Source organism: Hemibagrus wyckioides, linkage group LG22 (assembly GCF_019097595.1).
Source record: "Hemibagrus wyckioides isolate EC202008001 linkage group LG22, SWU_Hwy_1.0, whole genome shotgun sequence".
Taxonomy (NCBI): domain Eukaryota; kingdom Metazoa; phylum Chordata; class Actinopteri; order Siluriformes; family Bagridae; genus Hemibagrus; species Hemibagrus wyckioides.
In genome coordinates this window covers 9,565,416-9,637,504 of record NC_080731.1, presented here as the reverse complement: position 1 = coordinate 9,637,504, position 72,089 = coordinate 9,565,416, and the positions used below count along the sequence as shown (strand labels likewise).

The 72,089-nt window shown below is 39.0% G+C and overlaps 1 protein-coding gene across 1 annotated transcript; it reads left to right on the top strand.

Annotated features, from left to right (window-relative positions):
• Positions 1–22,944: 22,944 nt before the first annotated feature.
• Positions 22,945–42,740, top strand: tars1 (threonyl-tRNA synthetase 1). Its single transcript, XM_058375028.1, has 19 exons — positions 22,945–23,129; positions 23,459–23,530; positions 25,253–25,443; positions 27,150–27,273; positions 29,212–29,333; positions 30,356–30,473; positions 30,566–30,630; positions 32,271–32,349; positions 32,529–32,675; positions 35,171–35,269; positions 36,506–36,672; positions 37,013–37,175; positions 37,586–37,723; positions 37,948–38,025; positions 38,114–38,214; positions 38,681–38,785; positions 39,148–39,220; positions 39,311–39,425; positions 42,047–42,740. Exons 1-19 carry the CDS (start codon positions 23,070–23,072, stop codon positions 42,193–42,195), a joined length of 2,166 nt encoding a protein of 721 aa, XP_058231011.1. The 5' UTR covers positions 22,945–23,069; the 3' UTR covers positions 42,196–42,740.
• Positions 42,741–72,089: the final 29,349 nt, after the last annotated feature.

Genomic DNA, 72,089 nt, shown 5'->3' with positions numbered 1-72,089 from the left:
TAATACTATATGGATTTTAAAAAAGTACCTCTTGAAATTTCTAGTCTGAATTTAGAATTCTTATTATAATTATTTTAATATTTTAATTTATTATTTTGTCTGATATTATGATCATATTTACCTTTAGCCTACATCCCACTGCTATGCCCAAGTTTCCAGCAGATCACACAGACTCAATCTAATTATTATTGATACAAGTATATGTGCATTTACATTCCCTGTTATAATCAGAAATGTATGATGTATGTCTTTATGTCAGCTGAGTATCACTTTCATCAGCGTGTTGTCACTGTCTCGCACTGAAATGCAATGGGCCATGGTTTTAATCGTAGGAGATGATAATAGCCTGAAAGCATCATTTCCCAGCATTGTTTATAAAGGAATGCACTTCATAGTTCCTTATTTGCTTGTTCTTCCCATCACGTCCACCAGCGATACTTCACTGCCAGGCCAACAGAAGTCACCTTCTTATGTATTTTTGAAATTCTTCCTCTGTGGTTAAACTCATTTCCTGTTTTTGTGCATACATGTTCTGTGTTCCCTCTAATTATTCCTGCTATGTAGGTTCTTTTTGATCGTTCTTCTTTTTTTTTTTTATTAATTACACGATATTGCCAAAAGTTTTGGAACACCCCTCCAAATCATTGAATTCAGATGTTGTTTTTCAGGGGTTGGGCTTGGCCCCTTAGTTCCAGTGAAAGGAACTCTTAATGCTTCAGCATACCAAGACATTTTGGACAATTTCATGCTCCGAACTTTGTGGGAACGGTTTGGGGATGACCCCTTCCTGTTCCAACATGACTGTACACCGGTGAACAAAGCAAGGTCCATAAAGACATGGATGAGTGAGTTTGGTGTGGAGGAACTTGACTGGCCTGCACAGAGTCCTGACCTCAACCTGATAGAACACCTTTGGGATGAATTAGAGCACTTCTAGAGGAATGGTCAAAAATTCCTAAAAACAAACATTGTGAAAATCCTTCGCAGAAGAGTTGAAGCTGTTACAGCTGCAAAGGGTGGGCCAACTCCATATTAAATTCATGTGCATATAAATGCAGACATCCCAAAACTTTTGGCAAAATAGTGTATATTCAATATAGTAAAGCTTGCATTTGCCACAGAATTATTAATAAACGATCAGTGTTAATATAAAAGTTATCAAATGTCATCAAAGTTAGCATTTCCTTTGTAAAAAGTACTTTAAAAATACTTTGCTAACCCTAAAGAGCAAAAGCAATGTATGAACAATGCATTAAAGGTTTTGCTTTTCAGTGTGTATCGTTTTCCTTATGTCACTAATAAAAGGCAATTCAGATTGCGTTATATTTCTCTTTTTTCCTCCTACAGGTAAGAATGCTTTTCCATCTAAGCCGAATTGCAGAGTGTAACGCAATGCAGTGGCTTGGATTGCTATTAAATGTGGATTACATTCGGCATTAAGATCAGCATTTGATTTTTAAAAAGCAATCCCCTGCTGACTGTTTTTCATTAAAGAGATCAAGTGATGTAAGAGCAATGCAATGATGGTCCTGCTTTTTCGGTGTTGTACACTTTCTTCATTTCACTAATGAAAAGCAATACAATTTGTGTATTGAGCTTCAGGTTGTTTTTTTTTCTCCAGCGTGATTGCATTTCACTCTGGCATGGAATCATTAACACCGTTCTCCTTGTCAAAAAAAGCTCAACAGCAATCCAGTTCCTAAGGAAAGTAAATTAAGCTGCCTAGCATCTCACCATCTCCTACAGGTGCAGGGTGGAAAGCATACTGATGAGCTGTATCATGCTCATGCTCAGTAGTGGCAATCCTACTCTTGCTTACTGCAATGTTCTTGAACTCAAGGACCCTTAAAGAACATGACACGTCTCAAGCTGCTAAAATTCCAAACGACCACTGCACCTGCTCTTCATGTAAGATACTATGCAATCACAATAAAGCTGAAGCATGCTTGCTAGGGGTTATCTTGGTCCATTTCCATGGAAACCCTAGTACAGTTATATTGCTGTGAAAGCATGATTCAACCCTGATTCAAGCCAAGTGACCAACGAATTAGGAATGTTTAGGAGCATATTTTCAGTCCTGCACCTTCCCACATGCCTACAGTAAGCTTTCTATTTCTAAAGAACATACACTCACTGAGCACTTTCTATTAAAAACACTTGTACACCTACATATTCATTCAATTATCTAATCGGCCAATCGTGATGCAGCAAAGCAATGCAAAAACAGGCCTGCAGCTTTGGGTAATCTTCACGTCAGCCATCAGAATGGGAAAAAATGTAATCTCAATGATATTGAAGGTGACATGATTGTTGGTGTCAAATAGGGTGGTTTGAGTATTTCTTTAACTGTTGATCTACTGGGTTCCCTTTCGAGGGAACTCAACGGTGCATCATGACTGATCTAGCATCCAAAAGCGTCAGTCAAGACGCAGGGTCTTGTACCCTTCTCAGGGAACCGGGTAACATACATAACCTGGTGTAGATTTTCATACACAAACAGTCTCTTGAGCCCAGACTGATGAAAGCTGTCAAAAACTTATAGTAATTCTACTGTACAACTGAAAAAAGAATGGACAACACACTGTGCTTTGAGGTGGATGGGCTACAAGAGCAGAAGACCATGTTTTGTTCCAATTATATTAGCCAAAACAAAAGAGGCTGCAGTGGCTGCACAGTCTCACCAAAACTGAACAGATTAAGACAGGAAAACTGTAGCCTGGTTTAATGAATCTTAAATTTCTTAAAAGGCGCACAGATGGTAAGGTCACCAGAAAAGCAGGAACACTTGAAACCAACCTGTTTTGTGTTGACGGTCCATTCTGGTGGAGGTGGTGTAATGTTATCTTTCTTCTTACACTTTAACACCAATCAATCAGTGCTTTAATGCTTTTGCAAGGCAGTAGCATGTAGCGGCCACTTTGTTTCCAAAATGTGATTTATCATGGTACATGGACACCAGAGAAAGTGGTGTTCATGTATATGACCGACAGTTACTTTTCAGTCCTGGTCCTGGAGAAACACTGTTATTTCACTATGTACTACATCAGCTATATATATGGGATATGGTAGCTTAGTGGTTAAGGTCTTGGACTACTGATCAAAAGGATGTGAGTTTGAATCCCAGATTCAGAGCTTCCTCTGCTGGGCCCTTGAGCAAAGCCCTTAACCCTCAATTACTCACTTGGATAAAATGTAAGTAGTGCTAGATAAGGGTGTCTGCCAAATGCCAGAGATGTAAATGTAATGTAAATGTATGGTTGAAATGACAATAAAAGTTACTTGACTCCCTATCTGAGTATTGTTACTGACCTTCATGGCCACAATTTACCATCTTCTAATGGCCGCTTCCATCATAATAATGCACTATGTCCCAAACCAGAAGTCAGCTCCATGGTTCCATGAAGATGTCAATGAGTTCAATATTCTTCAGTGACTTTCCCAGTCTGCGGATCTGAATCCAATAGAACACCTCTGGGATGTGCTAAAATGAATTCACAGCATGAAAGTAAAAACTGGATTTTTCTTCACAGTGATTTTTCTGTTAATTAAAGTGTAACATATTGTACTTTTCCATTTATAGTGTTTTTTTTGTTGTTGTTGTTGTTTTTTTTTACATATACAACTGATGTTGTGGAACATCTGCCACAAAAAATAGTTTCTGTTATCATTTACATTATAACAGCTATAACCATAAATCATTCCCTCACCAGCTTCAGTTTTTTTCTCTCTTGGAGTTAATGAGACAAATAAATGCAGCTTGTCAAACTTTTTAGAAAACCAGAAAGTGAAATGTTCTTGATCCTGAATGCTTTCCTAGAGTATTTAATGGAATAACTTTACTTCTATCTGTTTCAAAGCCTCTTAGATTAGCGACTTCTTCCAAAAATTATGAATATTGTTTAACTATAAACAGGTTTACCATAACAAAACACAAATATACAAAAAATAATATGTTTAATCCATTTATTAACCTTAGACTGAAGTATCCACCATACAAGCTGTTATATATACATATATATAAATATATATGATCTGAATTAATTCCTGCACTAGTGCCAGATCTGTTCACTGACACTCACTAACTTTCAGTGAGTGCTTTATCCTGGTCAGGGTCACGCTGGATCTGGTGCCAATCCCGGGAACGCTGGGTGTGAAGCTGTGAAAGCTGCTGTTAAAGAAAATTAATCAACACCTTTGGACCAAGGTCATTTCTGATCATGTCTCTTAAACTATTAATTAAATGATTCTCGCTGCTCATAAATCAGTTTCTCAGTAACATTTTGTTTAATCAGGTTTTACTGTACACATTCTATAATGCTGATGATTGTACTGGCACTCCACCATGGAATCAGAGTGTTCTGTGTAGCTTTGATACTGCCTGTAATAAGGGCCTGTTCATTTTCCATGAATCATTTTCAAATTAGCTGAAAGCTGTCCCGTAAGAGAGGGAAGATGCAGAAGGGCATTCTCATATCCATCTCGTGGAACTAAATAAATGAGTGCTTCTCCGTTATCTGGCAGTTCTGTCTGTCATCGCCCTCCCAGTGATTGGGATGAAGCTAAATGGTTAGCCCCTGAGAGTTTGACACCATGACGTCTTCACAATGCTACATGCGACTTGGCTCTGCTTCAGCTTCTGCAATTACAAGATTAGAGCCATCTCTTCTGGCTTGTATTACTTTAGCTACATTGCCTATTGTGGGATGATTTTATCTAAGATATGGGCCGTGATTTATGACGGTGTGCGGATATTTCATGATGCTGTACTCAATGTCATAATCATCCTGAGTGTCCTGAATTCAGGCCCCACTTTTTTCAGACCATTTACATATAGCTTTTAAAGCTGGCTGACACATTCATGAGTCATTATTGCTCATTTTATTTTTGGTTATTGCATTGAATTGAGGCCATTTTTTTTATCTCTGGACTAACATTGGACAGATATTCAGCGTATTAAGGCCATAAGTGAGATTGGTTGCATCTCCCAGACTAATAATTTTGAGTCAATAGTGCCTTCTAAACAATTTGCTGAGCTGTGCAATTTGTTAAGAGTGGGGCTTTAAAGGAGAATAATGTATAATTTAAACATCTTACTTAAACCTACTTACACTAGACATATATGAATTTGAACTGATTTTCAGCCACTGACCCTTCTGTACATAATTCATGGCAAACAGGAGATTAAAACCAGAAAAATACATGGCTAAAAACTAGGACTAGGACTAAAATAAGACATAAAACATGTCAGAAAAGATAGCTAATAAGTAATTTGACCTAGAATTAAAGCTGTAATGGATGTAGTCCTTAATGCAAGGTCGAAAGAAGGCAGACTAGGTCAAGACCAAAATAACCAGACTGAAAACTGTTAGAGTAGGGACACATACAAAGGTGTGTGGATTAACAATTAAATCTTTTTTCTACTGGATGAAAAGGAATATACCATTAACACACACTGAAATACCAGCAAAACAACATGCAGGTGGCACAACTAGACACAAATACAAAAAAATATTACTATATTCACTAATATAGAAAAAGAAGAAGCCTTTATTATCGCCACATATACATTACAGCACAGTGGAATTCTTTTCTACGCATATCCCAGCTAAGGAAGTTGAGGTCAGAGCATAGGGGCAGCTATGATACATCACTCCTGGAGCAGAGAGGGGATAAAGGCCTTGCTCAAGGGCTCAACCACGGCAGCTTGGCAGTGCTAGGGCTTAAATCCCTATCTTCCAATCAACAACCATTTGAGCCACCACTATCCCATATTGTGTGGAATATTGTGTGGAAAATTGTATCTGATTGTATTTGATAAATGTGCATCATTCTCATTTCTGTATAAGATGCCGATTAAGTTGTCAGCTTATTATACTATACAGGATTGCATAATTTTTGGATTGCAGATATGAATGCAAAATCAAGGAAACTCTGTGATATTCAGACAAGACTGCATTTTTATTATTATTTTTATATACCACACATTTTTCTCAGATTTCGACCAAGCCATGTGTGACACCATCAACAGGCATTCAACCAAAGCAGTCTTAGAAAATATTTTTCAATTCAATTCAGTTTATTTGTATTTGTATTTGTATAGCGCTTTTAAAGATGGACATTTTCTCACGGCAGCTTTACAGAAGTACTGAAACATAGAAAAAATTATAAAGTTTAGAGTTACGTTAATATTTGTCCCCAACATTTATCCATAATGAGCAAGCCTGGGGTGAAAGTGGCAAGGTGATTTGAGGAAGAAAGTAATGACATATGTGTCTTCTCTGATAATTTGCAAATTTGCAAAAAAAAAGCTTCTGTGAAATATATATTTTTTAAATACCTGCGGCAAAATCTAGTGTCACAAAAAATCCCCAGCGAAATCCTGAAGAGACTGGTTTATTTCTGTACCTGAAAGTCTTCTTCCTCACTCAAGACGTAGCTTAACCCAACAGAAAGCGATTTATACTCAGGTTGATTGGTTAAACGCGTCCAATTGTCAGACTCTGATACATGCCCAATAATCTGCTTTACTGCAGCACTCATTTCTCAAGGCTTTACTAATTGGAGTGCAAAGGGCATCCTTGTCTGCCATGCAGCGTTCTCATTCAATACACGATCACAGTCCAGGCTGGCTTGAGGATATTGGATATTGAATAAGATGCTGTGAAAAGGTTAATGCATGCCAGCTGTAGTGTGGCATGGTTAAAACGCATGGTTTTAAAGCGTACAAGATTCAGAAGTTCTGAAATGTATCACTCTTTGTGCAAAATGTTGTACAGTGTCAAATTAATTCATTTGTTTCAAATGTGAAAGCTTATCAAGCCGGAACTTGATTCACAGAACATGACCTTCAGAGTTCTACTTCGCCATTCAACGGATGGGGGGAAAAAAAATCTGTAATTTCTGTAACATGCTTGGTGTGTGACCTTTATCAAGGGCCCTTGAGGTCAATTATCCTTTGAGTTATGATCCGGAAAAGCTTTTAATGATGCAGCATGAGCCATTTCTCTTGCGTACCTGTTTTAATGTTGCTAACTGTTTTAAAGCCAATTCCTGAAAACATTTTATTTCTATTTTACGACCACATTCTTGGTGCCTCAGCAAACTTAGAATCTTACATTGTGACAAGACATAAAATTTTGAAATCACCTAATATGTTCGGAAGGGGGAAATGTGATGATTTGGGGCGTTTTCAGTCTTTTAGAAACAGACAAATTAAATTGGACTGAAACTCAAAGCAAGGATGTGCTGACAGAGCACTCCTTCACATCTCCACTGATGAAGGTGAAAATATGCATTAGTTTGGATAATAGGAAAGACAAATCCAGTACATTTTAAAGCGGTTTGATGCTTTAATTTCATGCACGTTTATAAAGGTTGTTCAGAACAGCAAATGTTTGTGTTGAACGGTTTTGTTATTCATTCATGCCAAATGCAAATGGAAGAAGATCAGAGTCATTATTCATATATCCCACAGAAACATGATGATCGAAAACAAAAATAAAATATAGTGAATATGAGTACGAAAATGAACGGGAAGCTCTTTCCACAGTTAAGTGCAGGTACAAGTGAAAGCATTGTATGTTACAGTGGTCATTGTCCAAATCCTGGTTCTTTGGTGGGCCTGGGAGTTCAGATTTAAGCTCCAGCTTCACTAAATGCTTAATCCTTTACTGTACTATTTGATCTATGGTTACATGTCTAGACTTAATCTAGGAGTTCCATATACTCTATATTACTCTGATTAACAGTATTTAAGGTTTAGATATTAGGTTCACAGCAACACATTTCTTCATATGTATAAAATGCAAATCAGCCACTAAACACTATAGTATCTTTTCCAGATCCTTCCACCCAGGCCAATATTCTGTTTATAAGATAACACAGAGATTTTAGTTGATTAAAAATCAACTATTTTCCATTTAACTCTTTTAAGATTGAAAGCCAATAAAAAAAAAAAAGAAACAATATATGCAAATTTTAGCTAAATACATTTTGGAAGGTCCGATGAAAATAAACCAGTTTCCCGTTGAAAATCCACACTTCAGGCACCAAATGCTTAGTCAGACGCAGCAATGTCTGACAGTGGAGACAGATGAGCATCCCTGGCCCAATCTATCATGTATCTCCAATTTTAAATGCTTCAAAGGAAACAGCATGAGAATGACCTGCAAATTTTGTGAGGTGAGCCAGAATCTGTGGAGATATCAGCATTTTACAGCTCAACATCTAACATACAGGTATGCCATTAGCTAGCTGAGTGAGCTAGACAAGCTAGACAGATCTTTTGATATTTTACTGTATGGAAGCTCTGTATTATACTTAACATATCACTTTGACGTTCAGTAGTAGTTTTACCAGTTGTGTTAAATCCATCTGAGTGCAGCTAAAGCCTATAAGTGATGCTCAGGATAATATGGAAGAAACATCTCATAGCTAGTTATTTACCTATATAGATATAAAACATTTTACGGAGTAACATGAGATAGCTAGCTATCTCAAACCTGACAAGTTATTGAATCCGCAGCAGCATTTGGCTAAATTAGCCATACAGCTACCTGTACCTTTCTTATTTCTATATCTGTTGAAAATTGAGTTCACTTCAACATAGTTAGCTAGTTAACATCATTGAAAATGATAAAAAAATTTGATTCCTCAGATATAGACCTTGGATTAGTTGTGTCAATTGTAAAGATTTCTTTTTAAAACAAAAGCTATTTTTAAAATAAATTACACAGGCAATTTTCCACAAAATGGCTTATTTACTGGCTATTTATTAATGGCACCACTTTAACTTGTACTTAGCTGGCGAAGTATTACACAAATTTGTGTTTTGTATTATTTCCATCAATACTGGCGCTTTATACACTACCATATTGTCCATTTAGCAGTTGTCATGTATAATGTGACTGTTTAAAATGCATCTAATTCACACCAACACTAGAAGCTGTCAACATGTTTGCTATTGAAGGCCATGTCAGAAAGATAAAAGCAATGAATTTCCATCTACCAACCCACTAGTGCGTAAATACTCATACTGATAAAGCCTGACCACTGTGACTACTGGAGATTGTCTAGGGAGAAAGCCAGAGATAAGAAGAGTGAATGAAAAAGGAACTCACATTCATGGTAGGTGTGTGTTTTAGACACCATGTCACGCTGTTCTAGACATTTGGGGATGTCGGTTCTGTGGTCTGTGTGCGGTGTTTCAGGTCTTTTGAGGCTGAAAGTTGAACCACATTTCAACAGAGTGCAGAGTTCCATAAGTAAAGGTGGATTAGACACTAGAAAATGAGAGACCCAGGAACTCAGAAATGGAGACTGACTTGTAGTTTGTCTGCTCATGATTGCTTTCTGACTTTGACTTTGTCTAGCCCTTAAAAAAAAACACTTCACACTTTTCAACAAATGGGAATGGAGTACTCCTACCTTTTTCAATTGAAGCTGACTCAGACGCTCTTTGATTCTTTTTCGTTTTCAGATGTTATGTATTATTTCAAAATGTAAGCTGAAGTGCTTTCTACTTTCTTTTCAGTTTCATTTCACCGTTCTTTATCTTCTTATTGAAGATTTTGAACACGCAGAATGACAAACGCATGAAAATCTTCTCTGATTGTGAGATCGAAATTGGTGGAATAATATTTTTTTTACTTTACACTTTGGAATGAACAAGGAACTCTCAAATCTATAATAAACTAGTAGAGTAGAGTAGCTTAACAATTAGCTTAAAATTATTATTATTATTATTATTATTATTATTATTATTATTATTATTATTATTATTATTATTATTATTATTATTATATAATCTGTTTAATGCTTACATTAGGCTATATAAGCAATGCTATTTACCTTTATTTACCATCTGTTGCTATAAAAGCAATGCTATTTGACTATTTTTATCATCTTACTAAGATACTGATAACAATTTATCAAGTACACACCTTTCCTCAGTTGGGTTTGACTATATACTATGACTATATACTTTCTCTGTTAGGAAATATACATAATAAATATATTCCTAAATGATGTAGTACTTGGAATAATCTGACCTATAGGCAAATACTTCTATGAAACTACCAAAAAACTGAAAACTAGATATATATTTTTCTGTCATATGCCTTGATGTCACATCCCTTCCATGTGATTTCCTGGCCATGTTAAAGAGCATAAATGTTGTTTGCTTGGTCCTTTATACCTTCCTGGTTGCTCCATTATAGATAGAAACAAGTGTGGTAGCAGAGCTACATATATGGAGGAGAGAAATCTAGGCAAATGTCATTTCAGGTGTCCTTTGGACTGTTATTCACATTTCAAGGCATAATCACTGAACTTGGTGCACCTGTAATGCATGTTTCAGAGTCAGCATGGTTTCCTGAAGAGGCCATTACAATCACAACCAGTGCCCTGTTTAAACACAGCATGAAGCGCTGAGTTTCTTTTGAGTAATACAGTTTCTTAAAACAGAGCTCTTCGAACAGAGTGTCCTTTGTCAGAGTTCGAAAATTTTTTCATTGCTTTAGCATCAAACTGTTTTGATTGAAGCTTCCAGGGAATTATTTTTTACACACTTTTACAAAGTAACACAGCTGTGTGGCTAAAAAGTCTGCAAAATTATTATTAATGCTATTTACAGGCTGAATCACAAAACACTCCATGAATATGGATGAGGTCAAACATGTCTATCTCACATCTGTTTCCTCATGGCTGGGCTATGACGTATTTTTTGTTTTTAAAGAAATAATTTCACTAATTCAGGCTAGATCTCTCAAGAGCACTTTAATTATAGCAGATATAGTTTCAAAGCTACATTCAGAGTTTTTTTATTCAACAAAGAGCTGTGTTTTATTTTAGCAGGTGGTCTCTTCTTTAGGCCGAGGGCCGTGAGGGGAACATTACATTCATAAAATCATAAAAAGGAAGACTGCTGGTTATGAAAGTGAATTGAATTATCAACAGAAGATTTTCTCTGGAAATATACAAGATGATTTTTTTTTCTGTGTCCAAAAAATATACTGCAAAAGGAGCATAACTGTATATGTATATTCTCGGTTCGTTTACTTCTTTGATTTATAAAGGTATTTACAGGTTAAGAAATGAATTAGAGTGAAATAATGTTCCAGTTGTAAAGCTGTAATTTAGAGTGGCAGTCATAACATCTAAATTATTGCCACAATTAAACGTAATTAGTTGATTATTCAAACTCAAACCGTTAGAACGAAGCCTTTCCTGAGAGCATTTTACAAAATGTAGCTCCTGAATCTCAACAAGCGTATTTGAACCTACTCTTGGAACTAAACTACGCTTTTCTGCCCATGAACATCATTATAAAGCAATTGGAATAATAATTCCTAGGCAAATCCCATTAGGAATGGCCATGCTTATCTGACCATTAATGTGTTTAGCTAAAAAAAAATGGACTTCATTCATAAAAGAGCACCTGATACCCAGTATAAAATATAATGCTGGATCATTGATGCTTTGGGGCTGTTTTCCAGCTGGTGGTTGTTATTATTAAGAAGGATTTAGCAAATTTGAACCAAAAACCATGTTTCTGTCAAAAGGTTAAGACCTAGTGAGCAAAAATGCATCTGTGCATACACACTTGATGAAACACAAAAATACATTCGTTTTCTGCAAAGAAAGAAAGAAGCTTAACATTTTCAGCACAAAGGAGTTATTATTCCAGATCCTCTGTCAGTCTCTCTACCCCCTAGTAGACGTTACAGAAAGAACCCAGAGCTGTTTATACTCTCAAATATTAATTGTACATATAATATATATATATATATATATATATATATATATATATATATATATATATATATATATATATACTACTGCTCAAAAGTTAGGGATAGCTCAAAAATTGTATTGTTTTCCATAGAAACACACACAAAATTAGTCTGAATAGAAAATGTAAAAAACATGTCAGAGTTAGAAATAATGATTTTGATGGAAATAATCAATGTTTTCTTCAAACTTTGCCTTCATCTAAAGAAAAACACCTTTTGCAGCAATTACAGCCTGGGCATTCTAGCTGTCAAGTTTTCAAGATAATCTGATGAGATTTCACCCCATACTTCCTGGAGCTGATCCATCTTCCAAGATGGATTGGCTTGATGGAGTCTTCCTCTGTAGCTGAAATCAAGCTGAAATATGCAAGTGATCCCAAACTTTTGAGTGGTTGTGTGTATATATATATATATATATATATATATATATATATATATATACACAAGCACAATATTTTATATATATATATATATATATATATACACCTTTTAAAGAGCCTACACTGTACATTTTAAGTACTGATGATAGACAGAAATTAACAAGTAAACAAGCCATTTATCTCATTGGAAATTTTCAGATGATCTCACTGATTAATTCTCACCAATTTCAAGATGATAAAGGTTTTATATTCCCAAATTTGGCAATAGTATTTCTACTTTAAATCAAATCAAAGTGTAATTGTTCCCAGAGAGCCCAGCCGTCAGGAAGCTCACTTTTCTTTCCTCAGACCATATAGCACATATCTTCATCATCATCGCCATCAGTTTGCTTGCTTGTTTATTTTCACTTCATGTCTGCTTTCTCTCTTGTGTTTTGTCTAGGTTAGCTGAAAACACAGCTGTGATTTTGTGAATTCTCACAAAGGTCACACAGTAGAGCTTAACTTGACAAAGAAATGTCTCCTAACAGAACAGGATGGTCACTGAGGACCAGGTTTAATTATTAAGTGTCAAATTGAAATGAGCAGCTTGGTATTTTGTAGGCACAAGCATACAGTGACAAACTACTTATATTAAAATACTGCCAAAAAGCCACCTGAGGTATGCAGTAAGGGAAAAATATACATATTTATATACATACATATCCAGTAGAGAGGGGTGGAAAATACTATGTACTTTCTTAAATTTTTATTCAGGACATTCTTTTCATCTTTTGGAAAAAGATGTGACATGATTTATCTTGATTTAATGATAAAAAACCTGCCATTTTCACAAGTGTGTGTGTGTGTGTGTGTGTGTGTGTGTGGACTTTTTTAGATCCACTGTAAGTAAGTCTTTATGGAACGAGAACTTGCTGTAAAAATGGTGTAAAAAAAAAAAAACACAGGGAACAGAGGACATTACATTTGGTGTCGTATCATATCAGCCGCTCATCGATTATTTTCCTGTAACTGCTCTTCCAGTCATGTCGCACTTACATCGAATGGAATGTTTCATGAAGTGACACTGCAGCGTCAGGATATTCACATAAGTATATGGCAATGCAATATGTAATTTTTTAGCCAGTCTCCAGTCACACAGTCCAGTCGCATGGGAATATTTTCCAAGTAGACAGCAAAACACTTCTGTTGCCCTGAATAAGTGTAATAGAGTACTTCACCGTCCAAGCACAACATGTGCTCGTTATACAGCATGTGCTATTCAAGCCTCTAAAATCCAACACTGATTACATGCAGGACAATCAGATTTTGTGTATTCTGTTTTCAAGCATATCTCTTGGCAAACCAAGACGTGTGTGTGTGTGTGTGTGTGTGTGTGCATGGATGAATGCAGTTTTAATGTAGAAGCTCATATCCACAGTGCCTTTACTGACACCTGCTGTTTTATCTCAGCTTGTGTGTCAGTGCTTGGCTGCGTTTGCAAATATAATCTCTTTTTTGCATGTCTAGTTTTTTTCTGATCATTTCTCTGTCTGTTGTATCTCTGTGCTGTGTTACTTTTTACCATTGAAAATAAGAAGCAAGAGCAAAAACGATTATTTTAAAGATTTTTAAGGAAATTGGTGCAGCTACTGTATGGAATCAGAATAAGGTACAAATGTTGGAAAATTGAGATTGGGATTGAGTTGGGATTGAGTGTGTGAATGTGGCCCTGCAATAGACTAGCATGCCATCTGAGGTATATTCCTTTCTCACACATGGTGTTTCTAGGATAAGATCTGGATCCATTATGATCCATTACCAGTAAAGAGCTTACTGAAGATGGATGAATGAATGAATGAATGAATGAATGAATGAATGAATGAATGACACAAACCATATTACAGCTATCTCCAGCTCCGGTATAACCCCTGACTTTAACATCTTGCACATTTTATACACAACAAATAAATTAGTCTTAAAGAGATTCCAGGTTTGTGCTTTGATTATATCCCACAAAGAAGAGAGCCAAAGTCACCTTCCATCACTTCTATACACACAAACAACACACAACACACAAATACACACACACACACACAGCCCTGCTACTTAAATACATACATTTGCATCCTAATATCATTGTGCAGTGTGTGTTGTGCTCCTTGGGTGCGCTTAGTTAAAAGGCTGAGCATGTAGAGTGGATTTGAGCAGAGGGCCATAGGAGTACCTTTTCTGCTGACGAGCACATACCCTGGAGCATTGGGAATTCTGGGCCACATTTAGTCAACGTGACAGAGATTTGGGAGATGTAGAGGGACGACATTGGCCAGTGTGTGTGTGTGTGTGTGTGTGTGTGTGTGTGTGTGTGTGTGTAGTTTAGAGAGAGTGGGTTGGCAGGTGTTGCAGATATTTTTATCACTGCAGAGATGTCTGTGCTGTCCTGAAGATGAATACAGAAAGAAAACAAATAGGAGGTTAAATAAAGGAGAGGAATATTTCTTATTCATTTCTTATAATAGGAGGAACCTCAGAGTAGGTTAAACTCCTGGGGACCTTCAGATATGGACATATCAACAAATAGCAGCAAGCCAGCCTGAAATAGCAGTAATAGATTAGCAGGAAGCAGCGAAGGTAATTGATGGAACAATCCCAAGAGAAGAAAAAGTGCAAATCTAAGACAATCTAAAAGAGGAACTAAAGAGAATGATGAAACTTCTATAGGAAAAATGAAAGAAAATGTAACCTTAACTCAGAATTCCTACTAGGGAAACTCAGGACAGTCTCGTTAACCCCGAGTTCAGCAAGTGACATGAAATCAACGTGGCTGCTCACAGCATCAGCAGTTTTAATGAAGTTTTGTTCTATATGTAAGTATTTATATTTAGTTCAGTCAACATACAGACATATTTACTTGTTAAATCTATAACTCTGACTATACAGTTTGCTGTTTTGAGCATTATTCTGAGGCGTCCATGGTTTTTTTTTTCCCTTTACATTGGAGCTGGAACATATGGCGACTGAAAATGAAGTACTTTACTTCTGAAGTAAATCGAATGTGGTATGCAAACCAAGGTTTTCCCACTGGTAATAAGAACGTGTGGAGATTCCTAAGCTGAAGGAGCAATTCTAGGACTGAGATTAGTTTCAGTTGAGCAAAAAAATTGTGACAAATCTTGAAACTCTGAGGTCTCGGGATGAAGGTGGCCAAGGTCAAATAAAAATAACTTGCATCCTTTATATAGAAACAATGCACCATTTTATAAAAAATAAATACCAGACAAGATAAGGATGTAATCTATGAAAACTGATGTACGTATTCACAGAAACCCAAAGGAGTCTCGTATAAGAGCCGTAGGTACAAAAGCAGCATTATTGTGTACACCAATCAGCCATAACATTATGAGCACTGAGAGGTGAAGTGAATAGCACTGATGATCTCCTCATCATGGCACCTGTTAGTGGGTGGGATATATTAGGCAGCAAGTGAACATTTTGTACTCAAAGTCCATGTGTTAAAAGCAGGAAAAATGGGCAAGTGTAAGGATTTGAGCGAGTTTGACAAGGGCCAAATTGTGATGGCTAGACGACTGGATCAGAGCATCTCCAAAACTACAGCTCTTGTGAGGTGTTCCGGGTCTGCAGTGTCTATCAAAAATGCCCCAAGGAAGGAACAGTGGTGAACCGGCACAGGGTCATGGGCGGCCAAGGTGAAGACTGGCCCGTGTGATCTGATCCCACAGACAAGCTACTGTTGCACAAATTGCTGAAGAATTTAATGCTGGTTCTGATAGAAAATTTGTTGTGTTTTGGCAGCAAAAGGGGGACCAACACGATATTAGGCAGGTGGTCATAATGTTATGACTGATCAGTATATACTGTGTACATCAGGAAAAGTTAAATGGTCATAAATCCATTAGTCAGTGTGATACACCTTTGTGTTTGTATTTGCATGTAATGAAGTAAAATACTAAGTTACATGGGTTTTGTTTATATGAAATAGGGGTGTAATTTCTTCACTTCACAAAGTATTCACAAAATAAGTGAAGTATTCTTCACATCTCCTCAGAGATCTCTCTGTATATATCGAAAAATCTCAACATTTTTGGCCCAGCAAAATCACCCACCCACCCACACACACACACACACACACACACAAATCAGTTTAAACACGTATTACAAAGAGTACACTGGATTACACAGTGCACATCTCTGATGAACAATGAAAACCCATCAGTCTTTCTCTGGGAAAAAAAAGGACTGAAATGTCTGAAGCAGGTCTGTTTCAAAGAGAAAATAATGTTACTAAAGAAGAAAGAAGCAGAAGAAGACTAAAGAAAAAAAAGAAAAAAAGACATGTAAGACTTGCACAGGGTTGAAAGATGTATGAGAATATGCTGTACCCAGAGTTTTATGATTATTCTGGGAATTTATTATTCACGTCCTGAGTTCTCGCATTAGAAAAGGAGGTGGGATGTGCATTGTTGATGGCTGTGTGCTCTTTTTCCTTTTATCACCTCTTTCCTTCATTCTTCTGTGAAGCTCTCATCAATCTGCACAAAGTTGGCTTCAGAGCTTTTACTAGTTGTGATCATTGCTTTTTTTCAGGGGATGCTGCTAACAGCCTGTTACTGTATTTGTCATGAATTTTTTTAGTTCTGTATTACTTTGTCTACCTGGTTTCTGAGAAATACATCTTAAAACCAGATGTCCACAGGGCAACTGGACTGAACTGTCCATCTACAGTCACAAAACCAGTATGCTGTATGGACTACATACACCTTTTCTGTTGCTTTATTCCTAAACTGTCCTTTATGTTTACATATGTGATGGTAGCTTAAGTGGTTAAGGCGCTGTTGGGGCTCTTGGGAAAGGTCCCCAACCGCCCCCCACCCCCTGCTCCAGGGGCACTGCATCATGGCTGACCCTGTGCTCTGACTCCAACCCTCCAGAGATGGGATATGTGAAAAAAGAATTTACTTTTACACTAAACTCATTACAGAGCTGTGTACTGCTCCGTGCTGCACTGTCAAAGATGTAAAGCTACTGTATTGTACTGTATTCTGTCTCACATTGTTTACACACATCTGCACACATGCACTTTATGTAGTACTGTGTATTGTACTTAGTTCTTAGCTCTGGGTTGTATGTATGGAGATGGTCAGGATGTTGGACTACAGATCAGAAGTTCCACTGCCAAGATGCCACCCCAGACCCCTGAGCAAGGCCGTTAGCCCCCAACTGCTCAGTTGTATAAACTAAGATGTATGTAAGATGCTGATGGTGTAAATATAAGCTTATGTTTAAAGGAAAATTGTGATGGAGGAACATTGTTTCATTTTACTGTGTACTACACCAGCTGTATATAGTTGAAATGACAATCTTTGCTTGAAATTACTCATCATGAAATTTGATTTATTTTTATCTGAACTGCAGCTCCTTGTCAGTTAGCTAGCTATTGACGGACATTTAAACAGTGTGAAGCTTTAGCCTGCAATTGCATTCAAATATCCTTTAGCCAATAATTGTAGGTATTTTACAGCCAGAGAAAAGCTAATATTAGTAGTAATGCTGTTTGTATCGTATTAATAAGAAATGGCTCAAATGATTCCTGAAACCTTGAATCGTATGGCATGTGTGGTGCGATTTTTTTTTCCTTACTCACAATTTTCCACGAATTCCAATCTGTAATCAGTTCATGTCCTGCTTGCCTAAAAAATGTTTCGATTTGATAAAGAGTAAAAATGTGCTAAACTGAGCTCACATTGAACAGTAATTATTTCTAATGCGCCGTATGACAGTATAACTTTTATAAAACTTGCCCAAAGTTGAATCGTTCTTATAGACGCACCTACAAAGACATGACAAATACGCTGGGGATAAGCATGCTGGACTGTTCTAATTCAATTGTGCCTCTGGAGGTAGGGCTAAGAAACGTGAATTTTGAAGTTTCCTCAGGGTCACATTTTGCATAAAAGCCATTAAAGTCACGGAAATTACAAATGACTTTTTAAAACCGACATGCCGAGTAGTCATGCAATTAGCATCACACTGCAATGCGTAATGTGCAGTGACTCCCCAAACATAATTTGCTAGTTTTAGTTTGTTCAATTTCCTTTTTATGTCTCAAAAAAAAAAAAAACATTTCCTCTACAGGCCTGGGTATGAAGTTGTTGCCCAGATGATTTTCTTGGAATAAATAACTGCTGTGCTGAAGGTCGATTTGCATAAGCCATCAGCTTGTCCTTTGAGTCTGACTGTTTTGAAAGGCCCTCGTCCCCCATCAGAAACTCTCCGGCATCACCTGTTAATGCTAATCTCCTCCTAAGTGGTTTAAATGGGTGGAATTAAGCAAACAAGGGCAGCATAAGCCAGACGCTTTCATGTTTCCCTGGGAGGACATCTTTTTCATGGTGAAACCAGTTCAAAGCCTAGCCAGGGGAATTCTGGAGCTCAAACAATATGTGAAATGGACTCAGTGAACCTCAAGAAATTCCATTTCACCTATGCATTTTTAATATACAGATTAGCTAGGTTCAGGTTTAGTTGTTAGAATGTTATAGAATGATTCTTCCCTCCATTTTATTGCCCAGTTTGGTCACCTGCCATTTCCCACCAAGAAGCGAGCTCTGCTAACAACTCAGGGGAGTGAGGCCTAAAATAAACTTCCTTCCATGATACATAAAGCCAGCAAACTGCTGCTCTTCCTGCATCACGGGGCTGTGTAACACACTCAGAGGAAAGCACTGTCTACCCACTTCTGCATGCATGAGCTCACAGACACAGCTGGTTATTGTCACTGTGATTGACAGGAGAGAGAAAAAATGTCATTCCTCCTACACAGACAGCATGTCCAATTGTGCTTCCTCAGCCCTTAGCCACAGATGACTGAAGCGTCGTTGAACTCCTGAACTCCAGACCAGACTTGATTCTTTTTATGATGTTTTTTTTTTATCATGAGTGTCTATAAAACAAATAGGAAATATGAAATCATTCCTCTATATTTGTAATAAATTTTTAGAGTGCCTTAATTCTGTCTTTCTTCAACTCATAGCCCATTTTCCCCAGACATCCCAAAATAGTCCCTATTATTAATAAAGCATTAGCTGTGCCATGTCATTTCAGAAAGGAGTAGCTGACAAGTCTTGTGTGAAATCAGTCATTTGCAACCTGTTGCGGTTTCTAACCAAAGCCTGACACAAGTCGAAGGTCTGCAATCATTCTTACTTTTTTCCAACACTGGCTTCAAAGCCATGAACTAGAAAAAACAGTTATGCCATTACTGTGCTGTCCAGCAAAAGCACACAACACAAACCTTGACAGCAATTGAATAATGGACCCAGTGATGACCAACATTTACTGATTAATCTGGTCCGCATACACTTTATGTTTGTGGACACCTAACAATCACACCCAAAGCAAATCATTTCTAGATCCAAAAAGGATCTAAGGGACCCTTTATAAAGCTGATGTCAAAGCCCTGACCTCAACCCCCAGTGAACATCTTTGGGATGAACTGCAACACTGACTCCATCCCAGGCTTCCTAACCTGACCACAGTGTCTGACCTCACTAATGCTTTTTGGTTGAACAATCACAAATGCCCACAGAGACGCTCCAAAATCAAGTCTTAAGCCTTCCCAGAAGAGTGGAACTTATTATGACAGCAGAGGTGGACTAAATCTGCAATGGCATGTTCAAAAAGCACATAAGGGTGTGATTTTAAGGTGTCCACAAACATTTGCCATATAGAGTGTCATGACAGGTAGAAATTCATCTGAATTCTCAAGTCTGATTTTGTTCTAAATGAAACAACCCTTCTTAAATATATCTCTATGGTTTTAAAGAAATGAGAAACTGTGCTTGTGTGATGGAAATTAAAGCATCAGACCATGTAAAATGTGCTTGTCTGTGGAGTCTATTTGTCTTTTGTTTGTCTGTGTGTTTTGTTGGAATGAACTTCCTGCTATAGCATATCTAGTTGCTTTTCGCTTATGTTTGTGTTGCATTAGAAATTGTGTTTTGGTACAAGTTTAGTATGTGTGCTCAAACTGCTCACACAAAATATTGCAGGAAGTTCATTTCTGGCTTTATGTGCCTCGGGTTCAGCGGGTACGGACTGCTGCAGTGAAGCACCTCTCATGTTCGGGGAAAAAATATTTTATGAAGCTGTCCAGTATAAAGTGCCCTATACTCTCACCTTCCCTATTCATTTTACTATGGTTGTTAATAATTTAAAGTAATTCTTGAATAATAAATTGAATTTAAAATGAAAAACACAGAAAGACACCCAAAGTTTAAGGTTTTAAATAATGAATCAGTCTAAACCCTTGTAATTAGATTTATTTAATGCATATGACATATGCAAGTGCTATGTATTCTGCTAACACTTGAGTGTCAGAGCATGCTCTTGGGCTACGAGCCAAGTCAAATGTGCAGAAAATTACAAGAACTCACGGCTAGAGCTCAGGTCAATCTGACACAGTCTCACCTTCTTAAGCAAGTGTCTGTGCATGAAATTGAATCTCGCACTCAATCCGCGCCGGAACACTCTCTCACCTCTCTTCCCTCACCTGGGTAATAAAGTGGCACATTTATATGCACTTCAATGCCACTCTAAATTTGTGAGTTCCTCAAGGCATTATGGGTTATATAGCAGTACTGGGACAAGGTAGTGGATTCTGAAGCAATCCATATGGGACTGAATTCACCTGTACAGCAGCTGTATTCCAGAGATATCTGACTTAGAATTCAACTTGTTAGACAATGGGCAAACTAAAACTAGGCAAAAGGAAACGTTTCCACTACTTTACTACTGATTGTGAATTTCCCTTTGGGATGAATAAAGTGTCTATCTATCTATCTATCTATCTATCTATCTATCTATCTATCTATCTATCTATCTATCTATCTATCTATCTATCTATCTAATTTGAGGAATTGGGTATTAGTGCTTTTTTATATCATGATGTAACAAGACAAAATGTTGAAGTTTTTAAATAGAGCCCAAGTTACATCTTTAATAAGACAGCCAGAAGACATGACCGGCGTCCTGGCATATACCAATAATCCAGAATTATTGGTACCCGTCATGAAAATGAGAAAAATTAACATAGTATAACAAGAACGAACATGCAATAAGTATTATCAAACATACAGGGGCATTAAATCTAATTATACTTATTTATCACAAAAAATGGACTTATATTTAAATAGACTTACTTATATACAAGTCAATATTTCCCATTTTTAAAGCAACATTTGTGATGCACACACTGGAATCGCTGAAAAAATCATGTGTGGTTGGCACACTTGTTGGATCGGATCATGAATTGTGATGAGTACCTGGATATTTCAGTCTGGAAACCTGACTCTGCAATGGTGTATACTTCTGCCATATTCACAACTTCTCACACGATGATGAGCAAAACATCAACATAGCATTAATTATAATAAGAGGAAATCAGTGATGTGCAATGATCAGATTGGTCTTTGACTTTTTAACTGAATAACTGTAGTATCAGATGAAGAGGGAGGTCCACATGCACAACCTAACAATATAAAAGAAGGGGGCGAGAAGCCCTCTTTGACCCGAGACTGTTTTTCCCTCATAGGCAAACATTATAAAATATGACAATAATTTTAAAACAAATGTTTGTGCAAAAGAAACTTTTTTCATAAAATTTTTTTTATTTATTTATTTTGCTCATTTCCCTGAAGGTGGCAATAATTTTGAAACCCACTAGATATACATTTAATTTAAAAAGCATAATTTTCTTAGTTATAATTTTTTGAATCTTAATAGAATATTTAATAGAATATTTTTAATTTAATGAAAAAAGTAAATTATCAAATAACAATGAATACATTATAACCACAAAACTACTATTTTTTTTGCTCATTTTCCTGAAGGTGGCAATAATTTTGAAACCCACTAGATATACATTTAATTTAAAAAGCATAGTTTTCTTAGTTATAATTTTTTGAATCTTAATAGAATATTTAATAGAATATTTTTAATTTAATGAAAAAAGTAAATTATCAAATAACAATGAATACATTATAACCGCAAAACTACTTTTTTTTTTTGCTCATTTTCCTGAAGGTGGCAATAATTTTGAAAGCCACTAGATATACATTTAAATTAGAATAAACTGTTTAAATCATGAAGCCGGTTATGGATGTTTGAGTCTTGATAGACTTTAAGGAGAGCGTTTTAATGTAATGAAAAAAAGGAAATTATCGAATAACAAACCATGAATACATCATAACTACAAAAAACCAACCCAACAAAACAATAAAAAAAAATAAAATAAAAATTAAAACAAAAACAAAAAAACAAAAAAGGACTTGCCGGGATGCTCAAAAAAAAAAAGAAAAAAAAAGATTTTATAATATTTAACTTGTTTGTTTGAATGTGACGGGTTAATTATGAAATAATTGAAATAATCACCAAAATAATTAATAAGCAAGTTAATCAACTGAATACTGTTATTACATATTTAATATCATATTAAATATGTAATAGGATATTATGATATGATATGATGATATGATATTACATACTTAATATCAAATTTTGCTAATACTCCTCTTAGCACACGATCTTTTACGTGAATATTGCATCATTTCACTGCGACGTTGACGATGCACTGCACGGGGACATCATTGGCTGAAATCTGTCGTTATGTCACTGAAGAACCCGCCCTTTCTATCCATCACGCATTACCATTCGCTGTGCTGTGTTGTCAGTCAAGTGAAAACCCGCCTATTACTGAAATGTTGCATCAGCATTGGTGCCTGTATTCCTGCTATATCCGGGAGACGTTTCTGAATGCCGGTACAGCTAAAGGTTGCAGCGCGCCATAAAAGTACCATACGGAGGGTGTATTTGGGTTCCTGAGTTATTTTATCATCCCAGAATGACGGAAGAGGCGATCAGTGAGCAGATGAAAGATCTAAAGGTCAAAGAAGGGAAGCAGGTAACGTTCTATGCTATAGCTATGTAGCATAATGTGGTTAGCGTGTCAGCTACACTCTGTCTTTCCATATCATGCTGTCAAGCTCCTCATGCTAGCTCAGCTAACCGGTCCACTAGGCTGATCATTCTAACATGATGAACATAGCGACTGATTGTGGCTGTGGAGTAATTTCATAGCTAGCTTTATAGTTAGTTAATGGCGCATTTAAGTATCCGATCGTGAACAAAGCCAACTGACTCATGCTTGTTTTTGCAATGGGAGGGGAAGCATGTTTAATCTGCATTACTGCACAGTGTTCTCTACACTTCCATTTTATTTGTCTTTCTCAGGCCAAGACAGCAGACGATGGAGGGAAGAAGAAGAGCAGCAAAGGAGCTGGAGATACAGGAGGCAGAACTGAGGTAGGGGTCATTTCCTTTTAATGTCAGCTTGGTCTCTAGACATCGGTGCAGGAGAATAATTCCTGCCTTAAACAGGAACCACTGCCACGTCATGACTTTACTTTGTTAGTGTAGTAGAATTCTGTCATGAATAATAAAAGATTCCATTTGGTTTACTCCGGGTACTCCGGTTTCCTCCCACAGTCCAAAAACATGTACATTAGGTTGATTGGTAATTCTAAATTGGCTGTAAAAGTGTGTGTGGCCCTGCAATGGACTGGTGACATGTCCAGGGTGTACCCCTGCCTTTCGCCCAATGTGTGCTGGGATAGGCTCCAGCAGACCCCTGTGACCCTAATTAGGAATAAAGTGGGTATAGAAAATATAGATGTATAGATGGATGGATGATTCGCTCACATATTTAATGCCAGGAGCATGTGCTATGTTGACTGATATGACTCAGATCCTGCGTGGGAGCTTGTCTTTGAGCGAAATTCAGGTAAACAAAAGACATGTAATTTCTTTGCGTGTAGAAATCGCAAAAAGACCCATCTAAGCAAAAAGAACCCGTGTAATAAATGATTAGATAACTAGATATACTTGGTTTAAAACATTTCAGGTTTTGCAGCCAGTGTTTACTTACTGTTTATTTTTCATTCACAAGATGTCTAGATCACATGGTATTTCTGCAGCATTGAGGCCCGGGTTCAGTTTGTGTTTTTTGTTGGTCAATTTACAAGCTCACATTAAAAAAAATAATAATAACAATAATAATTGCAACACAGAACCACATGGTTCATCAATTGCAGCTGTTTGGGGTAGAATCAGGGGCTAGAGTTCACCTGGGACTAGATCTAGTTGTTTTGGTCCACACATAAGCATCATCTGCTTACAAATATTACAGTAATGGCTGTGGTTTAGTGCTGGAACAATATTTAAATATTAGTTCATTATATCAGTAGTTTCATATACATACATCAGAGTTATATATTTACCTTTCTATTACCTATCTTAGTGAAACCTGTAATGAAATAGCATGTCCTCACACCGCTGCATGGTGCACTGTATGTTCACTTGCTGTATGTGCTGTTAGGGATGTAAATCACTCTGATACAAAACTATCATGTATGAAATATTTTTTACACCAAATCGAAGTACTTTTAAAAGTTACCGTGGATTTGGTCCTCTTCGAGTCATGTGCATCCAATATGAGTACAGTGATCATAGACAGTAATGGGAGTTAAAAAGAAGAATCCAGTGCTTGCAATTTCACCAATTCAAGTAGTTTTCTACAAATAAAAAAACCCCAAAAAACGTAAAAGCTGTAGCAGAATGAAGCACATTTGACTGCAACAATCAAAACAAAAGCTTGAGAAATCCTGGACAGACTGGTTGAACATGTCACGCACATTACACTTTCAGATTCAGTATCTTGGATTGTTTATATTTTTAGACTTTCATGTCATTAGTTTTAATGTTTATATAAAAATGTGATTAAAAAATAAATTGCTGTTATTTGTATGCTGTATACGCATAGCTGATTTCAGTTCATTTGGATTAATCCCAGAACACACTGTAAATACATCATTCCCACATCTCATTAAACTAGAGTATTGTACATACTTCAAATTCTGATCATATTTATAAATGTTAACGTGTTTAAGAGCGATATTCAAAAACATCTGACATTGAATCATTATCGAATTTAGAAATGTTTTTTTCTACTTCTCTTTGCTCGTGCAGCTCAATCCTCAGCCTCAGTATATAGAAGATCGTCTGGGCCTGTACAACAAGCTGAAGGCCGAACACGATGCTCTGATAGCCGAGAGAGCTGAGAAGGAGAGCAAGCCCATCAAGATCACCCTGCCTGATGGGAAAGTGGTGGACGGCGAGTCATGGAGGACCACTCCTTATCAGGTGGCCTGCGGGATCAGGTTAGACCGACACAAACCTGCTTCTCATTGGTTTGTCACTGTATCACTGAAGACTAGTTGCACATAATATACAGTATATATATTTTTTTTCAAATTTATTTTTATGAACCGATGAGTTGGTCAAGCATCCACCGAAAAGTCTCTTACTGATAATTAACTCAAGATGAAGTATGCGATCAGACCAAACACGAATAATATCCGATGGGTGAAAAAGGCAGTTAACGGATATTAGAAAGGACACAGAGTTCCTTAATGACTTCTGGCAACAAAGGACTGCTTCTGGCAGCCGTTACTTTTTCTTTCTGTCAAGTTCATTTGTCTTTTCTTTAATTCTCTGGCGTCTGAAACATGAGCTGATTCAAACCTGTACCTTCTTCTCTCTTCTCCAAAACGTACAACTAGTTTGGTGGAAAGCTAATCATTCATTAGCAGGTCATGTTCATTTGGTTCACTTTGTGCTTTTATAATTTTTATTTCTTCTATTGCTTGCTCAACAAGCATGGAAATAAAAAGCTTTTAGAGAGCAGATTTGTTTTAAAAGCAATATGAAGCATGTTTTAGGATAATCTTGCACATAATATTATAGTCAAGCACTTTTTTTTATTATTATTATTATTATTATTTTATCCACTCTAACTATAAGACTGTTTCTTTTTTCTGTACTAATTATAATAACATTCAAATAACCATGAGAGTTAATGAACGGATAATATCTTTGGTGTAGAATAATAATAAAGCATTGTAAGCGTTTCACTGCACAGAAATGTTCCTCCTTTCCGAGGCAGCATGTGCGTTCGCTTTGCCAGACACAATATAGAGAACTAATGAAGTGAAACAGTGAAAGCAAGAACTCTACTGATCGTGAGTTTATTATTCCACAACAGTGTACACCCCGGATACATTCAAAATTCAAGCCTGCATGTCACATAGCTCTTGTTTTGCATGTCGTCTTTATTCTCACTCCTGCATGTAACGGCTGGTTTATATTCAACACACAGCACGGTGAAACACATGATGAACTACAACAGTGCTATATGATATATAATGTAATAGAATATAATGAACACCTAAATAGTGATTTCAGTAATCAGTCCCTCCACATTTCACAATTTAGCTGCAGTTTTTCAAAATAATTTCCAATTTGGGCCTCATGTGACGTCAAAACAACACACTTTCAGCCGAAGCCCTCTTCTGTTCACGTGCAGGAAACATGAGCAAAGCGATCATAGAAAGTGTGTCTTCACTGGTAGGAGTTTAATAGGAGAATCCTGTGCTTGCAATTTCACTCATCCTAAGTGTCTTAATTTGTCACATATACATTACTGCACAGTGAAATTATTTCTTTGCATATCCCATCCTTGGGGGTTGGGGTCAGAGCGCAGGGTCAGCCATGATGCAGTGTGCATGGAGCAGGGTGGGTTGGGGGTCTTGCTCAGGGACCCAACGGTGGCAGCTCGGCAGTGCTGGGGCTTGAGACCTGATCTTCTGGTCAACGACCCACTTAAGTTACCACTGCACCCTAGTAGTTGGCTGCAACAATAACAAAAACAATTCTGTAAAATCCTGGAGGGACTGATACCTGCATGAACGTCTGTACACACTCACAGATGCAACGATGCAGCAGTGTGGATAAATAAATTTGAGCATGAGTGAGTATTGTAGTATTTGTGTGGTGAAGATTTTCCTGTGCTGTTTCTGTCATCTAGCCAAGGCCTTGCTGATAACACAGTGATTGCCAAAGTGAATAACGATGTGTGGGACCTGGACAGACCATTGGAGGGAGACTGCAGTTTGCAGCTTCTCAAGTTTGATGATGAGGAAGCACAAGCTGTAAGTCCAAAATACCATGTTTTACTCTTTTGATTTAGTGGCAAGTCAGGACTTGGTCTTGGTAACAGTTGGTTAATTAAGCTGTAGAGAAAATGACAGAGTTCATGAATTATGTTTACTTACTTCTATTTCTGGCATCTACATAACATCAGTGGATGTTCGTTAGTTAGTAAACATTAATCTTCAGCCAAATTGCATTCATTTTCCTCTTATAAAGCGACTTCCTCAATGATTGTAGCTAGTTTGAGCTACAGTGATACAATACATGTGATAAATACTAAGGGGCCAGATGTAGAAATATATAACACTGACAGAAGCAACTAATCTTCCAATATGTAATGTAGGAAAAAAAAAGTGGAGCGACATTAATTTATATCCCTTTTTTTTTTAATTATTATTATATTATTATGATTATCAGGTCTTTACTAATCTATAGGGAAGATAGGAAAAATCAGCATTTTGGTAGTGATTCAATAACTGCAGTCTTTTTGGGCAAGACGTACAGTGGAACCTCAGCATATGAACGCACCCCCTTATGGATTAAAATTTTGTAAGAAATTTGCATCTGCATATGAAGCATTTTCAGCATACGAACAAGCCGAACATTGGCTAAGTTGTGCGTACATCAGGGAGCTGTTCATACTTGTTTTGCTCCAGTGGAGAGTGGCTAAAAAATGTAAAAAAAACAAAACAATTTTTTAATCAGTGAAAGCTGTAGTGAAACCCACAATACCAACGTTGCCTTCGGCATGCGTTCAAAAGCAGCGTGATTTTTTTTGGCCATTTTTTTGTTAACAGATTGGTGGCGTATGCGGTCTGTTCCATTTTTAGCCCAAACTTGGTGTCACAACTTCCTGTGAGGAACCTTGACATGGATTGCTTGGCTTGGGTCAGTTCTTTGTAAGCAGCTATACAGTTTACATACGCTTCGTATTGGAAATATTGGTATTATTTTTGGGTGGCTGGAACGGATTATCTGCATTTACATGATTTCTTACGGGAAACTTCGTTTCGCAATACAGATTTTTGTCTTAAGCACTCGCCTCCAGAACGAATTAAATTCGTATGCTGAGGTTCTGCTGTATTTAATTCCACTATATGGAATATACACCTGACCGTCACGGCCGTATCCAAGTCTTCTCTAAACTGTTCAGCAAATTTGAAAGCACACAATTGTATAGAATGACTTTAATTGCGTCTCAAATGACATACTATACACTGACATTATGCATCTATCTACCTTCTAGTGTATGATTTTAGAAGGGTAGTGTCAATCGTCTCAAATGGAACACTAACAGAAGTATAAGCCATTTCCTAGTCGTTGATGTCAAACACGCATAATGCGACATTTGTAAGATGTCGCATCCCAGTATCAGTGCCTGGTAGCCCCGCCCCTCTTCTGCTACATAAGCAATGCTGTGGCAGTTGAGTGCATGAAAGTGTCCAACATTCCACACTTCATTTTTTCAGCTGAATAAATGCATCACCCGGATACCTCCTCTTGTTGGAATTTTCAGTGTTACAGACTATTTATATTATACAATGGTGTAGAATAGTGCATAAGTATGCTAGGGTTAGGGTTTGGATGCACTTATTGTATGCTGTAGCAGTACAGTTTCAAGCCCAAACATGTTCCAAGGTGTCTGTGATCCTGTGCACTAACCTGAGGTCCATAAGTTGGTGTAGAAGAACCCTAGTGGTCTACACAGTCTTGAATGAGCAAATCCCCAAAATCTAGCGGCATGGTGGTCAGGTGTCCACATACTTATGCCATATGTTGTTGTTTTTCTTTGGGCTGCTCCCTCTGTGGGGTCTCCACAGTGGATCATTTGGTCCACATGTTTCGATTTGGCACGGGTTTTACGCTGGATGCCACTTACTTATGCCATATAACATATTTAATTTGCCTGAACTGAAATGAAATGATTCTGTTTGAAGGTCTATTGGCACTCCAGCGCTCACATTATGGGCGAGGCCATGGAGAGAGTGTACGGAGGCTGCCTGTGTTACGGACCTCCTATCGAGAACGGCTTCTACTACGACATGTACCTGGACAACGAGTAAGCGTCCTAATGATATTTCACGATACTAAGCATCTGTTTGCTTTTGTTTTAGATAGGCCTGGGATGATTTATTGATTTTTCTTAAAACAATAGAAGAACTGCTATACCCTTTGAACGTTAATTCTTAGCGTTGTCATGTTTGTGTAAGCAGAGTAAGATTAATGAGATCTTCTCCAGCAGACAAAAAGGAGATTCAGAACCGCCAAGTGGAGTTAGAAGAAATATACATCAGAAATATTTGGTGCTAAATGGTGCTACAGATGACAGGTTTGCCTTTGGTGCTTAAATTGCTTAAATATCCCGTGCCCTACTGAACTTGACGTACTCTGCATAGCGTTTATATGGAAGGTGAATTTAGTGAGTTGTTTACCAGACAGTTTAATAACTGCAGAGAGAGAGAGATAGAGAGAGATAGAGAGAGAGAGAGGGAGGGAGGGGAAAAAAACAAACCGTTACAGGACCGGAGGAGTGAATAGGATTTGAATTGCGCTTTATTCTCTCAGCACAAGGTCAGACTTTTATTAGTTTAATGAATCCTTCCGTTGGTGGCTGAATATTCGGTACGCGCTAAAGAAATGTTAATTTCAAAGGCACATCGGCCGGCCTGTTCAAAGCGAGCTCGGGAACGATGTGTTCTAAACAATTCTATTTGACCTTTTCTTTGACTGGGCTCTTTTGCTGTGCTTTTAAATTAGTGCGAAGGGAGGAAATAATAAGCACCGTTATTTTCTTGCTGAAAAGCCAATTTATGCTAATGATATTCTAGGAGATGATTTGACTGTCAAGCTGCACCTTGTTTATGGTGTAGACATGTCAGCTGCGGAACAGCAAATGCAGAATAAGGTGACTGGTAATAGAGAAAGTTCCTCTGAATGTGGCATCCAGGAGATGTTTGGAATTTCTTTGTCACGGCTTTGGGAGTTATTTATATTTATTTATTTTTCGGGAAGTCATGTTTATTCATGAGCGCTCAAACTATTTTCTCTCCCGCTCTGACACACACACACACACATTTTCAGAGGCGTATCGAGTAATGACTTCCCCTGTCTCGAGAACCTGTGTAAAAAGATTATCAAGGAGAAGCAGCCCTTTGAACGGTTGGAGGTAAAGAAGGAGACTCTTCTGGAAATGTTCAAGGTACGAGTTTTACCTTTGACTCGGTTCGGCAGTGGGAGGCGGGTGGGAACTCATGAAAGACGACAAAATTTGTGCTTCTGTGTCTTTCGCAGTACAACAAGTTTAAATGCAGGATCCTGAATGAGAAAGTTACCACCCCGACAACTACAGTTTACAGGTAGGACTGGCTCTTAGATTTATCACGCTGACAGAGATTTAACTTAGAAATGAATGATCTATCTATTTTGATCTATTTCTATCTATTTAATCAGTTTGGGGCATGTTTTGTTTATCAAGCTGCTTATAATGAACTCCTCATGTTTTAAGCGGTATTTACCATATGCTAAAAAGGGAATTTGCTTGTGTTTTCTTTTGCCCATGTTTAACACTGAATATTTCTTTATCATTTTTTTTCTTTATCATGCAAAATCTTCGGTGTAAATGGTGATATCAAACCCATTTCTGCTCTCTGTGCTGCCTCAAGTGCTTGTTCATGAGCATCTAAACTTTGAATGTGTTATCTTCAGCTACTAAAATTCTATTTAAGGTTCTCCAACAGAGGTAAAAACACACTAAAAGCCAACAGACTCATTTGGTATCAGACTTGCAGAAATAAAATAATTCATTTGTTTATACTAATTTAAAATGTCCGATAAGCCGATTTCCATTCCGGCGGCAGACTTGAGCTCTGGGGTTAATACAGAGCATGAGGATGATTGACCGGAGCACGCAGAGCAGTATCAGTGAAGATGCTCATTAAAAATAAACACCAGTTGCCGTGAATTGCACCTCAACTCTGAAGCATTGTGTATGCCCCGGTGAGTGAGAGGGGGAAAGAAAGGTTGTGCCCGGGGCTCAGTTCACTGCTCAGTACTTTTCGTGTGCGCACAATTCACAGTTTTGATATGCTATAAAGATGTTTTATCAGGAAGGTGTTGTATCTCTTTTCGATTTATTTCTGGAAAGCACAAATACAATTCAGGTTGCTGTCGTTTTGTGTCGATGGTATCAGAGCATAGTTTGAGTATTAAGTAAACGAGCGAAGTATCAGACTGAGATCCTGATGCCGATTTTGATGCCTATACATCCCTGATAAATAATTTTGCACTGTGAATTCAGTTTTAAGAAGATAAGAAATCTACTTTTTATGAATAAGAATGACGTCTCTGGTCTAGAATGATTTATTTGTAAATACCAGGCATAACATTATGACCACTTCCCTAATATTGTGTCGGTCCCCCGTTTTCCTGACCCGTCATGCACTTTGTATTCTGACACCTTTCTATCAGAACCAGCATTAACTTCTTCAGCAATTCGAGCAACAGTAGCTCATCTGTTGGATCGGATCACACGGGCCATCCTTCGCTCCACACGTGCATCAATGAGCCTTATCTGGCATTGACCCTGTCGCCGGTTCACCACTGTTCCTTCCTTGGACCACTTTTGACAGATACTGACCACTGCAGACCGGGAACACCGCACAAGAGCTGCAGTTTTGGAGATGCTCTGATCCAGTCGTCTAGCCATCACAATTTGGCCCTTGTCAAACTCGCTCAAATCCTTACACTTGCCCATTTTTCCTGCTTCTAACACATCAACTTTGAGGACAAAATGTTCACCTGCTGCCTAATATATCCCACCCACTAACAGGTGCCATGATGAGGAGATAATCAGTCTTATTCACCTCTCACTGCTCATAATGTTATGCCTGATCAGTGTATCTCAATAGACATTATCCCAAAGCAGCTTTATATGCTTGTATTAGGATGCATGTATTTGGTCTGCTCTTCTTCTATGTACTTTTCTCTTCCTGTGAAGGTGTGGGCCCTTGATTGACCTGTGTAGAGGACCCCATGTGAGACACACTGGGAAGATCAAGGCCTTGAAGATTCATAAGGTACTCACCATCTCTCTATTCGAACAAAAATCTGATTCGGGTTATCAGATTTAACATCTAATACGAAAATGATTTATACTGTATGTTTAGTTCATTGTGTTCCCCAGTGACAAGTCTTTTTGTTATTGTGTACATAAAACTGTGTGACTTGTCTTAACTGGAGCCTTCTAAATGTTCAGAATTCATCCACATACTGGGAAGGCAAAGCAGACATGGAGACCTTGCAGCGCGTTTATGGCATCTCCTTCCCCGACCCTAAGATGCTGAAGGAGTGGGAGAAATTCCAAGAAGAGGCTAAGAACAGAGACCACCGCAAACTGGGACGGGTATGGACATGGATATGCAGAGCTGTCATTTACGTCACTAATTTACTGCCTTTATATCGTACAGAATGAGAGCGTTTTTAAAATTTCTGCTCTTATATGTACAGTGGGATGGGATTTGAGAATACACAAAGGCCACATAAAGCTGAAGATGATATCAATATTTCAATACATTTTTATTTTCTGTAAAAAACAAAGTTTTTCTAAGGTGTATCTTGGGTAATGTTATAAGGCATCAAACTGAATCATTGAACCACGGCTGGTTGGACAATAAGGATAATTTCTGCTGTATTTCTTTTTAAATTATTTACTTGTATAGATAGTGTGAAATCCACCATGTTGCTGGTATTTTGCTCTCAAGCCTAAATACTGTATCATAGCTTGAAGATCTCATTAGGTATTGTGATAAGGTATCACCCACACATCATAAGTTTGATCATCATGCATGACCGAGATTGCTGAGTTGTATTTCATGGTGCTGAGTAAGGCTGAATATCTATCTTGAGATGATGTGCATCTTAATACATTTTCCATCTGCTGATAGGAAAGAAAAAAAAAATGATGCGGATTAGAGCCACTTTGATGTGGTGCGATACTGGATCTAAGCGATTCACATCAAGCGATGTCTTGAATTTAATGTTCGATTTAAGAAGTAGGCAAAGAAGATAATCCTTAAACTACGTTTTAAGTGAATCCAATGCAATTAATGGCATTTCTTAATTAAAACAGATGGGAAATGGCTGTACAGGAATTCAACCATCTGAGGCACGGTGGTTGTGAAGTATTGATTATGTAGTGCAAAAGATTTTCATGTAGATGAAGGATCAGTTCCATTACCGCATAAATCATAATTGTACACGCATTATATTCTGCCGTCATTAGATCTGATCTGTGGAACCGCAGCTTAATAATTACTCGCATCTTCATGTTTGATTTTGGCTCAGACGAAAGGTTCACAAATTCACAGGACATATCACCTAGCTATTGTTGGCAAAAGTAGCTGCAAATGTGTCTTGCACTCCCTGTGTCCTTTTTCCTTTTGTTCTGTTTTCTGCCAATTAAAGCGACAGTACGTCTCCTACGAAGAAAAAATTCAAATGTAAAGGCAAAAGCGTGCACCTCTGGAGCTTAGGTAGCCTTTATTTGTCATATATACATTACTGCACAGAGAAATCTCCCATTTTTGGAGGTTTGGAGTCAGAGCAAAGGGTCAGACATGATGCAGCACCCCTGGAGCTGGGAGCCTCAAGGGCCCAATGATGGCAGCTTTGTGGTGCTGGGCCTTGAACCTCGATCTTCCAATCAACAAAGGCTGGGCCTTTGCATTATGGGAGACACACCACTGCTTTAAATGAAAAAGCAGAATTTGATTCACTTAAAGGAAATCCATCCATCCATCCATTGTCTATACCCGCTTATTCCTAATTAGGGTCACGGGGATCTGCTGGAGCCTCTCCCAGCACACATAGGGTGAAAGGCAGGGGTCACTTAAAGGAAATGCTACTAATTATTAAGCATTAGATATTGTTCTCACTGCTTTACGCACATCTGGGGAAATAGCTAAAATAACATTACCTACAGTCTGTATATACTATTTAAAGTATGCTTATCCACTCAGCTTGTATCTATAAACATTTGTTCAGATTGCAGTTAAACCTGTGCATGTGTTTGCATCATGTAGCATCTGTCACACGCTAGCATGTCTGTGGTAAGGTTCGGTATATTTATATTAGCTGATTAGGATTATTTGTAGTGCAGGTTACAATAGGGTTATGTTTTCTTGCCATGCGAGCTGTTTGTTTCTAAAAAAAAACACCTTGCACATTGTTTGCATACGCAATCTAAACAACAGCTCTGGCAGTGTATTATTTCTTGTGCGTTTGTCTGCACGGTTGAGTCCCAGGTTTGTTTTTTTTCTCCAGCTGTTAAGAATAAAGAGGTATTTATTGAGCAGCCACCCCTGAACTTCTAGGTTTCTTGTCCTTTAGCAGAACTAGGTTTAGTGTTTGTGAGGAAAGACGGCTGTTGGTAATTAAACTGTCTTGATCCATTGTTGATAAAACCAGCAGCGAAACCATGGACGTGATAAGTAAGGAGTCTTCCCGGTGTGTAAATGACTCGGGCTGCAAGCCGTCCACGCTTTCAGTATAGCTGGTGCATGTGTGGAGAATCCCAGTGCTCCTGTGTGCTCTCTGTTAACTCTCAGTGAGGCCAGGGGGTAAAGCTGGCAGATGTCTGTCTCCTTAATGCACCATCTGCCAGGGAGCACACCGATGGGCACACGGGGACCACTTTGTCACAGCTAAAGCGAGAATGATAATCAGAAGCCTGAGCATTTTGCCAGTTTTTTTTTTTCCCCCTGCTTTGTTATTTCATTAAGTCTTTTTGTGGCTGTTGTCCTTTTTTTTTTTTTGTCTCCTTCTCATGCATGAAGTCAATCTTTGTGTCTCGAATGCAGACAATCGCACCGACACGCTGTTGTTGTTTCTTGTTTCCAGGAACAGGACTTGTTTTTCTTCCATGATCTCAGCCCGGGTAGCTGCTTCTTCCTCCCAAAGGGAGCCTACATCTACAACACACTGGTGGAGTTTATAAGGGTAAGCTTTCTCTGCTTGACATCCAGTGTAGAAAATACTGCAGAACGTTGCCTTCATAAGCCTGTGTTAAATAAATGGCGTAGGAATTTTATACTATGCTGTTTTACTGTGTGAATAAATAATAGGTTCATTTAAGAAGCATCGAATATGTCTAAGCATAGAGAACAGGGAACAGTTTGAGCTGTGGGAAGAGTTTGCATGTTCTTCCTGTGCTTCAGGGGTTTCCTCCCCCAATGTATACATACATACATTGTAACCTGATTAGCATCTTTAAATTTTCTGTTCTGTCTGTGTGTCTGTCTCTGTGTGTCTCTCTCTCTCCAACTCTCTGTCTCTGTGTGTCTTTCTCTCTCTATCTTTCTCTCTCTCTCTCTCTCTCTCTCTCTCTCTCTCTCTGTATGTACGTACGTGTGTCATTGTGCCCTGTGCCCTTGATGAAGCTTGTGTCCCATGTCCCCTGGGATAAGCTCCCATTGCTGCACCCCTGTGTAAGCGTGATGAGTGGAAAGCTAGATAAGGGTGTGTTTCAGTACCATGACTGTTGCTTCATGCACACTTTTAAAAGTGCTTGGAGGCCAAAGCAAGCACAGAATAACAAGCATCTTTAGATAAAATTCATGTCAAATTTTTGCCAGACCTTCAAAATATGAAAGCAACCATTTATATAAGCTTCATTGTATTATTTTGTAACTAGCATTAGACTACTAGTTTAGATAGTTAGGTTTTGTGTATTAGGTTTCACGCACAGCTATTTTTGTAATAATTCTGTGAGCCTAGTGAACTCTGTTTGTCTGGGTCTGTCTGTCATGGATGAGGTAGACTCTGCTGGCAGTGAAGGAGGAGTGTGTTGTTGAAGTGTTCCCGTCAGAGGCTGTGTATATTTAGCATCTTTTGCTGAAGTGCCTGTATTACCTGCCTTACGAGTAAAGCTTTTATTGTACTTTTGCGAACAAGCACACTCGTCATCCACTCGGATGAAATGCCATCACACCTATGAATGTTTTAGTGTGTGCGCATGTGTATAAGCCTATTATTTATCCCCTCCCATTTAGAATAAGCATGCGAGAGCGCCTGTATGGTGTTTCTAAATATTTCAAATGTTCTCGGGGGTTTTACTTAAACTTGCGGTTTCTTTTTGAGCAAAATCTTTTACCAGTATCCCTTCTATTTGTTCAGAGCGCTGTGTAGATGCATGTTGAGTTTGTGACGTAACAGTATCATGTTTCTGCACCACAGAGTGAATACAGGAAGAGGGGCTTCCAAGAAGTGGTCACTCCAAACATCTACAACAGCAAACTGTGGCAGACGTCCGGCCACTGGCAGCACTACAGCGAGAACATGTTCTCCTTTGAGGTGGAGAAGGAGATCTTCGCTCTTAAGCCAATGAACTGCCCTGGACACTGGTAAGACACTTGTTTCTCCTTAAGTCTGATTTAATATCTAAAGCATTATGTGTTTTGCTTGCTTCAGAAAAGCACACTAACGTAGTGAGGAATAAATAAGGCATAGACTGGTACGATTCCAAGACCTGGTTTGAACCGTTTTCTGAAAGATACAAAACACTGTTGAGTTTCTCAGGATTTGTGGCACATCTCAGACACTACTGGCTGTTGTGGAAATCGCAGTCTGTTGAGGAAACGCATCAGCTTACAGAATCAAATCGCAGCTGTCGAGTCATTTCATGGGCACTTTAACATTGTGATGTGCAGTTTGATCTCCATCTGTTTATTTATATCCCTGCAGTCTGATGTTTGATCATCGGCCTCGCTCGTGGAGGGAACTGCCTCTGCGGCTGGCTGACTTTGGTGTGCTGCACCGCAACGAGCTCTCCGGAGCTCTCACTGGTCTTACCCGTGTCCGTCGATTCCAGCAGGACGATGCGCACATCTTCTGTGCCATGGAGCAGGTGAGGAGCTTTTTGATGAGCGTAGTTTAGAGTCAATAACAAGTACTGTTTAAATCAAACTAGAGCTGTGATGGTTTTAAATAAACCTGTAGATACATGAAAAGTCAATGAACTGATTAAACAGGAAGAAACACATAGGAACACATTCATTTTTTTTGTTTCCACTTAGGAGTTATTCCAATATATATGAAAGAAATATTTAATAACAAAATGATTGACTATATAAGAGATCACGATCTGTCACAGATGAGAGAGGGAGAGAGAAGCAGGCATATAGATAGAGAGATAGGCAATTAGATATCTAAATATAATTGGCAATTAAATAGAGAGATTGATAGAGAGACACTCATGATGCGTTTGGGATGTAATAATATTCTGTAATTAATTGTTCAAATTTGTGCACGTTTTAGATCGAGTCGGAGATTAAAGGCTGTCTGGAGTTCCTGCGTGCCGTCTATGACGTATTTGGCTTCACCTTCAAACTGAACCTCTCCACCAGACCAGAGAAGTTCCTTGGGGAACCAGAAGTGTGGGATCAAGCTGAAAAGGTAATTTGGACCTCAGCACTGTCAGATTGTTGACTTTGCGCATCAGCAGCTTCTACAAACCAAGCACGCTTTAGACATTGGAGTTTGGGTTTTATTCTGTTTGTAAATCCTCTTGTGCTGGTGTAGATTTTGGAATGAGGTTTTTTAAACCGAGTTCGATAGCATCGTGAACACTCATGCTGTGCCTTTCATATAGATCATCTTTCTTGTTTTGGTTTCAACAGCAACTTGAGAACAGTCTAAACGAGTTTGGGGAGAAGTGGGTATTAAACCCTGGAGATGGTGCTTTCTATGGACCAAAGGTAACAAAAAGTGCCAAGGATTTTCAACAGGATGATGCATTTTCTTGACATCTTGCCTGACCACTTATGCACTTTTTCCCCGCCACAGATTGATATTCAGATCAAAGATGCCATTGGAAGATACCACCAGTGTGCCACCATCCAGCTGGACTTCCAGCTCCCCATCCGCTTCAATCTAACCTTCGTCAGGTAAGCTACCTGCTGCAGGGTTTCTTCCTCAGTTTTATTATTACTTATTATTTTTTATGTCTGTTATTATTACTGTGTATTTCCTGTATTTTGTCGTTGTACAAATCATATTAATGCAACAGTGACACCTAGTGCTCATCCATCTCCATTACACTCATTTTCATTTGCTTCTACTGGTGTGTAAATAAATTTTTAGATTAAGAAAAATAGAATAAATTAAGGAAGTCGTAGCTCAGCGGTTAAGATGTTAGACTACTGGACAGAAGCTACTGGACACTACCACCAAGCTGCCACTGCTGGGCTCTTTAAAAGCAGGGCTCTTAACCCTCAACTGCTCAGATGTATAAATAAGACAAATGTAAGCTAAAATACAATCAGTGTATGGTGTAAAAATGTAGAAAGAAACAAGAAGGTACTTTTTGTTTACTCTAAATTCATTAATCACTTCATCTATCTGTCTCTGCAGCCATGATGGAGATGATAAGAAGAGGCCAGTGATTATTCACAGAGCTATTTTGGGCTCGGTTGAGAGGATGATTGCCATCCTGACAGAAAACTATGGCGGGAAGTGGTATGTAGAAATAAGACAAATCATGCTAAACAATGTTTTTAATTATTCAAAGCATCACAAGTAATGAGTCTCTCTCTATATAATATATATATACAACGTATGATTATATATATATATATATATATATATATATATATATATATATCATACATTGTAGTTTGGATGAGTATAAATGGGAAAATGGGTAAAATATGCCACAATTAACAGAGTGTCTGTTGCATGTAAGACATTTTATAGTGCTGTTATGATCATGGATTTGCTAGAGCTTGGCAGTTCATGCAGATCACATACTCGGTTTTTATGTTAATATGCTGACCCCATCATTTCTTTTTTATTTCTTTTATTTATTTATTTTTTTTTAGGCCTTTGTGGCTTTCCCCACGTCAGGTGATGGTTGTGCCTGTTGGACCCACTTGTGAGGATTACGCACAAAGAGTAAGGCTCCTAGTATTCAGTTAATGCAGCACATCTAGAACGCTACACCAGTAGCTAACATTTAATGTTTTTTTCCCCCCAACTGTTTAGGTGCAGAAAGAGTTTCACAAGGCAGGCCTGATGACAGATGTAGATCTGGATCCAGGCTGCACTCTGAATAAGAAGATCAGAAACGCGCAGCTGGCTCAGTACAACTTTATTTTAGGTAAGCAAGTTTAGAAGTAACTGACCAGTAGGTCAGAAAATGAACACGGTCTCTATTTTGATAGCAAAACCACAATCTTTTGAAATTAGCCTTGAAATTGAAAACTGAATAGATTTTTATTATTTATTTATTTTTGGATTGTTTGGCATTTCTTGTTCTGAAAAATGAACTGATGACGCATGCCAGGAATGGATTAGTAGCCCTAATTGTTTTTGTAAAACTTGAATGGAGGAGGTAATGGACTAGAAAGCTCCAAACCTCTACTATCTTGTTGTAATCCACTGATTATTCACCTGTGGCACAGTGTAATGCGTTTTACTCTTTTCACACAATGTACATTCGAAAAGAGGCATTCATTTGATAAAACGTTTTGCTTCAACATTATGGTTATCATTTTTGTACTGTGTTGTGAGCTCACCCGCAAGGCTGATTGCAGCCAGTGTGGTTTTACGAGCGTTTTTATGAACTTTCTTGCCGAGCTTGGCTATCAGAATATAGGATCCTGCAGTGGACCATAGAAAAATGATATTACAGCAATTACCAAGCAAGCACAATGCAACATTTCAAGCTAAGATTTTTAATTTTCATTTAACCCCTCTGTATTAAAAAAAACATTGCCGTGTTCTCCAACACACAGTTCACACTGCTGCAAATGCCAAAGCACATTTAGTGTATTGTCAGACTTCATTGAAAATACAGAACACCAGGTGCCTAAATAATAATGACAGCTATGTTTTGAGATCATCAGAGTGTTCATGACCCTTCAGCTATTATTAAATGTTGTTGTTGTTGTTCTTTCGGCCGCTCCCTATGTGTGTGAGGGTTCCCAAAAACTTGGCTATTTTTTTTATCCGGGCTTGGGACCGGCACTGCATCCAGTGTCTGGGGTTTGAGCACTGGCAGGTAATCGAACCCTGGCTTTCTGCATGGTTAGGCGAGAAACCTACCACTGAGCCACCAGTGCACCTTCAGCTATTATTAAATAATAATAATAATAAAAACTTTTATTCTGTACATTAGTGTGAGTCTCAGTTACAGAGTATCAGCTGAAAAATTAAAACCTGCTGTAATTTCTGCTAATTTTAGCTTTCGTATGGAGACAGGAGGACCAACAGGATGGAGACAGCCGTGCATGCATAGAGAATAAAACTCGCATCAGATCTTTTTTCGATTTGTATGGTTATATTACCTCATCTCTGTTCATTATTTTATTATTCTAGCTCTGTGTTTTGTTTTCCAACCTGTCAAACAAATTAGGCATGAGCTGGACATTGTTAGCACACTCACCGAAAAAACACAGAGCAGTCAGTATAAGTTACCCACCAGATGACTCACACTGCTCTGTGTGGTTGAGTTTGTAAGAGAAAAACCAGAGAGAGAAACACAAAGTCCCCATTACTATCGTTGAGCACCGGATAATGATACAAATACCCGAAAAGTCGAGCTTCCCATTAAATCATTGAACGCGTAAATGTTTTATCTGTCCAGTAAAGAAAAACCTAGAACTCCTTTCACAGTATAATATTTGCTTTGTTTTGCTCTCACTTTCTCTCGTAGACAGTGTGACACATTTCCTGCCAGGATTGTCTGCATGACTCGCAGGAACATCATATTATAAAGTATTTTGGTCCCCAGTTTTCAATAATCCTGCACACTGTTACTTTAAATATATAAAGATATCTGCAGTTTGTTATAAGAGACATTTGCATAGCTTCAGGTGGAACTGAAGACGAGTCGACATGCAGGAGGAAATTCAGCGTATAAAGTGCTCAAATATCCTTTTCATCATATTTAAAAAAAATCGAAAACCGTTTTGTTTCAAGAATGGTCCAGATCATCAAGGTAAAAAATGTTGCGTAATAAGCTTGAGCGCCTTTAGCCTTTTCTGTTTCATCTGAAGAGCTTTTTTATCCTCTCAGCCATAATAATCAGTGTTGTATTGCTGTTGACAGTTTTTGCGTGATGACTCTGAGTCGGACCCGTGTCCAACCCCGACCCCTTAAGAAAACACTGGTTTCCTATTCTATATTATGATTGTACTGTACACTGACCAGGCATGACATTATGACCACCTGCCTAATATTGTGTCTGCCCCCTGTTTGCTGCCAAAACAGCCCTGACCCTTCATGCACTGTGTATTCTGACACCTTTCTATCAGAACCAGCATTAACTTCTTCAGCAATTTTGAGCAACAGTAGCTCGTCTGTTGGATCGGATCACACGGGCCAGCCTTCGCTCTTCACATGCATCAGTGAGCCTTGGACACCCATGACCCTGTTGCCGGTTCACCACTGTTCCTTCCTTAGACCACTTTTGATAGATACTGACCACTGCTCTGATCCAGTCGTCTAGTCATCACAATTTGGCCCTTCATCAAACTCGGTCAAATCCTTACACTTGTCCATTTTTCCTGCTTCTAACACATTAACTTTGAGGACAAAATGTTCACATGCTGCCTGATATATCCCACCCACTAACAGGTGCCATGATGAGGAGATAATCAGTGCTATTCACTTCACCTGTAATGTTATGCCTGATTGGCGTATAGTATAATAATGATACAGTATTATTATATCATGATGTTTGTGCCATTAATGTTTTATTACTGATTTCATTTGCAGTGGTGGGAGAGAAGGAAAAGAGCAGCGACACCGTGAACGTGCGGACGAGAGATAACAAGGTCCACGGGGAAAGAAGTCTGACCGAATGCATGGAGCGCTTGAGACAGCTGAAGGCATCGAGAACCCGTAATGCCGAAGAGGAGTTTTAAACTCATGATAATATACTCCATGCCGATCTGACAAGATGTTTTGCATCTCAGGGATAGGCAAATAAACACAGAGCCTCTAGGCAAGATGATCCCAAAAAAAACAAAAAAAAAAAAAGGGAAAACGGATCACGTTTTTGCTCTATTGCTCCCAGCTCCATCATCCTGACCGTTTGTAAGGATGGGTCGTGTCACACCCTGCAGCCATAAACACAACTGACTGCTGGTACGTCTCACGACCTCGTCGACACACGGGATTTCCATACACAAACAAAAAGCAATAATGTGTCTAAAATCTAAAGATTTTTTTTTTTTTTTTTTTTAAGTCTTCAATTTACATAGCTACAGATTCATCTGCAGATTTTTCCATCATGAATCAAAAGTCAGTTTATTTTTTTTTTTCTGGAGATCCAGTTGTAGGGTTAATGAGTCAATCTGTGTCCAAAAAAAAACATTGGTTCATTGGTATATTTTCTTCTCTATTTTGTTAAGCTGTAAGATTTCTGTCTTATAAATCAGGGGCAAATAAAATCAGTCTTATACATGAAGTGTGTGTTTTCATTGATCTTGTGCACTTGCGTCATATGCGGTTAAAGCTAAACGCCTGACTTTGCATAGTAAGACCACAGAATTGCAGAAATAGTTTCACTTTCTTTTTGGCTGAAAAGACTGGCTGATTTCTGGGAAACAAGTTGAGCAACACAATTGCATAGTATACAGAGTAGTGCACTCACACACATGAACTGAGAGGCACGTTTAAATAATGTCTTAGATTTGCAAACGTAATGCATGTCGCTGAATTAGGATCTGCGTTTGTGTAATGTGAACGGGGAAAGTAAATAGCTGCTGTTTTTGGGTGTTTACATTCATGATGTTATACCTTGCTCAGCGAATACTGGTGGATTGAAAGACGTTTGGATTTAAGGTGAGTCAATACTTATCTATTTACTTATTATTATTATTATTATTATTATTATTATTATTATTATTATAGTGAATTATACGTTTCGAAAAACGGTGTCCTTATGATGTGTTCACTTGATATGAATGTCGGGTCGACTGCGCAGTTTTACAATGAAAAGTCTTTCCGTGGCGCTTCAGTAAACACTCGAACTCTTTATTTCCAGATTTGTTTCCTTAGCGTAGCTGTCTTGTCTGTTATGAGCTTTGCTATTAAACCACTATTTATTTGTTTCACCATATTTTCTATTAAAAGAATATTGGGATGATGTTTGGTGTGTTGTGTCGTGCTTTGCTTAAAAAAACAAAACAAACGACCCAAATATAATGGTGACTTAAGGCGAGTTTATATGGTGGTCTCTTAAAAACACAAGCGAAGTGAGTATAGCGCCCCCCTCATGGAGAAAACAAGATAAGAGTCATGACATCTCCTTCCTGTGGGGAACAAACAAACAAACGAACAAGTTCGAGTAATTATTCCGCCCTCTTTTGGAGAACAAACAACAAAAACAATGTTTGAGTTATTATAGTTTGAGTGTTGAACAAACCCAGATAGCAAAATAGGTCTGGCCCAGACAATGCACTTACACTCGGCCCACATACCACAAAGAATGACAGCCCTTTGGTGGCCCATATCTGGTGGGCCAAACATGGGCCAGCACCACATAAACCAAACCCTAACCAGGCCACATCTGGCATGCCATCATATAAACAGTGCTATCACTTCCAGACCTGGTCCACATCTGGTTGACATACCACTTGCCATGCCAGAACTCTGCCAGCAGATCTGGCCCAGACCCGTCTGCTATGTGGGAACAAACAAAACAAATGAACTAGGGGTGGTGGTAGCTTAAGTGGTAAAGGCTCTGGTTCGTTGACCAGAAGATTGGGCCCTTGAGCAAGACCCCCAACCTTCCCTGCTCCAGGGGCACTGCTTCATGGCTGACCCTGTGCTTTGACCCCAACCCCATAAGGATGGGATATGTGAAGAAAGAATTTCATTGTGCATGTAATGTATGAACTTAAAAAGACTTCTGGCTCCTCCTTGTGGGTAATTCTTCCTCTAGATACGCGTGAGTGATCGCTAGAATGAATTTGTCAACAAATTTATTACATTTTACATAGTCACTGTAGTATATTTTACTCAAACACTCACTTGTAGTAATTTGGAAAGGATTCTGGTGGATCAGCCACTGCATTGTTTTTGCAAGGTGAAGAAAAACCCAAAGAACCTGGAGAAAACTCACACAGACACAGAAGGAACATGCAGAACTAATTCAACTTCTGTATAACTACCAATCACTGAATACTGCAGAATGCTGATGTTGCACTCTTGGGCCATGCTTCGTCTAGGCTGTCTGTATAATGGCAGATATTATAGATTTCTTGTTTTTTTTAGACCGAATGGTTATGAGAAATGTTTTATATAATACAAAGTAATTCTAACTGCTAAGTAGTAGCATCTCTGCAACGTGGGCTCAGAAACTAGTGAGCATTATTCGACTCTCATGACTATGTCAAAATTTTCCTTTTTCAGATCCTGTTTCCACCTGGCAGGCATGGCTGTCCCATTGTAACAATAATAATTAGGTGAGTATAAATGGCTTAAAAATGTCTGGAAAAAAACTTAAACATAAATAAAATCTCATTTATGTTGAATTTATTTTAAAGAGATAATAGTAACTAGGTATTAGGTAATTTTACTTTTACTAATATCTGCCCTTTAACATACTTGTTCCTGTTCTTTTTGGCAGCCACTACCAGCATATCTGCAGTGATGACAGGAAGTCGCATAGAAAAGACAGCACCTGGTGTGTATAATGTACAATGCAACATGTCTTTTATCTTATAATATATTTGAGTTGTAACAGTCAATCCACAAATGCATGTGATGCTGAATCAACTCTACATTGTCTTAGACATCCCTGTAATATTATGTATTATATATTTGTCTTTATAAACCTTTTTGTGTGCCTGTAGAGGCTCTACATCTATTCTAATCCACTAATTACCAATAAACAGTTTCCAGTTCTGAGATGGAGTTCACTGATGAAGAGTTGACATGGCTGTGGAACATATCGCCAGAGGTATAAATGCATTTTTTTTTATCACTGTTTAGATATCTGTTATAGTTATATATAGCGATAACATTTCCCCTAGACAGTGTCACAGCCCAGCTTAGCAATTACCCATAACCACACACTGATCCTTCTATGTGAGCCAATCTAGAAAATATACACAGAGCTAAAATAATTATGATCAGGTTGGTAGTTATAAAAAAAAAAAGAAAAAAGCTAACATTTATGTCTGGTCATCACTTTAAAGGTACCTGATGGTAAACTCACCACAGTAGAAGAGCGCTTGTGCTATCTGGTGAAGCCGAGGACAGCACATGAGGCCGAACTGTTCCAGCTGCTGGCCTCCATCCGCTTTGGCTTGACTGACTCTTCCATCTCCCGCATGGACTTGATAAGAACCATATTAATCAATCCAGCATCCAGAATTAATTAACCACAGTGTTTAAATGAAGAATGGTGCTTTGTTTGTCTATGTACAGAGAAATGCAAAGCTTACTGTATCACTAAATATGGGAAACACAACAGATCTGATCATATCAGTGGAAACATTTAATAATAGCATTTTGGTAAACTAAGACCCAAAAAAAGCTGTGTTCCTGGGATAGGCTTCAGATCCATCATGACCTGTCTATAATAAAGCATTCACTATAGAGAGAATGGGTTAGGTTTAGGGTTCAGGGTTAGGGTTCAGGAGAATGTGTTATTTATTTTAAACATAAAGTGCTTCCTGTCTGCAGAATGTTTGAGAACCCATGCTTTATGGCACAGGTTTTACTACAACAACCTTCTACTACAAGATTTTCATGAAACCTGCTTCATGAAAACAAGAGCATGTCCATACACGTTTACTGTATTCCACACATCCGATACGTTTAATATCAGTGTGTGTTGTATCATCAGTGCCTCATTTGTTCCATGCGGGAAACGTACATGGTGGTTTCGATTTCTTGCAGCAGTGGATACAAATGCTAAACTCTGCCATGAACGATGACGTATAATGGATGTAGCTGCTCACTTTTACATGTAATAACAATTATTCTCATGTGATCATTGCCAGACTGTAGTCTACTCACTGTAGTCTAGAACGAAGTTGAAGATTTGAGTAGCAGCAATATATTAAAGATCTGTGCACTTTTTTACTACAGATCTCTTTTAATGTATTGTTTATCACTACAAGCTCAAAACCAGTGTACGCAGTCAATGAACAGTACTTTGGAAACCTCAAAGCCAACATCATACCTCTCTGTAAATAAAGAACGTTAAGCTTTTTGAATCTGTGCTTCTCATTCTCTATGAAAAAGAAAAGATGTTATGTTAAATATTATATTATATTATGTCTTTTGAGATGGTAGAACAATGTACATTGATTTGGAAGGATTTTAGGAATATCTAAATCCAGATCTAAGCTATATACTGTTGTCAGTGTTACTGCTGTGCTCTGCCGTAACATTAAAACCACTGACAAGTGAAGGGAATAACATTGATTATTTCTTAATGGCAGCTATAAAGGGGTGGGATATATTCAGCCCTGAGAGAACAGTCAGTTCCTGAAGATGGTGTGTTAGAAGAAGGAAAAACCTGCAATCATAACGATCTGAGTGACTATAACAAGTGCCTAATTGTGTTGGTTAGCCGACCGAGTCCGAGCATCTCCGTCTTTTGGGGTGCTCTCGGTATGCAGACCTTCCGAAAGTGCTCTAATTAAGGACAAACAGTGAACCGGTGACAGGGTCAAGAGTGCCCAAGGCTCACTGATGCGTGTGGGGAATACAGAAACATAAGGTATGTTGATTTGGCCTCTAAATTCCCCAGATCTCAATGCAATCGCATCTGTGGGATGTGCTGGATAAACAAGGCCAATCCATGGAGCCCCACCTCACAACTGAAAGGACTTAAAGGATCTGCTGCTAATCTCTTGGTGCTAGATACCACAGCACACCTTCAGAGATCTCGTTGTCTCTTTGCATCAGAGCTATTTTAGTGACACAAGTCGGACCTACACAATATTAGGCAGACGGGTGCTTGTATAATGCTGACAATTATAGCAACAAAGGTGTACCTAATAAACTTGGATAATGCATACAAGATTACATAGTTCTTTATAGATTTATAGACCATTTTTAATAGAAAGAAAACACATACACTATATTGTCAAAAGTTTTGGGACACCCCTACAAATAATTTAAATCAAGTGGTGTTTCTCAGGGGTTGGGCTTGCCCCCTTAGTTCCAGTGAAAGGAACTTTTCAGCATACCAAGACATTTTGGACAATTTAATGCATCCAACTTTGTGGGAACAGTTTGGGGATGACCCCTTCCTGGTCCAACATGACTGCACACCAGTGCACAAAGCAAGGTCCATAAAGACATGGGTGAGCGAGTTTGTTTTTGAGAAAGAGTCCTGACCTCAACCTGATAGAACACCTTTGGGATGAATTAGAGCGGAGACTATGAGACTGACTTGTCTCTCTCTCTCTCTCTCTCTCTCTATATATATATATATATATAAGCTTATTTATGTACACAATTAGGTTTTACTGACTGGAATCTTATTGCCTTGCTACAATTATCTCCACTCCATGAAGACACACCCATTACTACACCACTAGGTGGAACCATTATACCAGCAACAGTTTGACATTTTTCCTTCATGAGACTTTATTTGGTTTAGTCTCTCTAGTACGGTACTGCATCATTCTGCTATTCTCATCATACAGTGTGTTTATTATTACTGTCTAATTTTAAAGCCTTTTAATACTGGTACAGTCTACATTTAGTTTCCTTGTGACATCTGTTTAGTGAATGTGGGTGAAAAATAGATTTAAAGTGTATAGAGTCACACAATTAGCACAGCAATGATTTGGACATAAACATGCTTTAGAAATATAAAAAATAATATTTACATAAACTAACAAGCTTTTTGCTATTATTATAATTATTTTTTTAATTGTAAACTCCACAATAAAGACATGCTTTACTTTATTATTATTATTATTATTATTAATAATAATAATAATAATAATAATAATAATAATAATAATAATAATAATAATAATAATAATAATAACAATGAATTATATGTAATTATATTTGAAAAAAAAATTTTTAGTGCCTGCTGATATTTAGGAATGGACACATTTATATAAAATGTATATAAAAATGATATATATAAAAACAACATTAAAAACCAATATTTATAATCTAAATTGTGAAGTTAAATCCTTAATGAGCAAATTATTAATTCAGTTATTCACTTATACCCCACATAACAGTGAACATTTTTACCTACCTTACATTGTACCTACAGCAAATCCACATTAACAGTCACAGACTTTTTTTTAGGATTTTTCTCTGATTACACAGAAAAGTGACAGAAAAGACATTAGCTGACCTAATGTCACACCTAGGTTACTGAAATTCAATAATCTTTTTAACGTCACTAAATTCCATTTAATGTGTGAAAATTTCTGTTAGGATAGGATTTGTGTCATTGTAATCAACTGTATATTCTATACAACCTTCTAATGTTTTGTCATTCACAATAACTCTCTCTATATAGGAAACTGTCAGCTACCCAAGATAACAAACTTTAGATAGTTCTTAGCTAGAATGCTAGCTTGACCTACAAAATGCTGTTGGCTAGTGTTCCGTTGCTAAATTTTTACTTAATACTTATTTACATCCACCTTTTTTGTTCGTTTGTCAGAAAGCAGTCATTGTTGACAGCCAAATTAGTTATTGAGCAGCCAGGCTAATAAATATCCTGAACATTTATGATTATTCTAGCTATATATATATATATATATATATATATATATATATATAAACATGTCAACCTAATAGTCTTCTCAGTTCTGTCAGATTAGCTTGCGTTAGCTAACAACTATCATAAACTTCATCGTAAAATCAGGAACCTTTATTAATTCCTGTCAGGTTAGCTCATGTTAGCACTGGAAAGTGAGGCGAAGCCTAAATGCACTCCAACCTGCCACAGTTTACTCAGTGATTGTTTTTCAGAGGGAAAAAAGTGTCATTTTGAATGAATGACAAATCAAATGTTTGTGTCATTTTATGAAAGGACTCTTTTAGCATAAAGCTTTCAATATGTAGCAGTGGACAGAGCGTGTGTGCTGTAGCAAATCATAGTGAAATAACTGTGTAAATAATTTGTGGATTTTGGCTTCCGTGACACCAAAAACGTTTTTTCAGGTTTTTTTTCCCCCCTCTATGAAAGGTTTTATGATGTCAACCTCACTTATAGCTCTTTCTATGGCATGAGTAATTGTCAGTTTAATCCCAAATGGCTTCCTGTTCCATGCATATGTACAAAACATATACATCAGTAACATGGTAACAAAACATTCACAATTTTGCAGTACAGCTGCAGGTCAGTGTAAGAATATAACAGACCTTGGTTTTAGTTTTACAGGTTTTTTAGTTTAGTATTTTAGTTGTTGTTTTTTTTTAGTTTGAATGCCTAGTGCCTTTCTGTGCCTCCCAGTGCCCTGTAGTGCCATCCAGCACCTTTTAGTGTTTCCCAATGCTGTTTAATGCCTCCCAATGCCTCCCAGTGCCCTTTAGTGCCTTACAGCACCTTTTAGTGCCTTCCATTGCCTCCCAGTGCCTTCCAGTGCCTTTTAGTGCCTTCCATTGCCTCCCAGTGCCTTCTAGTGCCTCCCACTGCGATTCCAGTGCCGTTTAGTGCCTCTCAGTACCTCCCGGTGCCTTTCAGTGCCCTTTAGTGCCTTCCATTGCCTCCCAGTGCCTCCCAGCGTGCTTTTAGTATCGTTTAATGCCTCTCAGTGCCTCCCAGTGCCTCCTAGTGCCGTTTACTGCCTCTCCCTGCCTCCCAATGCCTCCCAATGCCTTTCAGTGCCTCCCAGAGGATTTTTGTGTCTTTCAGTGCCTGATAGTGCTTTCCAGTGCCTCGTTTCATCTTGGATTAAAAAAAAAACAACACTTATGAGTGCAACATTTTTTGTGAACCAAGCTGGCGAAGATCATGCTTATACTCTAACCCTGGACTCTGTCTGTGTGGAGTTTCACATGTTCGTCCATTGTCTGTGTAAATGTGTGATTTCCTTGCAGCTCTCTAGTTCCCTCCTTCTTCCCAAAAAATTACCTGGAAGGTGAATTAGCAACTTTAAATTATCAATGTGTATATGAGTGTGTGTTCTGTATGGCCCTGAGATGGACTAGAGTGTTCCGGTCTCCCCTGCTTGTGCCCAGTTTTCCTGGGATAATCTCCAGGTCCACCGCCACCCTGACCAGGAGAAAGCAGTTACTGAAGATGAATGAATGAATGAATTTTGCATGAGCTGTTTGCTCAGCCCCTGACCTTGATTTTGATGCATAGCAGAGAACTAGTGAGTGTCCCATGAATCTTCCATCCAGGAATGTGTGTGTGTGTGTGTGTGTGTCTAGAGTCAGATCCTCTGCAAATGTTCCACTCGGCATCTGGCCATGAAGGGTCAGAACGGTCCACTGAGCTGCACAAACTGAGCTTTTTTAGGACAAGGAGCTGTGCGCAGGCTGGATGGGTTACAAGCTCTGGATTAGAAGTTTAAGAGGAGCGACACGCCTCATATACATGGCACTGGGATAATGGGACGAAAGCAATGTTTAAGAATGAAAGTGTTGCCCACATGGCTGAAATACAGCTTTGCTGCTTCGGAGAAAAAGCTACTTTATCAAGGTCAAGGTCATAATGCTTGAGAAACGTTTCCTCTTTTACAGAAAACCTATGTTTAATTAATAGAAAAATTTGCATGTCTCAGGTTTCACAGAGGTTTCTTTTAATTATCACAAGTAACAAACACAGTGGATCTGGTAAAAATATTAATGGTGGAAAACTGCAAATAATTAGTGCAAAGGTTCTACTAACCTCTATCATTTATAATTGTCTCCAAAAGCTTTCATGACCTCTGAACACAGACACGTTTAGACATTTGTCTTGATATATCCGTTAACACTCTGCCAAATATCATACACTCCCTTCTTCCCTTTCCTTTCTGGAAACTGAAAGGTTTGTTTAGTTCGCTTTGAATATTTAGTTTAGAAATTGTAATTTCTATTTTCATGATATCTGGAATTCTGGTCTTCAATGCTTGAAAGAAACAAATCCCTATATATGCATATAGCGTACTATTCATCTCACTGCTCATTAGTGTCTCTCAGTGCCTCCCAATACCTTTTAGTGCCTTCCATTGCCTCCTAGTGCCTTTCAGTGCCTCCCAGAGCCCTTTAGTGCCTTTTAGTGCCTTCCATTGCCTCCCAGTGCTATGTAATGCCTCCCAGTGTTTTTCAGTGCCACCCAGTGCCCATCCAGTGCTGTTTAATGGTTCTCAGTACCTCCCAGTGACTCTTAGTGTGTTCCAGGTCCTCCCAGTGCCGTTTAGTGACTCTCACTGCCTCGCAATGCCTTCCAATGCCTTTCAGTTCCTCCCAGTGCCTTTTAGTGCTTTCCAGTGCCTCCCAGTGCTATTTAGTGCCCGTCTGTGCCATTTAGTGCCTCTCAGTGCATTCCAATGCCTGCCGGTGCCTTTTAGGGCCTTCTACTGTCTCTCAGTGTCTTTTATTGCCTCTCAGTGCCTAAAGAATTTTTGAGGTGCAATTTTTATTCTTGAAAGTTAAATCATCTTCTATTTTCATCCTTTTAACTAAGAGCTGGCAGTGTTCTTGACAGTGTGCTTTTTTCTCTACTCTCCTGACAAACAATTCTAACCGAAGTGATACAGTGTTCATTGTTTACTGGAAAAATGGTGTCTGTGTTTTATAATTAAGTTAGTTATGGCATTTATAACAGAATCTTTCAGGCACTTCTTTTTAAAGGAAAAAACAAGACTTTCTTCAACCCATTTACATCTTTCCTTACATCCCTATTCCATGCAATCATGCAATATAGAACATATTTTAAAAAAGTGTTGATGGTGTTACTTGCACACAGTAAGCTGTCTTTTTGATATTTCTGTGGCTGTTTTAATGATTCCATCCAGCTGTTGATCTCAGCAAAACCTGGTCTTCTCTGATACCATGATGACTTATTCCTACAATCCTCACCTGTCATACAGATTTCATTTCCCAATATTTACATCAATTTGACCTTGTTACCTGAACCAATTTATAAAAATAATTACAGTTATAGTCCTACCACCTGTAATATTTATTCTTGTTATTATATTACGTACTTCAGATTTTATGATACTAACTTTCTTAGAGACTTAAAGGTGTTGTGGTGGGTAATTTAAAAACAATAACAACATCAAAATTCCAGTATAATACAATAAGCAAAATAAATCTAAATAGTATTTTGACTTTCTCTAATGTACATCTGTATAGATTGTAAATCATATACACAAAGTGCACCATAATGTTTATCCTTCAAGAAATTACCACTTTTTTGCATCACTAAATATCCACTTGTTCTCCACTTAACATCCACTAATATAATTTTTGCTGAGTTGATAAATAAGGATCGGATATTTTACACTTTCCGGGAGAACAACATCTGACATAAGCAGGCCCATGTTCTACTCTCCGAGGCTCCCCCTCCCCTGGCACGACTGTGAACAGAACCTTAAATTATGGTCAGCCACTCACAAAGTTAGTTTTTGCTCGGCAAACCCAACTGCCATCTTTAATATAATAATGTCTACAAATTATATGGTTCTAATTATGAACTGTTTGATCACACACAAGCGCATCTGGAAAGTTTGACGGTGACCTCAGACGAGGCCCCTTCTCTGTGAAACTGACAAGAAAGTGGGACTTTTCTGCTGGTGACCTGATGTGAATTAAGCAAAACCGTAACAGTCCAGCTAAATGGCACGGTGTCACACCCTGCACTTGTGCCAGCGCTGTTCGGTCGCCAAGGCTGTCCACGCTGTGGGTCTAAACCAAGAAGAAAAACAGAAAAAAACAATGTTTGCCCTCTTTCAGACCGCATCATAAGCCAAGCTTATTTCATTGCAAAACAATTATGCGTCTAAACGATCCTGACTGAAGTTCACATCAGCCATATGTGGGCCTTTTTCAGTTGACTGTGGTTAAAAGTTACAGAATAGAGGGTATTTATGGTTTTAAAGAGCAGACTAACTCTCACGAGGCTAAACCTTAAATTGTAAATTGAACGAATAAGTCATCTTGAGACACTATCGTAAAAAAAAAAGACAAACAGGTCCGAGATTAAGTTATGAACCACTCTCGTTTTCCCATGTGCTAGCTCCAGTTACATTGACGTGAGTGACTTGTACTGTGAATAATTCACATAATTTACTAGTTGAATAGTCTGAAGCTCTATATTGTTAAAACTAGGGAAATGAATCCAGTGTTTCTGTGCCTGAGGCCCTGGCATTGCGGAAGCTTTGTCCCCAATTTGTGTCTTATAAGAGTAAATGCCCTGCTAAAGACATGACACAAATAAATCATCTGTCAGGACCTGCCCAATCAGAAAGCACCCCAGGATCTTGCCAAAGACCTCTGATCCCTGTACAAAAAAATGCCACATAATGACCATCTGGTGACCAATTACCATTCCAATGCTAACACCTTCGCTATAATGAGTTGAGAAAAAGAGCCGTATGGTACTCTATGTGTTGCTAATGGTTTACGCTGGGTTGATGGATAATTGGAGTGTATTGAGTGATTTATGTAACACTGAGAAGCACTTATTCCAGATTTAGGAAATGTTTTGTGTTTATGCTTCCTCCACAGTTTGCTATGAAATATTATGTGTAATTGCATGCATTTTGCTGCTGAATACCTGAACTGAAAAATAGCAATAAAGTTCTATCTATCTATCTATCTATCTATCTATCTATCTATCTATCTATCTATCTATCTATCTATCTATCTATCTATCTATCTATCTATCTATCTATCTATCTCTATTTAAAAATCAAGGAAATATACACGCTACTACTAACACATAGTAAACATTAGACTTAGCAAAGTCCTTTCCTACTATTTACCCATTTTAATGTGTGCCCTGAGATAGAAATTGCCATTTCTCTTAGTCTTATTAGCACCTAATATTATTTCTGAGGGAAAAAAAGTTTTAAATATATTCACTTTTTAATGTTGTCATTCTTTACATTTGAGAAAATGCATATCGTGTTTCATTATTTGTCTTCTTATCTGTGATTTCCTTCTATATGTTGATGTATTTCCTTCAGAAACAGGAAGTCAGCATGATATCATGTTGATGAACTTATACAACAGCCAACAGCCTTCAAGATACATGACACCCTCACTGAATCTAAACAAACCAGACAGTGGCTTAATGAGCTAGCTAACTACAGAGAACGGTAAAGAGATTAATGAAGAACTTTCACTTACTCTTACTCTGTAAAGACAGAATTGCGTTCTTCAGGTTGGTGGATGTGACATATTATAGGATCGAGTCGCAAATTGGTAAAATACACGACTTAAACGTAACCGCAACCTTGTACAAATTTCACATTCTTCCGAAAGCATTAATCCCATGCAGCTAGTTTCTCAACCAAGGGATCCCTGAAAAAGGGAACAATGTGTGAGAGAACACACACACACACACACACACAAACCATGTTTACTGCTAATCAGCATATTTTGTTCTTAGGTAATTTTAATTGGACGATCAAAGTTTTGCACAAATATACACCTTCAAAAAATTTTTTTTTGTGTTTTCCCAAAAGGAACCAGAAAATCTATATTTATTTATTTTTTTCAGTAACATCATTTCAGTGTTTATAAGACTGGGACAAATCTTGGAACACCAGCATTAACAAATATTCACACATTCAAATATCTCTCACCAGCCAAGTAATTTTATCTTTTTGGAAACAAAACAAACCACAACCAGGCTGATATAAACCTTACTTTAGGCTTAGGCTATGACACTTAGCCATTGATCTTGTGTCATCATCGCTATCATCATCAGCAGCTGAAGTGGAATTAAATGAACTTCATTTATCTTTTAAACACTTTTCTCTGTATCTGCCAGAATTTCCCCCCCCCACACATGTTCCACACTGCTTTAGCACTTTTCTCTCTAACATTGTTCACATCCACGGGAACACAGGAACCTGATCAGCGAAACTCAACCGAATGAACCAACCAAAAACAGGATCTTTGAGTGTATCTATATTTATCTTACATTCAAAGAGCATAGATGTAGCACTTGAAGTATTGTTCAGCTTTCAAGAGAAGATCTGTTGCTTTTAGTCGTTATTAACGTAAGTGTTGAGCAAACCTCTCCACATTTTTCACGACTGAACATTTTCCCCCCTCCTACTTTCACCTTTGTGTGCAGTTGACTTAGACTTTTTGAGGAGGACATATTTCACCATGAGAGGAGACAAGAGGCATGCATGGGGTGTTCTTTTCTCTTTTTGTGTTTTGTTTTGTTTTTTCTTTCTCTCTTCTAGTGTCACCCCTTTTTTCTTCTTCTTCTTTCTCTCCCTCGCTCAGTCAGTGGTTTACTTTAGCTCCTGAAGTAATAGGCTTGGAGGTTCGGGCCCCTGCCTATATGCCCACAACTCACCAGGACCGAAGGGGCTGATGAAGTCCAAGCTGACAGCTGCATAAATCATGGCCCAATGGTGCTAATAGATGGCGGTATTAAAATCCAACAATCCTACACAACTCCAGCCAGACCACCCAGGCAGCCCTTTACAGGAATAGGAGCATCTAGTCATCCAGTAACATTGCTAAAACTGTACAGCTATGAGAGGCACCTACTTCACCCCTCCTTTCTTCCTATCTCGTTTGTAGCTGCTCAGTTAGGAGTCTCTCTTAGCAACACAGGAAAGACCCATTTGGCATCCACACTAAAGTGATTCATATTTGGCATTTCCATAAAGGTTTTTTGGGACCCTGCTTCACTTTTTTGGGGGGGTTCACTGTAAAGATTAACCTCTTGCTCCTTTTGCTGCTTTGGAAAAAAATTCTAGAAAGATTTCAAGTTTGCTTGCTCGCCTTGGGACTGTAAGTTCTTGCGAGGCAGGGGAAATTGAGTTCTGTCTTGTGGTTAAATATTTGTAGAGTTCTTCACATTGTGCCAAAATAAGCCATGTTAAATTAGGCCCATGAGACCATTTTCATTATTAGCCATGCTTCAGACACTTCCTCTTTATTTTAGGGAAAGAATGAGGCGGATGGTGTTGCTTACATCCTACACTAAGCTTCACATGAATAAGACAGGCTTTCATTACTAAAATGTTTTCATGATCAAATGCATCACATGAAGGTTTACTTGCAGCACAGGGAGACAGGTGTATCATGGAGAGTCACTGTTTTTGTGGTAATGTGAAAAGGTTATTGTAGCAGTTATTGAAACTGTTAAGGAATGTGCATCATAGGCTGAGTGCTAGGAAATGCAGCAAATCCTGTAGTGTCTTTTCTTTTTCCTTCAGGATTGGTTATAGAGAAGACTCTCTTTGCACCTTCAGAGTTCTCCCTAAGTTCATTGCTGAAATTTATTAGTGGTTGATGTAATTTATTCTTTCAGTGTTCTGTTTTACTTTGAAAGTGAACTTCTACAATCTATATCTAAGTTATTCACACACCATATTTGACATCTATAATAATTTCTTAACCATTGGTTAAGGTGAATAACCACCTTAACCACCTTGGTGAATAACCATTAATAATGGTCATTCACCATTGTCAATGTTGATATTAAGGAATATTTCACCAGGTTAGCTAAGTAAAGCTGTCAGGTTGGAGAAGCACAAAGCCCAGAACATTATTCCAGATTATACTGATGGTTAACTGTGTGGATCTGGTGAAAGAGGCAACCAAAAAAAATGTCACCCCCACAAATACACACCGATCAGCCATAACATTATGAAGTGAATAACACTGTTTATCTCCTCATCATGGCACCTGTTAGTGGGTGGGATATATTAGGCAGCAAGTGCGACTGGATCAAAGCATCTCCAAATCTGCAGCTTTTGTGGGGTGTTCACGGTCTGCAGTGGTCAGTATCTATCAAAAGTGGAAGGAACAGTGGTAAACCAGTGATAGGGTCATGGGTGGCCAAGGCTCACTGATGGACATCGGAAGCAAAGGTAGGCCCGTGTGATCCGATCCAACAGACGAGCTACTGTTGTTCAAATTGCTGAAGAAGTTAATGCTGGTTCTGATAGAAAGGTGTCAAAATACAAAGTGCATGATGGGTCAGGGCTGTTTTGGCAGCAAAAGAGGGACAAATACAATATTAGGCATGTGGTCATAATGTTATGCCTGATTGGTGTACATACTGTATACATATACATATACAAACACTGCTAATGGCCAAGATTCATTTTACTTGATTGTTAATTATGAAATTTTCTACTATGAATAAACCCCTGATGAGATGCCCTTGAGTGCATTTTAGGGCACCATGTAAGTGTACAAACACACCCTTGTTCATAGGGGCAATTAAGAGCAGCCAATCTGCCTACCTGGAAATAAACAGAGAACCAAGTTCTATTCATGTCCCATCGTCTGTCTAGTTTTAACCATGTTCCATCATCTGTCTAGTTTTAATCAGGAGCTGACTACCTAATTCTGGCAGTGCACACACACACACACACACACACATACACACACACACACACACACACACACACACAGCCTCACATAAACTTAACCACACACTGATATCTGCCTTGCAGGCAAATGGTCTATGTTTTCTTTTTTTTCACAGGATGCAACATCATTGTAAAATGGCTTTCATTTAGATATTTTACAGCATGTGGGATCTGGATGGAGTACAAATGATTAACAAAACCTTAAATTACGAAGCCCTCCAACACAGCGGAACTTGTTCTGGATAACTCATGGACAGGATCCAGAGCAAAACCGTAAATGAAACGTTAGGCTGAAAGAAAAGCACTCCTCATAGACCGTAGAATTGGCAAATGGCGTGACTAATTGGTATGTTACACCTCACGAGAGACTTTATTTATTTATTTTTTCTGCTTTTGATTTCGTATCCAGAATGATGCTAGTTACGTAGTGTTTCTGCTGGCTGGAATGCAGACGCATGTCAAAGCCTGTTGCGTCTCAGAGGTTGTGCTCTTTTCAGACGAGAACCTGCTTGCGTGCAGAGTTTCTTCGAGACGACTCACTGCTTCAGCCTCAATTACAATGACATGTTTTCACCCCTGGACTTCATCAATGCAGCTCTTGTGTGCACATTTCAGGGGGAAAAAATGACTACCAAATTGGAGGTAATGACCAGGCCCCTGTGTCTTTGCTGTAGCAACCTCGGTCTCACGGAATACTAAAAGCATAGCCTGTGTGTGATTCAGGGTTTATAAAACTCCTGAGGTCATATGCCATTAATTTCTGTTTGTAATGAACTCAGCGTCTGCCATGTAATGCTCTCGGAGTGTTTATGGCATCCGTTTCACTTTCATCCAAGACATGGACCACCAAAAGTTTGAATATAACACACATATGTAAAATGAAAACATTTGAACTGAATAAACAAGTCCAACCTTTAACAAGTGCTTCTGAACAGTAAATACAGTAGTATCCTAAAGGACAAAACAAACGAAGCACCAAAATTGTGGGGACAAAATGTATTTATATATACACTGATCAGCTATAATATTAAATCTACTGGCAGGTGACATGAATAAAGATTATCTCATTACAGTGGCACAATGTTGAAAGCATGAAACTTGGGCAGGTTTTAGGATTTGTGACTTTCATAATGGCCTAATTGTGCTGGCTAGAAGACATTGGGTGTTCCCAGTATGCAGTGTTTGGCGCTTACAAAAGTGATGCAAGAAATGTTCGTGGATGTATCAGGTTTATTGATGAATGAGACGTGAGGGCTAACCCATCGCCAGCAGGTGGATTGGCAGCTTTAGGTGTGAACAAGTGTGTGTGTGTGTGTGTGTGTGTGTGTGTGTGTGTATGGTACAGTGGACCAGCATTTCATATTAGTTCCCCACTTCCACCATTAGTGGGATATGAAGTGAGTGAAAACATGCATCACTCAATGCTTGAATGGTTTGCCAATAATCCCAATGGAGGTCTGTGGTTTTCAGAGTAATACCCTTATAAATTCACTGTGATCCACCATGAAATGATATAAGGGTTGCTTTGTCTATGCATGGTTTCTGCAATTAGGTTACAGTCTTAACTTGTTAACCATTAGGCTGTAGCAACAATGCTGTAACAACAATGAGGTAAAAAAAAACAACTAATGTAAAATATTTATTAGGTTATCATTATGTTCAAAGAAAGAATAAGTCTAATATCAGGTACAGTGTTTTCTGAATAAATGATTTGAACTATACTGTACTTTATGTACTGTACTAAATATTGTTACTATATTCAGATCTGAATCTGGCAATTTATATCATATAGCATAAACCAAACAGCTTCAAGGGTGAGCTGCAGAGAGAGAGACAGAGAGAGAGAGAGAACAATTGCTTGTATATTTATATAATCAGTATTAATTATATAAGCAAAAAATGTACATATGCAGTCTTGTCTTAATTCCATTGCGGATATTCGTGTGCCTTTTGAGACTGACGGTGTGCTTGCAGCGAGTTTGTGCCGGGGTTTCTGTGGTGTTATTCTAGTGTGGTTGTGGAGCAGGCTTTGACAGAAAGTAAAACACGGCTCTGCTGCAAGTGGTCAGAAAAAGCAAGAACCCGAACAGAGCCCAAGTGTGGGCCTGACCAGACTGACCACAGCTAAAAATTTTAGGTGGAGTGCTAAACTCTGAATTTTGGAGGCTTTGTGTTTTAACTTGCTCTCTCTCTCTCTCTCTCTTTCTTTTTTTTTTTTTGGATGGAGCTCATCCACCTGCTGTCTCTTTTTAATAAGTGTCCAGTGTACAGCTTGCTTTACGCCTTTTAGTTGCTTCCAAATCTCTCTGCCCCAAAGCTCATAGATGACTAGAGACCCCGTGAACAATGTGTTTCCAGTCCAATTATGTGTCTGTCTTGAATCTGGGATTAATTAGACTCTTGTAATTTTGGGCGACAGGCCAAATTAATTTAGCGATCAGCGCTCTATAGAAGGACTATCCAGGCTAGCTGCATTCTTCAACTCTTGCTTGATCAAAACCATGCAGCCTTTCATACTGAGTCATGTAAAGAATGAGAGGCATTGCAAGTTCAGTTCTATATAGAGGGCTTATCCTGCCCCGAGGTCTCAAAAATATTGCCCTCAATTGTTTTACTCTCCTGCTCCTATATCAACACTTTTGTTTCCATCAACTGCTGTTGAATACTTATGACCCTATGACCAAATGTTAAATTTAATGCCCAATTTAACACAGGCTTTTCTTGCAAAACTCCCCTTTGTTTGCTTGGCCCCCTTAATCCACCAGCGGGGGATTTGGGTGTTGTTGAGGTCCGTTGTGCATCAGGTGAGCTCCTTTGTGTGCTGGTGACAACGTGTCTCTCAGCCTGGCCCCTAAGCTGTCAGGTCTTACTGTCACACTTCTCAGCAGGCATGGCCATGGCCGGCCAGAAGAATGCCAGGGGTGCCAGTGTGAGAGCGCTACAGGTCCTCGGCTTAGGATGCCAGGCATGGTCGAGTAGCAACGGGGCTGTAGGGGGCCATGCTTCAAGATGAAGTGTACAGCCTTCAAGATGACACTCGCTCAGCAGGCAAGGAGCAGAAGAGGGAGGGCACATGAAGCAGTGGGACATGAGATTTGTTTACAGGAAAAAAATACCCACATTTAACCCTTCGGTTCGGTTCAAAATGTCCTACCAAAACTAACACTTTTTTCAGCATGGACACTTTATGTACTTGGCTCAATTTCTCACAGTTTGTGAATAGAGGCATAGGCAGTCTTTTACAAAGGGGTGGTCATGTTAGACCCAGTGACCTTATTAGAGAGTCTAGGATTGGACAAAATACTGAAACACATCTACAGAAAATAACATAGTGTGCTTTCTCCTATTTGTGTATAATTTGATTAATCAGACATATCCCAACAAGTTACCGTTGTTTTTTCAAACCTAACAATAAGCTGCATCATATGAAGAATGTGTTAAGAATCCTACATCATTAGCTAATTATATCTAATATTAAACATCTGTTGTATAAAAAAAACATTTGACCATTTGACCATCTTTGCTCACATGTTTGTCTTTTGTGGTCATTGGTGCCAGGAAATAGTTCATTTCTGTGTTGGCCAATTGAAATTGCTTGATCCTGGATGACATTACAATCATTGCTGTTTGATAATAATTAAATAAACGTTCAGATTTTTCAGGAATGTTGTAGTTGTTGTTTTGTTACAATTCAAACCAGCAGGATTCATTCAGTTTCCTTCAGTTTTGCGTTATGTGATACCGGTGATCACACTGACTACTACTACTGCTACTACTACTACTGCTATGACTGCTACTACTACTACTACTACTACTACTACTACTGCTACTACTACTACTGCTATGACTGCTACTACTACTACTACTACTACTGCTACTACTGCTACTACTACTACTGCTATGACTGCTACTACTACTACTACTACTACTACTACTGCTACTACTGCTACTACTACTACTGCTATGACTGCTACTACTACTACTACTACTACTACTACTACTACTGCTATGACTGCTACTACTACTACTACTACTACTACTGCCAACCACCGCTACTACCAACTACCGCCATGACCGCTACCACCACTACCACTACCGCCGCCACTACCGCCATGACCGCCACCACCACTACTACTACTACCACCACCACCGCCACCACCGCTACCACCACTACCGCCATGACCGCTACCACCACTACCACTACCACTGGCCACCACCGCCATGACCGCCACCTCACTACCACCACCACCACCACCGCTACCACCGCTACCACTACCACCGGGCAACGACCGCCACCACCACCACCACCACCACCACCACCACCGGCTACCACCGCCACTACCATCACCGCCATGACCGCTACCACCACCACCACCACCACCACCACCACCACCGCCATGACCGCCACCACTACCACCACCACCACCACCACCACCGCTACCACCGCCACCACCACCACCGCCATGACCGCTACCATCACCACCACTACCACCGCCACTACCACTACTACCGCAATGACCGCTACCACTACAAATACCACCACCACCACCGCCACCACCGCCACCACCGCTACCACCACCACCGCCATGACCGCTACCACTACCACCACCACCACCGCCACCACCGCTACCACCACTACCGCCATGACCGCTACCACCACCAATACCACCGCCACCACCGCCACCACCATTACCACCGCAACGATCGCCACCACCACCACCACCACCACCACCACCGCTACCACCGCCACCACTACCACCGCAACGACCTCGCCACCACCGTCAATCACCACCACCACCACCACCACCACCACCACCACCGCCACCACCGCCACCACTACCACCGCCGGGCGACCGCTACCACCACCACCACCACCACCACCACCACCACCGCCACCACCGCTACCACCACCACCGCCATGACCGCCACCACCACTACCACCACCACCACCACCACCACCACCGCCACCAAATACCACCGCCATGACCGCCACCACCACTACCACCACTACCACCACCGCCACCACCGCCACCACCATCACCGCCAAGGCGACCGCTACCAATACCACTACCACCGCCACCACCGCCATGACCGGCTACCACCAATACCACCACCACCACCACCGCCACCACCGGCCACTACCACCACTGCAACGACCGCCACCACTACCAATACCACCGGGCTACCACCGCCACCACTACCACCGCCATGACCTGCTACCACCACTACTACCACCACCGCCACTACCGCCACTTCACCACTACCGCAATGACTGACCGCCACCACCACTACTACCACCACACCACTACCACCGCTACCACCGCCACCACTACCACCGCCATGACTGCCACCACTACCACTACCACCACTACCGCCACTACCGCTACTACCACCACCGCAACGACTCGCCACCATACCACCACTACCACCATCACTACCACCACTACCACCACCGCCGCCACCACCGCCACCACCACCACCGCCATGACCGCTACCACCACCACCACCACCACCACCACCACCACCGCCACCACCGCTACCACCACCACCGCCATGACCGCTACCACCAATACCACCACCACTACCACCACCACCACCGCCACCACCACCACCGCCATGGCCATGACCGGGTTACCAATTACCACCACCACCACTACCACCGCTTACCACCGGCCACCACCACCACCGCCATGGCGACCGCCAATACCACTACCACCACCGCCACCACCGCGTTACTACCACCACCGCAACGACCGCTACTACCACTACCAACCACCACTACCACCGCTACCACCGCCACCACCACCACCGCAACGACTGCCACCACCACCACCACCACCACCACCACCACCACCACCACCGCCACCACCGCTACCACCACCACCGCCATGGCGACCGCCACCACCACCACCACCACCACCACCACCACCACCGCCACCACCGCCACCACCACCACCGCCATGACCGGGCTACCACCACCACCACTACCACCACTACCGCCACCACCGCCAAACCACCACCACCGCAAGCATGATGTGGGCTACCACTACTACCACCGCTACCACCGTTACCACCACTACCGCCATGACCGCTACCACACCACTACCACCACTACTACCACTACCGCTACCACCGCTACCACCACCACCGCAACGACCGCTACCACTACCACCACCGCTGCCACCGCTACCACCACCACCGCAATGACCGCCACCACCACTACCACCGCTACCACCGCTACCACTACCACTACCGCCATGACCGCTACCACCACCACCACCGCTACCACCACCACCGCCATGACCGCCACCACCACTACCACCACTACCAATACCACCACTACCAATACCACCACCGCCACCACCACCACAACTATGACTGCTACTACTACTACTACTACTACTACTGCTACTACTACTACTGCTATGACTGCTACTACTACTACTACTACTACTGCTACTACTACTACTACTTCTTCTACTACTACTGCTACTACTACTTCTACTACTACTACTACTACTACTACTACTATGACTACTACTGTTACTACTACTACTACTTCTACTACTACTACTACTACTATGACTACTACTGTTACTACTACTACTACTACTTCTACTACTACTACTACGACTACTACGACTACTATGACTACTACTACTACTACTTATAATAATAATAATAATAATAATAATAATAATAATAATAGCCACCCTTCTGCTAACCCTTTTGTTGTAAAAACTATATTCCTGATAAAGGAAGATGACTGCAGTCCATGTCACTACTGTCATAGTAAGAGGATCCCAGCACACTAACTCGTCTTCCCATAACAGATATATTACTAATAAATAATGCTTAATAATGAAGCTTGAGGGCATTATTACACCCACACATGCAGACCCACTGTACACCATTAACTTTTAATCAGTTCAAAAGAAAACACTTCTTGTATCCATCTCTAGACCGTAAAGGTATACAGTAGCACACCTGACCTTCCTGTATGTGTCACAAACGAACAACTCTTCTCGTTTCCACTTCCTTTCATCCCCCATCTAATCCTTTGTTTGCGCAGCTCTCAGTCTTGTCAGCGTAGTTTATTTAGGTCCCATGCCAGTCTTAACCGACCCTTCTCTCTGCATTGACTGCAGCAGCCCTGTGAAAGAAGACTGCTGAGAGATTTGCAAGAAGCACAAGCTACAATTCTACTGCTTTATAAAAAAAAAAAAAAGATTAAGGTTGAGATGGATTTTTTTTATTATTTTTTTTTACTTACCCATGCTGGTATTAGGGTGTGTAAACTACAAGTGTGCTTCCTTTTTCAAGGGTCATGCTGAATGTTTAACAGGAACAGGGTACACAGAAACAGTCATAAAATCATGTAACACAGTTTTCCATGTGTAGCGTGACCTTGACTCCAATAAAAGTAAAGAGAACAAGAAATAGAAAATTATAGGGGGTAAAAAAATCACTGAAAACAAAAAATAGGAACAAAACTTTTCAGATTAATTGACTGCTAAAAAAAGTAATAATTAATAAATAAATAAATAAATAAATAAATAAATAAATAAATAAATAAATATTCACATGGTGCATTTTGAAATTGTATGCTAGCAATAGTTTATTTATTTATTTATTTATTTATTTATTATCATCATTAACCTGTCGACATTCAGTTCATGTTGAAGCTGATTAGGTTCAGTAGCAGGATGAAAGAAACTGTTTCAACATCCAATCAAAATTACTGAAGACAAAAAACATAACATCGTAACAGATGTCACTTTCCAGCCACTTAAACATCCATCACTTCTAATCTAAAGCACCTTCCTGACCTTGATTTTGGGCTTTACTCTGAATTTCATTAAGGTTGTGTGACTTTTTTTTTTTTAAATCTGCTGTATGTATACCCAATGGATATAAATGTATACACAACCTATACATAATAACTTAACCTATATAAATAATCAGAAATATTTAAGGGAGAATAACCTGGATGCATAAAGGTGTAATAAAATTCAACCAAGTATGTGCATACTTTTGCAACTAGGATATTCAGAGGTTATTTTTCATTTTATTTACTTTAAGGTGGGAAAAGTTCTGATATGACTTATATCATTTTTATTTTATTTTTTTTTATCTTAGATAAAGCTGCCAATTTAACAGGGGTGTGTAAACTTTTTATATCCACTGTAGAGAGTTTATACTGTATTAACTATATATTATATTATGAAATATAACAACATAATATAAGAAAATATTGATAATATATAGAAAATATATTCTGTGATGAGCTAAAATGGGTCAGTAAAATTTTATTTCAATATTTAAACCAGAGCACTGTTGGCAGATTATATGAACTGGATTTAGTGGGTTGTGTCTGTTTTCTAACATGTTTTACTCGCTTCATTTTACAGACCTCTGGAGCAAACATCTTCTGTCTAGCTGCATGCTTGAAGTGAACTGTAAATTCATGTGACCAATTACACCACCCACAAAAACTCTTAAAGCCAGCCACAAAGTGGTAACATTTAAAGTTGCTGATAAGGTCATTTCGAACACAATGGGACTGGTGCGGTCACTGTTGCCATGCTGTACTTCATATTCAGTTGGCAGGTTGTCAGAGTTTCTTAGCTGACTTTGTATTTCGTAAATATACTGCAGTTCCAACTGAAAGGGTGAAAGATAAACATATTCTCAATAATATTATTCTGCAAAGCTACAAGCTTAAATGTTTGCAATGAATCTAAATAATCATCAGTAGAATAATGCTCCAGTTTCCAGTAAGTGAAAAAACTTCTGAAATTCACAGACACAGTGGACAACAACTGGCTTAACGCTGGCTTCAGGGCAGAATTAACCGGAGTTTATTTCTACATCACAATTCTGCAATGACGTGATGACAAACCTGCTCAATATTGATGACTTCATCCGCTTTCCATTAGCCGGTTGAGAGGCGAGGAGCGTTTTCCTTTCTCCTGCAGCTGCAAGTGCAGTGACTCACCCTGGAGCTTGTCACTGATGGTTGAATTTTGACAGGCTAATATTTATGCTGTCAATTACCAAGACTAACCTCGTGCAATTACAGCACTGGGTTTGGACAGATGTGCACACGGAAGAAAAAAGGGTACTATTGTGTTTTTTTTTTTTGGAACTCTCTGGTTGCTTGCCCCAGAAACACCTTAAATTTGTGAGGTTCTTCACAAGGCAATATTTTCTGTAAGCTCGTTCTCTAGCCAATGATTTCTTGCATCACTGTTCATCTTCCAAGTGTCATATTACTCAAAACTGTTGTTCAAAACTGAACAATGATCTATGTTGACATGATAAGTAGATAAAAATTTTTGCTTTGTGATGATTGATTGAAAAGAAATTTTTGGGTGTGCTCTTATTTTGTGATTCCTCTTATCGCTGAAGGAACTTGGGATTAAAAATTTTTCCATCAAGGATTTGAAGAAGAAAATCCTTTTTGACATCCCTAAGCAAAGCAATGCACTTTTCTGAAGCACAACCTGGGTGTGGGTTGACCTGAAAACTTGTTGTGGAGAACATTAAATTAGTTTTGGTCCCAAAAATGTCGGGTTTAAATTACAAATTGCACAGAAATGATGACAAAACGTATGTCTGCCAGGGATGAAAGCCAATTACATTTGTTGGTATACTTCATGAAGCAGTGCACTTATTCACACAGAACAGACTACTTAGCCTTTTCCAAGGTTTTTTTGGATCGTGACATCCTCATTAGCATCCAATTAACCACACACTAATGGCGTTTAATTGTATGTTCTTCTCTTGTACAGTGTCTGCAGCAGCCAAGCAAGAGCCTGAGGCATTTACATGCTGCAGCATTGGAACACTGCATTGCATCAGCCCTGTTTCGAATGGAGCCTCCAGTGCTTTGGAATCTATTTTAACAACATGATTACATGCACAGAAAAATAAAATATTTCGGCATTGAGATGGTGAAGTTTCCAAGGACCAAGACAGGGGCGTTTCTTCTCCAACCTGGAGCCCCAAAATGCTGGAGGTGTGACCGGATAATTACAGGGAGACGTAGGTTCTGCCAGAACAGTGTCGATAAAAAAAACAACAACAAAAAAAACAGCACTTCCACCTGAGCTGTGTCATTTCGACTCTGATTTATTCACCAGTGAAAGGATTCCTTGTAAGCCCTAAATAAATTTTAATTGCGTTAAGCTGGTTAACACAGCAGCTTTCGCTTTCTGTCCCTCCCCTTCCCTTGCTCTGTAATTCTTTTTTTTTTCCTTCTTTTTTTGCCGGCGTGGGACTTTGAGGGGATTAGGAATTGGACGTTGAGGAGGAGGGAGGTGCAGGGGTTGTTGGGAAATGTTTGGAACATGGCCTTGGCTCTGACAACATTGGCCAAAAACTCTGAGGCCATTGTTCCTGTTGAGTGGCTTTTTAGGCGCAGCTGTCCCGAAAACTGGCCATTAACGTGAGTTTCCTGTGAGAGCCAGCACAAGGGTCTGGGCTAAATAGGTTTATAATTTGTGTTATTAGTACAGCTCAGACTAAATTGCTCACAGAGGCAAATAATAAAAAAAAAGCACAGGCGGTGATGCAGCACAGGACATGAAACGTTATGTAGTTATTTTCTTTCTGAGAATAAACTCAAAATCTCCGGAACGAAGATGATGCTGGTGAATTAGAAGGACATATACACTAGCTACCAGATTCCATTCAACACACAGCGAACTGAACAAATCACTGATCATCATATTTAGGAGGATAATCACTACATTTTCAGTTATGCCCTTTAGCGAAGTACATTCTTTGGGTTCTTGTCAAATCATGTCGTGGCATTTATGTTCTTTTTTTTTTTTAATCTTCGTTTCTGTGTGGTTTTAAGACGTCAAAATACGATGTTGTGGGATTTCAAGGCGTTAACGGACTTCAAATTGATCATTTTAACCCCTTCTTCAATAACTAAAACTCTACTAAAGTGACCTCACTCGACAGGATTATTTGTTTTAACAGTCTAAACGCAAGATGTTAAGCATAATGACATGACATGGAGCAGAATGTATCTGTCTGTGTTTTTAGTCTTCCTTATCTAACTGTATCGGAATGGAAAACTGCAGCCTTTGTGCTGCTTAAGTCCCTTGGGACTATTGAAGATAGCAGGAAACTGAAGAAGAGAGGTTACATTTAGTTTAACAGACATTCTTGTCATGATGTTTAGCTACAGGATAGTATTTGAAATAGAAGACAGACTCTTTAACACTTGACTTTTAATATATATATATTTTTTGCCGTAGCTGCATTTGAAGGATATCTGTGTGAGAATGAAGCTCCTGAGAGAGAGAGAGAGAGACAGAGAGAGAGAGAGAGAGAGAGAGAGCATGCTTTCGGCTGGCCTGAAGGGAGGATGTATTTCAGGTCTAAACCTGCTGCTGGAGAAGAGAGATGGAGGAGGGGAGAAAAGACCCAATTACTGACCTCAGGAGGGAGTCTACATTCTTCAGATTAGCGTCACTGGGAGTTTGCTTAACGAATGTACTTCAAATAATTTAGCATTGTACCAAGGCACATAAATAAAGCTCCACTGGTCCACCCGACTGGTCTGGGCTTCGCTTATTGGAACGCTTATTGGAAACAGCAGCATTCCAGGAGTGATGCATTAGCACATGGTAATATACAAGACTTTGAGTTATTGCAGCTGGCATTCGTTGCATGCTACAACAGTTTTGTTATGTATTCCCCAAACCTTTTTGATGCATTTAAAGGCTCATTATTTTAATACTGAGTTTTAGTTACATAGAATGATTTCTTCTACAATGCACAAACAAGTTTATTGTCATCTGTTTGCAGTTTAAATCAAAGAGCTTTAACTTGTATCCCGACTGTACAGACCGTTCAGCATTCTGGCCCTATAACGGAAACCTCTTAGAACATTGCATAGTAAGCAGAAAGGGTGATGTTTGGCATGAACATCAAACGAACATAAATGAAAAGTATTTCAGTTTTGTTCATACTATTCAGTCCGAGAGATTACTGAAGCACTTGTTACACGCAGCAGATAAAAGTTCTGAATGTAATTCGATGCTAAATGATGATAATTAGGCCATGTTTCAAAACCCGCAAGCACAGAATACTCAACACAAATAAATTCATTTTTAGTACACTCTGTAAAAGTCATCATATGTAAGAAATAAGTGGAATTGCTCCCAAAGATCAATTAATACTAATCCATCAATGTGTGGTAACTTAGTGGTTAAGGTGTTAGTTAAGCTACTGATTGGAAGGTTGTGAGAATCCCAGGTCCACCAAGCTGCCACTGTAACCCTCGATTGAACAGTTGTATAAAATGTCAGTCACCCAGGATAAGGGCATCTGCCAAATACCAGTAATGTAAATGAAATGTGTGCAATTCGTACCTGAACCAGACGTAGCAAGCAGGTAACTCTGTAATGTTGAATGTCTCAGTCTGGTGAATGTCAATTCCGACAGGAAAAAAAGCACAAAAAAGGTTTTTCACATACTTCAAACTTTATAACACCATAAATGTTTTTCATTAAAATGATGTGGAATGTTTTTATTTATCTAGAATTTCTACATCTTGGTATTTCTCCTCAGTATGGCTGGCCTTAGACTTCGGACATAATTACTTTGCAGGAAATGTTGTTTACTTCACAGTTAAAAGCAATCAAAAATCTGACTGAAATCATTTGGATGTAATACCAAGAGATTAACTAAGCAGAACATAAGATGACAAAACTGTTTAAATGTGTTATGTTAGCTGGATAGTTACTAGAAAATGAGCTGATTTTTTGCTAATGTTTGATAAATGTTATGGCTCAGGCATTTGGCTAAAAAAACAAAACAAAATTAAAGCATCACTTTCTAAACCGTGCACAGCTGAAATGTTAGGTCAGTTCGTTGGAAATCCGTTGCTTTAGAACTTTTCCTGTGTTGCTTGAGGTGTGTAAAGTTTCTCACATCACATAACCATATAAAAGCTTTTTGTCGTCAATCACCATTGGGAAACCGATAAGCTTTCTGCATTAAAAAGACAGATGCTAGTTTGACCTGCAAAATCCAGGGCATGAATTTAAAATGACCTACAAATATGCTCAAACACACCTAATGCCATGATAAATCATTGAAGAAAGAACGGTATATTTATTGAATATTTGCCAGGATGAGAATGAATGTCCGTCAAGTCACAAAGAATATTTAAGCAACATTCATTTAAATAATAAGATAAGATAAGATAAGATAAGATAAGATAAGATAAGATAAGATAAGATAGAACTTTTTTAATCCCGAAGGAAATTCTTCAAAGCACACATGAGAAATAAATATAAATGAAATATGCTATATATATATACAAAATTTGCAAAGAACATAAAGACAATTTAGTACTCTAAGTATTTAGTATTTAGGTTTTTGTGATGTACAAAAGAGAAAGCACTGTATTTACTATTTATTTTCCGTCAATATCGCCTTAAAAAGTTCTTCTGTATCGCTCAGTGTGTAAAACTAGAACTCTCCAGATATTTACATTAACAAACATGGCAGTCTATAACTGCTTGGCATATGGCCCTGCATTAACCTTTGCTCGCATGAAGGTAAAATGTGTCGGTGTCGCACAGGCTTGTACATGTGGCTTTCTGCCATTCAGAGATGAAGCCATCGATCCAGCCTCTTTCAAAGACCTCAATCTGAGCCAAGCCCTGAGGCAACAGCTTGACTATTCTTCACATGCACTCATTCCCAGGACGGTCATATAGTCAAGAGATTGCTCGTGACAGCATTGAGGTGACTGCTTGTACCCTGTAATCACATCGCTCATTGGCTCGCTTCTCCGATTTACCATGATGAAAGGGCATCCTGGAATCTGGAGAACACAATAGAGGCAGGTATTTAGGGATCACACAATGGCCTGGTAGCTATAAGGACATCTGCTTGATGAAAGGGAAACAGGCTTGATTATGAAGTGTTTCTGCTCATCAGAATGCCTATAAAAGTCTTGTGAAGAACTTGTGTGTACTTGTGTGTTTTACAAAAATAGGTACAAGGGAAGATATAAAGCTTTCATGAAACCGTCTCCAAGAGAGTTTTACAAGCGCAAAATTATTAAGGAATTAATGAGAATGAAACTCGGGAGTGGGTAAAGGCAAGATAAAATAAATTATAAGCATATTTATCTAATACTTAATATTAGCTATAAGGGTGGTTTTTTTTTTTTGCTATAAGTGAGCGCTTAAGGCTTCCAGACCAACAGGGGTCTCTGTCATTTTTTATAAGAAATACACACAAAAAAAGGACAATTTCATTTACAACGA

Bases quoted from the DNA above. Each gene is read 5' to 3' on its own strand.
- tars1 (XM_058375028.1), top strand. From the start codon at position 23,070: ATGACGGAAGAGGCGATCAGTGAGCAGATGAAAGATCTAAAGGTCAAA. The intron at 27,274-29,211 runs GTAAGTCCAAAA...TTCTGTTTGAAG, and splicing joins ATGATGAGGAAGCACAAGCT to GTCTATTGGCACTCCAGCGC. The intron at 39,221-39,310 runs GTAAGGCTCCTA...CCAACTGTTTAG, and splicing joins GTGAGGATTACGCACAAAGA to GTGCAGAAAGAGTTTCACAA.